At 37.7% G+C, this 60,948-nt stretch overlaps 2 protein-coding genes across 2 annotated transcripts; one reads left to right on the top strand and one right to left on the bottom strand.

Moving 5' to 3' along the window:
- Window positions 1–432: 432 nt before the first annotated feature.
- LOC127239081 (vomeronasal type-2 receptor 116) lies at window positions 433–26,842 on the bottom strand. The gene is made up of 6 exons (XM_051207874.1): window positions 26,631–26,842; window positions 10,786–11,077; window positions 9,243–10,049; window positions 5,520–5,735; window positions 4,466–4,589; window positions 433–1,361 (listed from the first exon to the last, which is right to left on the bottom strand). The coding sequence occupies exons 1-6, from the start codon at window positions 26,840–26,842 to the stop codon at window positions 433–435; spliced, it is 2,580 nt and encodes an 859-aa protein (XP_051063831.1).
- A 26,848-nt stretch (window positions 26,843–53,690) lies between these two features.
- Znf350 (zinc finger protein 350) lies at window positions 53,691–56,425 on the top strand. The gene is made up of 3 exons (XM_051207859.1): window positions 53,691–53,771; window positions 55,507–55,633; window positions 56,257–56,425. The coding sequence occupies exons 1-3, from the start codon at window positions 53,730–53,732 to the stop codon at window positions 56,361–56,363; spliced, it is 276 nt and encodes a 91-aa protein (XP_051063816.1). The 5' UTR covers window positions 53,691–53,729; the 3' UTR covers window positions 56,364–56,425.
- The last annotated feature ends 4,523 nt before the right edge of the window (window positions 56,426–60,948 follow it).

Below are 60,948 nucleotides of genomic sequence, written 5' to 3'. Positions count from 1 at the left end.
TGGCTCTTTTTCAAGGAGAATTTCATACAGTTAGATGAAGAAATAATAGCTCTTAGAACCAAATACATAATATGTAGTGGATATTAGTTTTTGCCATGACCTTTGGACTTTTAGAACAAATACTTGATCTCTTACGAGGAAGGAGAGTGGGTGATTGCTCTCTCTTGAGTGGTGACAACTATTTCAGGCAGTGTGAAACAGGAAGTGATTGGTGGCCAGCTTCCAAAGGACTCCAACTGGATCTATCATATCCTATATTCCTCAAAGAATTTTCCTCCATCACATCTTACTAAATCCTAGATACCCCTTAAGCAGATGCACAGTGATTTCTAATTACAATATAATAATTTTATATTACAAAATGAGCATGCTGTATATTGGACTTAATATTTGGAATTAATATTTAAGAGAAGAAGAAAATGTATTTTTAAACTAGGTTTTGAGAGACTTATTTCTTCTGGGGTGGTTTCTCTCCCTCATATATTGAAGAGAGTTTTTATCTGGTTTTAACAAGATAATGTAGCACTTTGGGGCAAAGATGAAGCCAAGAATTGCTGCACTAGAAGCCAAGATAGAGAAGACTTCCATAGCCACCATGACCTTCCCCTTTGTGCTGTGGTAGACTGGGAGGAATGTGACCCAAACACAGAAGAACACCAGCATGCTGAATGACAAGAATTTTGCTTCATTGAATGTGTCAGGCAGATTTCTGGACAAGAAGGCCATGATGTAACTTCCTAGTGCCAAGGAGCAGAGATATCCCAGAACACAATGGAAAGCAATAGCTGAGCCCTTGTTGCACACAATGATGACATGCCCATATTCAGCATGAGCATCTTGGTCAATGTAGGGTGGGGAGATTCCTAGCCATATGCAACAGAGAATAAGTTGGATGATGGAACAAAAGGGGATGATGAAGTTTGGGGCTCTTGATATTATTAACCACCTCACCACTCTCCCTGGAAATGTGATCCTGAAGGCAATGACCACAGTAATAGCTTTGGCCAAGACAGTGGCAAGAACCACAGTGAATGCACCTCCAAATGTGGTCTGCTGCAGGATACAGGTAACAGTGTTGGGACGGCCAATGAAGAGCAAAGAACAGAGGAAACAGATGGTGAGTGCAATCAGCAAGATGTAACTGAGGGACCGGTTGTTTGCCTTCACAATGGGAGTATCTTTGTGCTTTACAAAGACGCCAAGAACCACAACTGTGAGTGCAGAGAAGCACAGGGCTATACAGGTGAGAATCATCCCTAGGGGGTCTTCATGAGCTAGAAAACTGACAGCTTTCTGGAGACAGTGGTTCTTCCCTCTGTTGGCAAAATGATTTTCTGGACACTTCATACACTGATCCACATCTGGAATGAAAGATGTCAATGTGAGTCTATGATGATTTGATACCTGTTTTAATTATTTTTCCTATTTTCTGCTCATTACCTAAGTAACCTTCCTGTTTTTCTTTGAGACAAAGAAATAAGTACTCTGGTGAATTTTTTAAAAATCATGTTTGGTGGAAAGTATGATTGACCACAGACTGGGAATATCAAAATAAATTTAGGTCTTCAAAAGGCAGGTTTTAAAGTACTCTTTTCTTGAAAATTTGTGAATTTAACATACATGCACATTGAGCTGTATGTGTCATATTTTTATGTCAAAGATTTTACTTTATCTTAGATACTGAACTCCTGAGTCACCACAAGCTTGCACGCAGGTGATATACCTGCCTCCAGGAGGTGCCTCCACCCATGCAATCCAATGGATAGTGTCTCTCCAATAACCACTGATCCACATAACCCCAAACACCCAAAAAGACTCCCCATAATCAGTCATTTCCCATAACCCCAGCAGAGTACATTAGGCATAGGAACAATCCACATTGTTGGAAAAAACAGCAGACTTCACAGACACAAAGCCATATCAGCTGGAAGCAAAGATGAATAAATGTCCATGAAAGTGTATACACAAAAATAAAATTGCAATGTAGCATCAACAGACCTCAATGATCCAATAGCAGCAAAACTGAATTTTCCAACCAATGTGAAACACAATAAAATTCACTTAAAATTTCAACATTAATAATTTAAGGATCTTAAGGAGTAAATGAAAATTTCCTTAAAGATGTTGAGAAAAAGACAAATGAAAATTGGGAGAAATCAATAAATACACTAAATAAAGTATAGAAAGAAAACAAAACACAAATAGCTTAAGTAAATATTTTGATCATTGACAAAAGTTATAGAAACAATAAATAAAGCATAAACTGGGATTGTGGAAATAGAAACACACGATAAACAAATAAGCAAAAAATGTTAAGCGGTAAATGCCTTCTCAGGTCTGCTTTAGCGGCAAAGATCTCCTTTGCAGTAAGGAAGAGGCAAATGTCCCAAAGCTGTGGTGAGTCCACCTGGTTAAACCCTGCCCGTTGGGGAAGGTGGGGGAGGGGGGGAAGGGGGGACGGCTTCTGCCACCTGGGCGAAACCCAGGTAAATCCGCTTCTGACACCAGATAACGCGGTTAAATAAGGATCAGGATAAACAAATAGGCCGAATAGATGTTTATTCAGGGAGAAATAACTTACAACCTAGACAGATGAACACCAGGAAATTCAACCCTACCCTCCGACCTCCTTCCACAGGTAACTCCACCCATGGCTCCACCCCCCAATGGGCGTGGTCAGTGCCACAGAACTATCTCACTGCAAGTACCCGTTGGAAACAGAAGCAAACACCCATAACTAAACACAGCCGAATTAGAATCCAGATGCAGAGAGGGAGGACAAGACCAGGCTGCAGAAATACATAGAGACAGCTGACCAGAACAAGGAGACTGATAGCTGGGAATCCAGCATGGGACTGACTCAGACCCCCTGAACGTGGGTCTCAGCTAGAAGGCATGAGCAGTCTAAGGGACCTCGGGCAGTGGAACCAGGATGTATTTCTGATGCACAAAAGGACTTTGGGGGCACATCCCCCATAGAGAGATACTCCCTTAACCTAGAGACAGGAGAGAAGTCCTAGTCCCTACTTCAAATGACTTGACAGATTTAGATGACCCCTCCTGGAGGGCATCACCCTACATGTGGAGTGGGGATGGATGGGAGGGGAGGGTGGTTGGGGGGCATGAGAGGGTCAGAAAGAGGGAAAGAGGGAGGGAGGGAGAGGTAACTGTGATATGTAAAATAAAAATAAAAAATACATTAATATAAAAAATAAAAATGTTTAAGGTCTGTAAAGGAAAAGGGCCAAGTTATATATAAAGGTAGACCTATTAAAGTTACACCTGACTTCTCAGTAGTGAATATATAAACCAGAAGGACAGACATTTTACAACCACTAATAGACCAGGAAAGCCAGCAAAACTTTCAACAATATATAGAGAAAAGAATGTTCATGACAAATTGTGATTTTAAAAATGCAATCTACAAATCCTGCCCTACAGAATGTACTAGAAGGAAAATTCCAAGCAAAGGAAGTCAGTTACAACCATCATAACACAGGCAACAGATAACCTCCTAGAAGTAAATGCCAAGGACTGGAACACAAAGGGCCACATACTCATCATAAAGTAAATGTTAATACATACAAAAACCTGGAATAACCGACCAACTATTGAAGCAACCACTAGTATCTTATTGCATCACAGTTGGAGTTCAACAACACAAAGTACAGAAAATCTAAAAACTAATGAAATGGAAAAACTCTTAACTGGGCTAAGGAACAAATAAAAGAGAACTTAAAAATAACAAAATTAGAATGTTCCTTTAAGCAATGAAAATGAACCCACCATGAACTTTAGAGACATAATAAAGGCAGTACTCCGAGGAAAGTTTATAACACTAAAAGAATGGAAAAAGAATTTGGAGATAACTCACACAAGTGTCTTAATAGCACACCAGAAATCTGTAAAAAAAATAAGCAAACACACCCAGGAGGAAAGAAACACCCCAAGGAAAGAAAAAACAATCCCCATAAAAAAGCAAAACCAAACAAACAAACACACATAAACAAACAAACAAAAACAACTCAAGGCTGAAATCAATAAAAAACAAAAGAAAACATAAACAATTAAACAAAGTGTTAGTTCTTTAAGTAAATCAACAAGATAGACTAACCCTGCTTCAAACTAATCAAAAGGCAGAAAAACAGAGAATATCCAAGTATTCAAAATGAGAAACAAAAAACAGTTATAACAACAGAATCCAAGGGATAAAGAGAAATATTAGGACAAACTTCAAAAACATGTACTCTACTAAATAGAACAAAACTAATGGAAATGGACAAATTTCTTAATACATACCACATACTAAAAACAAGACAACATGAACAATTTAAAGAGAACTGTAACATGTAAGACAATAGAAAGTCATTAAAAGTTTCCTTGACAAAAACAACACAGAGCAAGATGCTTTCCTCAAAGAATTCTGATATAAATTTAAAGAACGTCTCTGTAAGCCCACATTTACCTGTCTCATTGGAAATCTCATTGTCTGGACAAGAAGTGCAATCATAGCAGCAGACAGCCTTGCCCTCCAGGGCAACTTTCCTGAATCCAGGTCCACATCTCTCATTGCAAACAGAAGGAGGAATCTGGGAAGAACAAAGGACAGGTTTTCAAAGGCTTAAAATTGCATAAGAAACCTGGATATGTAAGATTGTGTATATTGTACAAGTAATTCTTACTATTATTCTTATAAACAAAGAATATGGTTTTAATGGCTAAGTCCATTAAAAAGGCCAATGTGTTTACAGATTGATGAAGAGATTATCACCATTATTATAATTTTAGCAAGTGTTTTCAGAAAATGGATGAATTATGCTAGACACTATGTGGTGGTTTGAATAAAAATCAATGTCCCTCAGTCATGGATATTTAAATGTTTATTTTCCCATTGGTGTCATTAATTGTATTAATGTATTAGATACAGACTTGCTGAAGGAATTAGGCCATTGATGTGCCTTTAAAACATTTATAAATATTCCTTCAATCCCAATTTCCTTTTGCTACTACTTGTGAAGACATTTCCTCTTAGATTGCTACTCCTTGCTCCATGGCTGTGACTTGATATTATGCCTCATTACTACTACACATTCTTCTACCACCTGAACCATAAATGGTAATGAGCTATTTCAAATTATGTTTGGTCATGTTTCATCAAAACTACAAAGTGTAAGTATTACATAGAATGCCAGTCACTGAGCATATGTTTTCAGCAAGACACTGACCATGAGAAGTTTTAGGTATTGAGAATTCCTCCTAACAGATGTCCCAAATTTGTGTTTAGATGACAAGAAGTCATCCATACACAAACATTAACATTCATAATTAAAGTGAAATATTTCCATTCATCAGAATCAAGGAATGAGAAGACAAACTATTAATAGTGGCTTTTTTTTTATTTCCTATAAGTAATTTAATAGTGATAGACCTTGAGTGTGAAAAACAACAGATTACAACAACGAGAAATATATTCTTGGTATCATAGTAAGTTGAAATTATTGAGCTAAAATTCAACACACCTCTGAAAATTTTTCTGGCCATTGTATCATCTGCTCATGTAAAGACAACTGTTGATGTTGGGCAGTATTTGAGGAAAACGTTCCTACTTTCACCTTTAATCCAAGACCCTTGGGAAAATTCCAAAAGTTGAGAATGTCATACTCAGCATCTGATTTCTGTTTCCAATCTAAACTTGTGTTGTCTTCCACAATAATCTTCCTCAGGAAATGGTGAAGCTAAAAAGGGAGGAACTGTGTTAAAGTGCACCCAAGAAGTAGAAAAGAACTTCATCATTGAGTTTTCCTCTTTGGTGTAAATCTCTGATATAAAAAAATAACAGTGTTGTTGATCAATGGTAGCATAAGTGAGTAGAATTCCAGTCTTCCTTTGAATGAGTGGTCACCATCAAGAAAAACTTGGACCAAGCTCAAGAAAGGAATCAGTAGATCCTGAATATGACAAATATCAACTTGAGAATGTAGCCAAACTAATTCATTTTGGAGTAAATTCAGAATTTCAGTGTGTATAATGAGGGAACTGATAACTAAAGGGTGACTAAAACATTCATTTAGAGTTTAATGTAATGTTGTAATGAGCTGTATTATTACTTCTCTTAAGTACTTTCTCCCACAATTACGATTTTGAGAAATATACAAAGTGATTCTGAATTTTTCTTAGGAAAATATGTCCCATGAGACAATTGTGAGATAATTAGTGATTAAAAACTAGATATTGACTGATCAAAATTACTCCTTCCCTCTTGCACCACATTCCTCAGCAAGATTTACACATAGAAGTTGAACTTTGAATTTTTAAAGAAAAAAGAACATAACTGAAAATGGGAATGTTGAACTATGAGTCTTTAAAAGAAGAAATTAAAGGTGATACCAGAAAATGGAAAGATCTCCCATGCTCTTGGATAGGTAGGATCACCGTAGTAAAAATGGTAATCTTACCCAATGCATTCTATTTATTCAATGCTATCCCTATCAAAATACCAGCACAATTCTTTGCAGACCTTCAAAGAACAATACTCAACTATATATGGAAAAACCAAAAACACAGGATGGCCAAAACAACCCTGTACAATAAAGGAACTTCCAGATTCATCACCATCCTGGACTTAGAGCTCTAATATAGAGCTATAGTAATGAAATCAGCTTGATATTGGCAAAAAACAGACAGGCATACCAGTGGAATTGAACTGAAAGCCCTGATATTGATCAACACACCTACATACCTCTGACTTTTTTTTACACAGAAGCTGAAATTATACAATGGAAAAAAACATATTCAACAAATGGTACTATCATAACTGGATGCTGACATGTAGAAGACTGCAGATAGACTATATCTATTGCCATGCACAAAACATGGGTCCAAATGGATCAAAGACTTCAATATAAGTGCAGTCATAATAAACTTCTTACAAAAGAAAATGGGAGATACCCTTGAACTAGTTGGTGTAGGAGACTGCTTCCTGAAAACAAAGGCAGTAGTGATGGGAGATGTCATTTTGTAAATATGTTTCTCTTATTGGTTAATGAATAAAACACTGTTGGCCAATAGGAAAGCAAGATAGGTGGAATTAGGAGACTAGGAGGAAAGAGGAAGGAGTAGGGAGGAGATTCAAAACGGAAGATGTAGAGAGTAGAACGCTGGGCCCTCTCTCTGGTAAGATAAGACCATGTGGAAGTAATTAAATTAATAGAAATAGGTTAATAATTAAAACAGAGCTAGCCGATAAGAAACTAGTAACTGACCAACAGCATTTATATTTAACACAGAGTCTCTGTGTGTTATTTGTGCCTGGTGTGGCAGTGGGACCTTACCAGGCTGGCAGAAAAACCTACTCTTAACACAGTAGTATAGTCATTGAGATCAAGTATCAATAAATGGAACCCCCTGAAACTGAGAAGATTCTGAAAGGCAATGGATACAGTTGAAAAGACAAAACAGCAGCCCACAGAATGGGAAGAGATCTTCACCAACCACACATCTCACAGAGGACTGATTTCCAAAATATTCAAAGAACAGAAGAATCTAGTCACCAAAACACCAAAAAAAAAAAAAAAAAAAAAAAAAATTAAAAAGTGGTATACAGAATTAGAGAATTCTATATAAAGGAACCTAAAAGACACTTACAAAAGTGCTCAACATCCTTATCCATCAAAGAAATCCAACTCAAAACAATTCTGAGATACCATCTTTTTTCCTGTCTGAATGGCTAAAATTAGAAATTCCAATGACAGCTCTTGCTGGAGAGGATGTGGAGAAAGGGGAACACCTTCCTACTGCTGGTGGGAGTGCAAACTTGTGCAGCCATTTTGAATAACAGTATGGCAGTTCCTCAGGAAAATGGGAATCTATCACAGGACCTGGAAATTCCATTTTTATGCATTTCAAAGGATGCACATTCATTCAACAAGGTCATCTGTTCAACTAAGTTCATAGGAGCATTATTTGTAAATGTTAGATCCTGGAAGCAACATAGATGCCCCTAAGTCAAAGAATGGATAAAGAAAGGTGTTACATTTACACAGTGGAGTACTACTCAGTGGGAAAAACAATGAAATCTTAAAATGCAATGGCAAATGGATGGAACTAGAAGAAACCATCCTAAGTGAGGTAACCCAGTCTTTCTGTGTACATGGTATGTACACATTCATATATGGGTTTTAGCATAAAGCAAATGATTACCAACTAATAGATGAAACCTTCAGAGAAGCTAGGATACAAGGAAGACTGTAAGGGAGAAATCCATGTTCCCTTGGAGAAGTGGAAAAGGCATAAGAAGTCGTAAACAAATTGGGAGCTTGGGGAAGGGATGAAGGCTGTAGGAGAAAGAGGAGGAGGACTGATGAGGATGGCGGAGAAGAACCTGAGGGATCAGGAAAATTGAGATGTAAGACGAAGAGAGGAGAGCAATAAAATTAATACAGGGAGCCATTATAGGTTTAAACAGAAATATTGCACTAGGGAAATGTCCAATGATCCACAAGGATGACCCCTACTAAGAATCTAAGTAATAGTGGATAGGCTACCTTAAATACCATTCCCTTAAATGAGACTGATAACTATGTTAAATGCCATACTAGAGTCTTCATCCAGTGGTGGATGGAAGCAAAAGCAGATATCCACTGCTAAGCAGTGAACCCAAATTCTAGAATCCAGTTGCAGAGACAGAGGATTGATCAGAAAAGGGGTAAAGTCCATGTTGGGGAAACCCACAGAAACAGCTGACTCGAGCAGGTGGGAACTCATGAACTCCAGCCAGACAGCTGGGGAATCAGCATAGGTCCAAAACAGATCCCTTTGTAGGTGAGTAACAGTTAGGAGACCTGGGCATTCAATGGACTCTGGGAGCCTATTTCCCATTGGAGTGCAACTATCTCAGACTAAAGAGGAGAGGGCCTAGTCTGTGACCCAAATTATATGACAGATATTGACAATCTCTCATGAAATGCTTCACTCTCCTTGGGTAGTAGATGGTGGTCTGATGGGAATGTCAGTGGGGAGCATGGGAGGATGGGAGTGAGAGGGAACTGGGATTGACAAGTAAAATAAGATTGTTTCTAATTTAAACAAAATAAATTTAAAGAAGTTGATTAATCATTTGATTCATGGAAACTTAGAGACTCTCCTGTGCTTTATAATGAAATTCATAATAGCTAAATCTGTGCCTTAGTGAATCCTCAAATTTTCACATTGCTGGTGTTCCAGTGCAATGGAAGGGACTTTACCTGCCAAGGGAAAAACACCATTGTCATCCCATTTGCATGTGGCTGTAATTGTACTTGTTGAAGACTCATCTCATGAAGACTTTTGGCCACAGCATACACAGCTTTATATATATTGAAGCTCTCTTCATTCATGGCTGTATTAAAAATGTGTCTAGGCAAGAATTCCAAGGAAGCATTGGGTTGGCATATCTCTAAAAGTTGACAATCAAGCTCAGAAAATCGGCACTTAAAGAACAAATGCCACAATTTGGGAAGGTAATTGTCTTCTGGGTATTTATATGGATTAACTCTTCTAATAAAATTGGTGAACTCAATCATTTCTTCATAGTGGTGTTCAAAAATGAAACTCCCATGGAAAGAGTCTAGCATAAAATATTCAGCGTGGTTTGTTGCATCCCATTGAGAATTCATAACCCAGACCTTCTGTGTAAAATACTGTTGCCCTAGATTTCGCATTAATCCTTGAAGAGAATCAGTGTCACCATAAATAATGATTACATTGGCCAGTGATTCTCGTATCTTTTCCAGATTTTTCCAAAATTTATTGGAAAATGAATTCCAGGTGCCTGGGATCATTTCTACAAAAGCCATGCATACTCTACTACTCTGAAACTTTTCTCTTAAATCTGACAGAATATTTGTCCCTCTGTGGTCATCAGGGAGGAGCAGACCAACCCAGGTCCAGTGGAAATGAACCATCAAAGAGACAATGGCATGGGACAGAAATGTGTCTTTGGGAGACATCTGGTACAATGAAGAAAACTGTCCTTGGTTGCTCAATATAGGATCAAAAGGCCCAAAAGTAATCTGAAAAGAACACAGGATAGGAAACAAGGGTATGAACACTGGCATTAAAGATAATCGCAGTAAAAAACAAGTGACATTAGTCAGTTTGAAATTATGTTCACCTTGAATTTAATGACAAATATATCTGACTGAGATTTCCAGTAAATTACTGACACATCTTCCAGATTTAATATCACATCTTGTCTGGTCTATCATATCCTTTTTAAAATTATTTTTTCTTATTTTACATATTGATGCAAGTTCCCTTTCCCTCCCATCCTCTCATGTGCCCTGACTCGCCCACATCCAGTTCCCCACTCTCTGCAAAGGTATTGTGAGGCTTTCCAGTAGGGGGTCATCAAAATCTGTCAAGTCCTTTGGAGTAGGGTTTAGACCCTCCCTCATGCCTCTAGGCTAAGGGAGTATCCCTAGATGGGGAATGTGCTCCCAAAGTCCGTTTGTGCACCAGGAATCCATCTTGGTTCCACTGTGAGGACCCATAGACTTCCCAGGCCTTATAACTGAGACCCATGTTGAGGGGGTCTGGTCAGTCCAATGCTGGTTTTCAGCTATCAGTCTGCAGTGCTATCATATTATTTTTTTATGTTCTAAACCAAATAAATATGGGTTAATCTCCAAGCGTCTGGACAACTGCGCTTTATAGATGTACAAATAAAGTATCTTATTGTTTTCTTTCAAAGACACTTGAAAGTTCCTCTACAGGGATCTAGCTCTCTTATTTCACACTATAACCCACCTGTGGGAATTTGTAGAGTTGCAGGAGTGTCCCTATGTGGGCAGATGTTGTCCATGATGTTCCTGTGAGCACAGCAGCTGCCTTGTTCTCCTTTTTACAGTTGTAATTAGAGAGGGGATTGCTCAGCCCTGTGAGCCAAATAGCAGCATTCATAAGAATTTGAATATCATTGTATGGGACATTATAGAAATCAAACCCCAGAGATATGTTTGGTAGAAGGTATGGATTCTTGTTGATCTCTTCAACAGCAAAGACTAGAGCCAGAAGAAACTGGTAGTTTCTAAAATTATACCTGCATAGATAACATGAAAATACTCAAGACTGCAGAGACTATGGGTATCTACAGATCTCATTCAATATCTTTTCTAGTTCAAATTTTAGTGTTTACTTAAAATCCATAGTTAATCTATATATTCAACTGACTGCAATTCAGAACAGCATATTATCTTGTTAGTGTAAGTTTTTATAAGTGGGTCTCTCAATTTTGAAAGTTCCAAGAGTCATGTCTTTATATATGTTTCTATATTTTATACACTAGCAATTCTCTATAGATATCAACAAAGATACTCACAAACAACAACACCTGCATTGCCTCACTGATATTGGTGAGCAATTGGTGGCCCATTTGCTATGATTAAGTCTATCAATTTCCAAAGAAAATACCCTATTTAATAGGTCCAAAATTAATGGAATACCTCTAGAGATACAGTTTTACTTTGAAAATATTATTTAGTTTGATTTTATAATATTTTGTTACTTGTGTGCATAAATATCTTACTATGTGTGTTTAAGTACAAGAATTTTAAATACTATGTTTGTAAGACAAAGTATAACCTTCAGCAGCAGTCATAGATTTCCAAGTTCTATCAAAAGACTCATTTTAGAGTTCTCACCCCAATAAATACATCCAAGGGTTTCTAGTATATTTTTCCCCATTACAGCACATGATCCCTGAATTACATATACTCTCATATAGTTTCTGAGTGTCTGATCAGGTGGTCTCATTAGTATCTGAAGCCTTTTGCTTTTTACACATCCATTATCTTAATGTCAAAGTTTCCAATTCAGAAAAGATTGTTTTAAGAAACCTAACACACAAGACACAGGCATGGAGAACCTCCATTTTAGTTGGTAGTTATAGGGGTGTTAAAGACACACCATTCCCCCAAAAGAGCCTACCACCACGGCCCTTAGTGACCTTCAGAAAAACAAGGGAATGCCTAGTTGCTAAAGACACTACACCCTTCAGAATGAGGATGTGGATGATCCAATATCTATTTGTCCTGGAACCTCTTCCCAGAGGAGTACCTTTAATAGTTACACAAAGAGCTATGCAAACTTCCTATGTAGAAATGCAAGCAACAGTCTTATCCAATTGTAAGGCAAATAATCCACTAAAAGAGAAACATGACAAGATATTCTGGTAGGTGCATTTACATCATTTATAGCCTTGGAAAACCTATAGTTTACTAATTGTGTTTAAAAGCTCCTAGAGAGGAAGAATTGCAAGCATGGAAAGTTGTATTTTGACAGTTTCCTTTGTCTGGTGAGGCCATAAAGTCAAGAGGAGATCCAATTTCTGCCAATTTACTAAACTAGTATAACCTATAACTGCATTTTAAATACTTAAAATTATATCCACATATGAGTTTTATTATCAACTTGTATCAAAGAAGTAACTTTATGCAGCTACATAGACCATTATATGATGTCACTAATAGATAAAATTTGTGCTTCCTATTAATGCATTTACTATATAACACCTACACCTAAGGCTCAAAGAATATTTTGGAAGAGAAGAAAAATATTAAGAACCAGAGGACCAGGAAATCAGCTGTAATATAATTGGTTTAACACAAAAAAAGAGAACATTAAGTTGGTTGTGGAGTAGGAGGGAGAATTTGGAATAGTTGGGGAATTTTGGAAATTAGAGAGATTGTGATATGTTACATAAAACTCACTAAGAATTACCTAAATATTATTTACAATATTGGAAAAACATTATTATTTTCTTTATGATGGATATATGCACTAAGAAGGAGATTAATTATCCTTATACAACTGTAATAGTTAAGAGATATAAGTGATGCTTGGTATATAGTTGCACAGGAGAGTATTGGCTCTATAGGTGTAACATTAATTTTCTCCTTTGACAGTTTTCAGACCTGATCATGTACAATAAAGTCAGTAGACTGGTAATGGTAGCAGAATTCACAGACACATTAGTAGGAAAGCTTAGAAATCTCAAAATGATTGTATTGTTTTCCAAGTATTTCCAGCATCACATAATTCCCATTACACACCAGTAGAGATATCATTGTTTACTTATTTGATTGCAGTAAATACACAAATTAACAATGAATAATCCAATGTTTTGTTATTCACATCAGATATCAATAGACAAATGTCTGAATTGTTACTGGAGGCAAATGCAGCAATTGGTTGGACACATCTATTCCTATAACTAAGAGTTTGAGAAGAATGATCCCAGAGACCATACCCACTCAGTCTACTCATCACTAGCTGCAAATACCAGCAAGTACTCCCCACAAACTCACAGGTGAATAGACAATTAAAACAGGAATCACATACCAAACACACACTCTGAGAATACAGAGATAAAACAGAAACCAATAAAGAAAATACCAACTTAAATAAGAGAAAAACAGAAATCAGGGCCTGGAAGTATAAACAGCCAAACTCCAGATGCATAGACACCAGGGTAAGAACACAACTGACAATAGTTTCTGCTTAAACCAGAAACAAGTTACCATGCTACAGCAGGCCCTGAACATTCCAGCACAGTCGAAGCACAAGAAAAAAGATCTTAAAACTAATTGTATGAAGATGAGAGTTGTCTTTAAAGAAGAATTCTTTAAATTGCTTTAAAAGTCCAGGCAATGAAACAATTGGAGCAATCCATAAATTCCTTAAAGAAAGCTAAGAAAAACCAGTTGAAGTAAACAAGTAGAATTGTTCAATACCTGAAAAGGGAAATAGAAGCAATGAAGACAACCCACACTGAGGGAAATCTGCCTATGAAAAATTTAAGAATGAAAATAGTAAATACAAAGACAGGCTTCACCAACCAAATAGAAGAGATAAAAGGGAGAAGCTGAGAGAGAGAGAGAAAGAGAGAGAGAGAGAGAGAGAGAGAGAGAGAGAGAGAGAGAGAGAGAGAGAGAAGCTATGGCTTTGAAGATACAATAGAAGAAATGGAAAAATCAGCCTAAAGAAAAGTGTTACATCAAGGTAATCTGGGACACTATAAAAAGACTAAACCTAAGTAATACAAGGATAGGGGAAGAAGAATCCCAGCTGACAGGCAGAGCATATATATTCAACAAAGTCATATAAGGACATTTTTTAACCTAGGAAACAAGAAGAATCCTAAAAAATGTACAATAAGTTTAGAGAACACCAAACAGATGGGATGAGCAAAGAAAGTTCCATTGTGACACAATAAAACAAGAACTATATGGGACAATGAAAGAATATTAGAATTTTCCAGAAAAAAAAGAAGTAAAATATAAAGGGAAACCTTTTAGAATTATAGCTTTTTCACAAACGAGGACTCTCAAAAATTAAAGAATTATGACAGGTGTCTTGCATAATCCAAGAGACTACTGATACCAGATTATTATACCCAGCACAATTTCAGTCATCATACATGGAAATTATTATATGCCATGTAAGTTCAAATTAAATACACACACATATATTTTCATATATAATGATCTCATCATATGGCATGTGCTAGAATGAAACCTGTAATCCAAGGAGGCTTGCAACATCCATTGCTTTCACTACAGTAAATAATAATATCACACTATAAAAATAATTCAGAAAAGAACCCACCACACACACACATACACACACCCACATCCCACCAACATCTCAAACACCACCACCACCAACAACAACATTCTGCTACTGTTGAAACATACCTGAACATCAAAGTCAATATTATTTCAAGGTGAAGGGTCTAAAATAGGTAGAGTGTGGTCATTTTAATATCTATTGAAATATACTTCAAATTAATTTAATCAAAAGAGATGTCAGACACTACACACACATCAAAAGAAAACTGCAAGAATTATTTTCAAGTCTTAGTATCCATAGCCCCAAAACAATATCCTCCACTTTTGTAAAAGAAAAACTACTCCATAGAAATTCACCTATTGACCCTCATACACCCATAATGGGACACTTCAATACCCCAGTATCACTAAACTAAAAGTCATCGAGACATAAACTGAACAGTGAAATGATAGAACAGCAGATGTTAGGAACTGAATGGACCTAACAGATATTTACAGAACATTATATATATAATATATATATATATATATATATATTATATAACCAAGTCCATTTAAATGAAAACAAACATTTATAGACAATATTTGGGAATTTGGGCATCGGTCTTTCCAAACTACTTCCTGCTGGCAAGGGGTGCTGTCATGGGGGATTCTAAGAAGATGCAGAAATCCTGGCTGTAGTCTGCAAGGCTGCTTTGTCCAGCTGTTTTGAATGTAGAATCACCTGGTACTCTGTTTCAGGCGGTCTGGCTTGATCAAACCACATTAGTCTGGAAGGAATCCACAGCTTTTCATTTTCTTTACAGAACATTTTATCCAACCACAAAAGAATGTGGTTTTTTTTCTCAGCGCCTCACAAACTCGCTCTAAAATTGTCCCCATATTCAGACACAAAGCAAGTCTCAATAGATATTAGAAAAGTGAACAACTCAATGAGCCCTATCTAACCATCATGAATTAAAATTGATTAGGTTAAAGCAGTATCCATCCATGGGGAATGTGCCCGCAAAGTCCTTTTGTACACCAGGAATACATCCTGGTTCCACTGTATGAGGTCCCTTAGACTGTTCAGTTCTTCTAGCTGAGACCCATGTTCAGGGGTTCTGAGTCAGTCCCATGCTGGATTCCCAGCTATCAGTCTGGGGGCCCATTAGCTCCTCCTTGTTCAGGTCAGCTGTCTCTATGTGTTTCTGCAACCTGGTCTTGTCCTCCCTCTCTGCATCTGGATTCTAGTTCAGCTCAGCCTTAACCTAGAGGGTTAAGTAGGGAGGGCCTAGTCTCTACTCCAAATGACTTGACAGATTTAGATGATCCCTCCTGGAGGGAATCACCCTACATGTGGAATGGGGGAGGGGATGGGAGGGGAGAGTTATCTGGGTGAAAGTGAGGGTGGGATAGAGGAAAAGTGGGAGGGAGGAAGGGAGGAAGGGAGGGAGGAAGGGAAGGGGAACTGGGATTGATACGTAAAATAAAAATAAAAAAATAAAATTAAAAAAAGAAAACAGAACACTTATTAACTGATGGATACTGAACATTTCTCTAAAGATAAAAAATAGGTTAAGACAGGAAAAAGAAATGAAAGGCTTTCTAAAATTCAATGAAAAGGAGTACAAATTATACACAAAATATGGGACACATTGGAAGATGTAAAAATTGGAATGTACACCCTCATCCTTGGCCCTGCTGGGCCCACTGGTTGAAATGAGCATTGGGCAGTGTGTGGGTCCAACACCTTCTCCATCTTCTTGGAACTTCCTGGGTCAGCTCTGAGCATACTGGACCCATCTTTCCGTGATGGACCACCTTGAGCCTGCACTCACCTAATCTTTGAGCCCCATCACCTGCCTTCTGCCTGAGGTGAGTGTGGAACTAGACCAGGCTGAATCTTCACACATCTTTTCCTGGGAACTCCCTGGGATAGTTCCGCATCTCACTCCCCACTATAACCTTGGCCTGAGGGTTTCAGTCCTGGTACTCCTGACAATACATCACCCAGACCCTGCCTTCCCCTCATACTTGGCCCTCCACTGCTCAAGGTGAATGATTGGTCAGAGAGCAGAGGTCCAACACACCCTCCATCTCCTTGGAACTTCCTGTTTCAGCTCTGCAATACTGAATCTTCCTATCCATGAGGGCCCATCTTGAGCCTGCACTCACCTGATCTTTGGGCCTCATTGACTGTCCTCTGACTGAGTGCTTGAGACCATCCTGAACCTGCCTTCCCCACATCATTGGCCTTGCTGTGGCCTCTGCTTGAGAGACATCCAAGAGAGCTCGGATCATGCAGAATTACAGACATTGAACTCCTGTCCCACCTACACCCATCGGGAGAGCATGGTAGAGAGAGAGAGAAACAGACTACACCTTCATCCACTGGAGGATGCAATGGAAAGATGGCAATACAAGAAAACACCCAACAATAGAAAGACCAGTATGACAACATCAGAATCTAGGGATTGTTACACGCTGTTTTTCCTGCTTGTCTGGTCCCACCTCCTCTCCAGTTCCAAATAATACACAGAGACACTGAATTAGATATAAGGCTGTTGGCCTCTTATTAGCATTTCTTATTGGCTATTTCTATTAAGCCATTTCTATTAATCTAAGTATTTCCACGTATTCTTACCGTACTGGAGAGAGGGGCTGGCATTTTGTTCTCCTCATCGTACATCTTGAATCTTCTTCCTACTACTGCTTCTCTCCTCCTTGTTTCCTAGTCCTACCTATCTTGCTTTCCTATTGTCCAACAGTGCTTTATTCAATAGCTAATAAGAGAAACATATTTACAGAAAGATATATCCCATCATCTCTTCTGTCTAAAATAAAAAGAAGGGTTTTAACTTTAACATAGTAATGTATATAAAACGAAAACAGTTATCAATTAAGAACCATAGTTAACAATGTTCAGTCCATTAACATCTAGCAAGATTTAAAGAAAAATATTCTATCATCTATCCTATCCTTGTGAGTCTAGTCTTTTTTTTTAATTTATTATTTTACATGTCGATCCCAGTTCCCCCTCCCTCCCTCTCTCCCTTCCTCCTTCCCTCTTACCCTCTTTGTCCCCTCGCATGCACCCTGACCACCCTCCCCTTCAATCCCCCTACCCCAATTCCACATGTAGGGCAATGCCATCCAGGTCTAAAGTCTTATATGTAACTTAACTTTAATACTAAGGAAAACTATAACCATAACTATCTGTCTTCAACTCCATCAAAGACCACAGATGGATAATATAAAAACTCTAGAAATGACAGAGACAACTCACTGCTTGATCAGTCACCCACAGTTCTTCTGTAATGTTTCATCTTCATCCTATAGGCCAAAGTGTGTCTGGCAGACTCCTCAGCAAAGCAGGAAACTTTAAACTGTCCATCTGTAATGGTAGTTTGTCAGGCACTTTCTTCTGTGTCCTGTAGACTGTCTGGCAGACACTTCCATGAAGCAGGAACTCTGTAGCAATGTCCATCTTGAATCATCAGTCACCTTTCTGTGGTTCCTGCATGTCCAGTTTATACAGCATAAAGTCAAGCAGTCCAGACAAGAGCAGTATCTTTCCTAAATGGCTAGTCTTGCCATATTGAAAACAAACTCCATAATGCGTTTCTTCAAGGTCCATATATCTTTCTGATGCAATGGTGTTTCCAGGAGCAGTTATGTCTCACCGTTAATAAAAACCCCAAATCATTTTAAATGTCATATTCTGTAACAGGTCTTTGAAAGGTTTGAATAATGCCTATTTATCTCAAATACATCTTGAAAACCTAATTAACTTAACTCTAAGTTTTGACTATCATAGGTAACTATCTATAATCTGTGCTAAATTATACATTACATTTTAAATGAGCTATATAAACACAATACCTATACAAGAGGAGAAATATACATATCACAAAATTGACCTTAAATTTGTATCAATAAATGGAAATCCATTCCAAAACACAGTATTCATATCTATACCATAATCCCCTTTTTATCTTTAAAAAGAAATTGGTTGTGGTCATCAACATTTATAACCAACTCCAATGAAATGAAAACAAACATTTATAAACAATACTTGGGAATTAGGGCATAATTCTTTCCAAACTGCTTCTTACTGGTAAGGGGTGCTATCATGGGGATCCTAAAAAAAAAGCAGAAATTCTGGCTGCAGAGGTCTGCAAGGCTGCCTTGCCCCAGCTGTTTTGAATGTTATATCACCTGGAACACTGCTTCAGGGGGTCTGGCTTGATCAAATCATGTTAGTCTGGAAGGAATCCATAGCTTTTCATTTTCTGTGAAACAAAAATAGAAATCCTTTTCCCCAGTAACCTGTCCTTGGACTTAAACTTTGAAGTCAAAGCATGTTTAAAATATATAAATTTGTTTTAACAGTTGTTGCTATTTACTCAGCAGTCAAACAATTTAAAGACAATAGAATAGCATACAGTATCCAGAATCTTTTTGTGCTTTCCATCTTCACATGACTTTTTATTACTCTCTTTCTTCTACTTCTATTTTTTCACTTTTTGAGAAAGGGTTACTCTATATAACTTGTATCTGTCCTGGAATTAACTGTATACCAGGTTTAGTTTGAAATCACAGAGATCTGCTTGCCTCTGTCTCCCAAGTGCTGGAATTAAAGGCGTGAGCCACCACACTCAGCTACTCTTTCTTATTATTCCTTTTTAAACCATAATATCCTGTTTCATTTTCTCTTTCAAGCCTACGTATATTTTAAAACACAGTGTAAACCTTTAGAAGTTTTTCTTAATCTGAATATGTCTTTAATTTAAATCTTTATCTTTTTATGGCCATGAGTCTTTTATCTGGTAAACAACAACATTGCTAAAATGAAAGCCACAGCTGTATTAGCCTCCACAGTTTATTCAAGATGGTGGCAGGTACTTTTACTGCCAGAACTGAGAGCTGTGTTCACTGCCTTAGTCTACGCTGCCATCCAGCAGTATGTTGCCAGCTTGGAGATGTGATCACTGCCATTGCCAGTTCTCATACACACCATTAAGTTGTTAGCAGAGCTCTTTAAAAGCAGTGTTTTTTTTCCCACTTATGCTGAGTCAGGAAATCTCCCTTAAAGGTGTCACACAAGTCTCTGTCTCTAGCAAAACAGAGACCAACTGAGAAAAATGATGCTATCAAGAAGCCTTGCTTGTACCTGTCCTTTTGTTTCTAAAACCGCTTTGTAAGCTTTTGTCACGTTTTAAGTGAAAGTTTTTAGTAGCCACACTGAAGGCACCATTTTGTTAAGAGTATGTTTTTCCTGCCAGTCTGGTTCCACTGCCTTCCCAGCCCCAAATAAGATACAGAGATACTGTATTAGATATAAAGTTGTTGGCCTGTTATTAGCATTTCTTATTGGCTAGCTTTGTCTTAAATATTAAGCAATTTCTATTAATCTAAGTATTTCCACATGGTCTTATCTTACCGGAGAGAGGGCCTGGAATTCTGCTTTTCCTGTCCTATATCTTGAATCTCCTCCCTACTACTTCCTCTCTCCTCCTTGTCTCCTACTCCCACCTATTTTGCTTTCCTATTGGCCAACAGTGCTTTATTCATTAAACAATAAGAGAAACATATTTATAGAATGACATCCAGTCAAGGGACTCTATACCAACTAGAACTGAACACACTAAAGCAGATGAAGCAGAAGAAGAGAACTACTTAAAAAATAACTTCATAGAAATGATAGAAGCCCTGAAAGATGATATGAGAAAATCCCTAAAAGTAATGGAAGGAAAAACAAACAAAAATTTGGAAGAAGTAGAGGAAAAGACCAAGGCCCCCCCCACAAAATGCAAGAAATGAAGAGATCTCTTAAAGAGACAAAGGGAAGCCAAGAAAAAACAATCAAACAGATGAAGGAAAAAATCCAAACAGTTCAACACCTGAAAACTGAAATAGAGACAATAAAAGAAAAACACAAACTGAGGGAATGCTAGAAATAGAAAAACTGGGTAAATGAACAGTAAGTACAGATGCAAGCATAACCAACAGAATACAAAGGACTGAGGAGAGAATCTCAGGAGCTAAATAAACTTGAAGAAATAGATTCACCCACCAAAGAAAATATTAAATTCAACAAATCTTTAATAGAAAACACCCATGAAAAGTGGGACATTGTTGAAAGACCAAACCCAACAATAATAGGCATAGAAGATGGTGAAGAAGCCCAGCTCTTCATATTCATATTTGTTGAAACATATTCAACAAAAATCATTGAAGAAAAATTTCTCAATCTGATGAATGTACAACAAGCATACAGATCACACACACACACACACACACACACACACACACACACACTCACACACACACACACACACCACAAAAAAAAAACTGGAACAAAAAGAAAAAGTCCCCTCACCACATAATCAAAACACCTAACATACAGAATAAATAAAGAATATTTAGAGCAGTGAAGGAAAAAGGCCAGGTAACATACAAAGACAGAACTATAAAAATTATACCTGACATCACCATGGAAACTCTGAAGGCCAGAAGGTCCTGGACAGATGTTCTACAAATACTAAGAGTCTTTGGATGCCAGCTCAGGCTACTATACCCAGAAAAACTCTCAATCACTATAGATGGAGAAAACAAGTTATTCAATGACAAAGCCAGATTTTCATAATATATATCCATGAATCCAGCCCTACAAAAAGTTCTGGAAGGAAAACTCCAACCCAAGGAAGTTAACTTCACTCACAAAGACAAAGGAAATAGATAATTCCACTTTACCAGAACACAAAAGAAAAAATGGGGCAAATATATTCACAATACCACCACCAACAACAAATCTAAAGCAGACACGAATTAACAATCAGTGGTCCTTACTTTACCTCAATATTAATGGTCTTAACTCGACTGTAAAAAGACACAGGCTAACAGAATGATAGGAAGACAGAATCCATTCTTCTGCTGCATTCAAAAAACAAATCTAAGCTTCAAAAACAGACACTACTTCAGGGTAAAGGGTTTGGAAAAGATCTTCCAATCAAAAGGACCCAAGAAGCAAGCAGATGAAGCTATCCTAATATTTCACAATTTTGACTTCAAACCAAAATCAATCAGAAGATCTGAGGGTCATTTCACATTAATTACAGGAGAAATCAATCAGTACAAAGTCTCAATTCTGAACATCTATGCCCCAAATCTAAAGGCACCCACAGTTGTAAAAAAAAAAAAAAACACTACTAAAACTCAAAGCTCACATAAAACCTCACACACTCATAGTGGGAGAATTCAAAACACCATTCTCACTGCTAGGATGGCACTAGAAGGTATATTCTTTTGTGTTTGAATGGAATGTTCTATAGATGTCTATTAAACCCAGTTGGGACATACCTTCTGTTAGTTCTTTTGTTTCATTGTTAACTTTCAGTCTGATAGTTGTGTCCAGTGGTTAGAGTGGGGTGTTGAATTATCCCACTCTAAGGACCACTGTCTTTGTGAGTGAAGTTAACGTCCTTGGGTTGGAGTTTTCCTTCCAGAACTTTTTGTAGGCTTCATCCCTGGGTTGCAGGAATGGTTCAACATACAAAAGTATATCAATGTGAACTATCATATAAACAAACAGGCAAAGAAAAAGCATATGATCATCTCACTAGATGATGAAAAAGCGTTTGACATAATTCAACACCCTTTCATGACAAAAGTCTTGGAGAGATCAGGGACAACAGGAACATACCTAAACATAACAATAGCAGTGTACAGTAAACCAGCAGCCAAAATCAAAAGATGAGACTGTCCACTCTCTCCATATCTCTTCAATATTGTACTTGAAGTTCTAGCTAGAGCAAAAAGACAACAAAAGGAGATAAAGGGGATACAAATAGGAAGATTTCAGTCTTTCACTATTTGCAGATGATATGATAATTTACCATAAGTGACCCAAACAACTATCAGGGAAATGGGAAATCTTAGATCTGATAAACTCCTTCAGCAATGTGATAGGATTCAAGATTAACTAAAAAAAAAAAAAAAAAAGTAGCCCTACTGTATAGATGATAAAGGGACTGAGAAAGAAATCAGAAAAAAAAAATCACACTTTACAATAGCTACAAAAAAGAACATAAAATATCTTGGGGTAATTTTAACCAAAGAACTAAAAGACCAATATTGCAAGAACTTTGCGTCCTTAAAGAAAGAAATTAAAGGAGATAACCGAAAATGGAAAGATTTCCCATGCTCTTGGATAAGTAGGATAAACAGTAAAAATGGCAATCTTGCCAAAAGCAATCTACAGTTTCAATGCAATCCCAATCAAAATTCCAGTACAATTCTTCACTGACTTTGAAAGGATAATAATCAACTTTATATGGAAAAACAAAAGACCCAGGATAGCCAAAACAACCATGTACAATAAAGAAACTTTAGGAGGCATTGCCATGCCTGACTTTTATCTCTACTATAGAGGTATAATCCTGAAAGTAGCTTGGTATTGGCACAAAAATAGACATATAAACAAATACAATCAGATAGAAACTCCTGATATTAAGCCATACTCCTATGAACACCTCACTTTTGACAAAACAGCCACAATTATACAGTGGAAGGAGGAAAGCATCTTCAACATATGGTGCTGCACAACTGGATGCTGTTATGTAGAAGACCGCAGATAGACCCATGTGTATTGCCATGCACAAAACTTAAGTCTAAATGGATCAAAGACCTGAACATAAATTCAGCCACACCGAACTTCTTAGAAGTGAAAGTGGGAGGTACCCTTGAAGGAATTGGTACAGGAGACCAATTTCTGAACATAACATCAGTATCACAGACACTGAGGTAGACAATTATTAAATGGGACCTCCTGAAACTGACACGCTTCTGTAAGGTAAAGGACACAGTCAAGAAGACCAAATGGACTGAGCAGTCTAAGGGACCTCAGACAGTGGAGCCAGGATGTATCCCTGGTGCACAAAAGGACCTTGCTAACACATCCCCCATGGAGGGATAACTGCCTTAACCTAGAGACAGGAGAGAAGCCCTAGTCCCTACTTCACATGACCTGTCAGATCTAAATGACCCCAACTGGATGGCATTCCCCTACACATGGAATTGGGGTGGGGGATGGGAGGGGAGGGTGTTTAGAGTGCATGTGAGAGGGCAGAGAGGGTAAAAGGGAGGGAAGGATGGAGGGAGAGGGAACTGGGATTGACATGTAAAATAATAAATTAAATAAAAAATGCTATGACCCCAAAATTTAAGTTCAAGGACAAGTTACTGGGGAAAAGGATTTCTATTTTTGTTTCCACAGAAAATGAAAAGCTGTGGATTCTTTCCAGACTAATGTGGTTTGATCAAGCCAGACCACCTGAAATAGAGTACCATGTGATCCTACATTCAAAACAGCTGGACAAAGCAGCCTTACAGACTACAGCCAGGATTTCTGCTGCATTTTAGAATCCCCCATGACAGTGCCCCTTACCAGCAGGAAGTAGTTTGGAAAGAACGATGCCCAAATTCCCAAATATTGTCTATAAATGTTTGTTTTCATTTAAATGGACTTGGTTATATAAAATAAATAAATAAAAAAATTGTCAGAAACTGGAAGCAACCAGATGTCCCTCAACCAAAGTATGGAGGAAATATTGTGTTACAGATTGAGGGAGAAGGAACTGGGATCAATATGTAAAACAAGAAAGAATAATAATAAAAAGGGAAAAATATGGTACACTTACACAATAAACTGCTACTCAAGTGTTCAAAAACAACATCATGAATATTGAAGGCAAATGTATGGAATTAGAAACAAATCATGTTGAATGAGGTAGCCCAGACTCAGAAATACAAATATGATATGTATTCACCATATTTGTTATTAGTTGTTGAATGAATAATAATCAAGCTAGAATTCATAGACTAAGAGGGGTTAGGTAAACAGAAGGTTTCTAGGGTAGGAATACATGCATATGCATCTCCATGGACAGGGGAAATAGAATGGATTATTAGAACTTATTTGGGGCATGTGGGTATAGGAGCAGGAAGATTCAGGTGGCAGTAAAGGGATGGAGAGTAAGTGCAGGGAGAGACATTTGGGGAGAATTGTTAGAAGCCTACTACTGTGGAAACTTTCTGGAATAGTGAGAAGGACCCTAGTGAGGATCTCTAGTAACAAATGATATGGAGTAAGACCAGGCCATCTTCTGTAGCCAGGCAAAGCTTCCAGAGGTAGGTCAGTATGTTTGTGGTAGAATTGTTGGCCCAACTGATCTGCTTGTGATTCCCAAACAACCCAGGGTGATGCTAGGAGAGAGGATCACTCTCCAAAATCAAACATCAGGGCAACAGCCACAAGGTTTACTAAATATAAAGCAGTCAAGATGTTGCCTCCATGGAGCTTTAACCTCTATGTTATAATCTCTTTGGTGAGGGAAAATCCTTCATATTCTACGTAAACATAAACACCAACCAGCCCCAAAATCTTTGATCTATAATCTGTTCTGAGTGCAAGTTATGTTGGGAAATGGTGAGCAGAACATGCACATCTTGTGGGAGGTATCAACCAATGACTGGTATAACTTGAGGTCCTTTCTACAAGAGGAAGCTTATTACCAATATCTCTGAATGGCCAGAAACAATGGGTAGTACTGAGCCTAGGATCGAGCCCAACAGGACTGGAAAAAAAATCACTGAAATGATTTTGCTCTATTTGCTTTACTCATAGATCAGTTCATTGTGCAATTGTCAACAGTAAGGCTAACTGGAGGCAGATGGAAGTTCCACATCAAAAACTTATGTGAGGACGCTGATTTGGAGGTCTGTATCAAATCCCTCTTCTCAGAGCTCAGCGAAACACATTGAGAAAGAGGCAGAAATCTTAGTAGAGGCAGATAGCATGGGGGAAACCAAGGTAATATGGACCGCTGTATCAATATGAGTAGTGCTCATATTGGGGCATAGGTTCTAAAGCTGAAATCAAGGGACCTTCATGGATTGCCACCAGGTCCTCAGAGTATATGTTATAGCTGTCAGTTTTGTATTTATCTGGGATGCTTAACCATCAGAGAAGTTATGTCACTGACTCTTTTCCCTGCTCTCAGCAAACTTTTATTCTTATAGGGTTTCCTGTTCCAGTCTTAATATGAGATCTTTATTTCTTGTCTTTGTGTGTGTGTGTGTGTGTGTGTGTGTGTGTGTTTTGGTCATGTTTGGATGTTGTCTCTTAGACGCCTGCTCCTTTCTGAAGGGAAATTAAGGTGGAGTGAATTGGAGAAAGGGGATGTAGGGGGAAGTAGTTGATAGGAAATATTTTGTAGGAGATTCTCATCATAACTTTTTATAATAATAATAGTATCCTCCATCTCACATATTGTTTAATATTGTTTCTGACATAAGACACAGCCCTATGTGACCACCATCCCAGTCAATGTTTCATATGAACAATTAAATGAGAATTTGAAAAAAAATAGAAATTCATGATCAAATAGGTAAATGGTAAACATGTGTGATAGGAAATAATTAGAAGGCAAAGGATATAATATGACACTCCAACACAGGCAGAGTCATTTGAAAGTAAAGTAGTATGCCCAAATTCTAAATCTGATATCTCTGATCCAGAATCAATGGTATCTATACAGGCAGGTCTTTACACTCTAGCATCATATCATGCACTCAGAATATATAGCTTTCAGTGGTATCAACCTTTCTCACAGGAGCACAGCTGCTCTTGTAGAATGCCCTTAAATACTAGGTCAAACTTGGAAAAAAACAATCCTTACTGAGGATGATATAACATAGAAAACTTGCAATACCTTTTGGCAGTAAATACATAGCAAATTCAACTCACAATATTACAAACATCAAGTTTGAAAACAAACAAAACCAATATAATTTTTCTCACAACCTCTTCTTGTGTTATGAACAAAAATGATGTGAACAGGAACTTGCAATAAAATAGATTGGTAAATATAAGACAGGTTGTCATGATGAAAAATACAGGGAAAATAGAAGTTTGAATCCATACATCACCATGTAATAGGAAATATGAATTCAACAGAATACATGGATAATGATACTTACTGCATGAGGAAGTCTTTCAAATAGTGTGGCAGATATGCATGTGAAAATTTCATGCCTGTGTAGTATATATGAAGAGGGAAAAATACACCAATCACCACATCGCCTTCTTGGTGAAAGTCTTCCTTGATTTTATAGTAGCACTCATCAGTGCTATAGGCAACCACAAGATTGGGTATCAGGAGAAACCCATTGAAAAAGATCCACAAGAACATTCTATTAACAAATGTGATTTCAAGCTGTAAATATGCTAGATGCAGACACTAAGGTGTCCAAGAGACATAAAAACAACTTATGTTTGTGGACATATGTATTTTTACAATTGTTCATGAGTGAGATTGTCACACTAATCAATATAAGCTCTTTCTGATATCCCCTTCCCTGATGCTACTGAGAATTCTAGAATCCTTTCTTCTTCCCTCAGGCTATGCATCTGAGGTCCTGTATTCAGGTGAAAAACAAGCTAGAAAATGTGTTTGTGGATCATATTTTCCAGCCGCAGGCAGCATGGCTTCAGAACTAAGGGATAAACACGCGTTAGAGTGATTTTGTCACAGTATGAAGAATACACTTTTCATATGTAAACATCTGAGGTTGAGGTAAACATGTTACATCAGAGGTTGCTGTGCTGGAGAAAATAGGGAGTAAAGAGAGATGCCCAAAACAGGCCCAAAATTAAGGAATCCATCATGCTTTGTAAAAGCCAAAGTTAACCAGCTGAAGTAGTCTTTATATAAGGATTCTAGGAGTCTAAGGATTTCATTTTACACTATGTCTACATCTACACATGAATGTTATGTGTACACACAATTCAATTTTTAATATCCAGGGACACCATGATTTTAAAGGAGACAATGGGCAAGAGCTCAGTGATGAATAACTTTTGAGATAACTTGGACACAATTATGAAGCAAGAATCATACACATTGATATAAACTTTATCCTATTTTAAAAATTTCATATATTTCTTTTCCCATGAGAAAGGAAAGGCCCTTCAGGCAAAAGTGGGCAAAATATATAACCGTATTGCTGTTCAAAACCAAAGACAACAATTGGGAGTCTTCCTTGCCCATTTTTTTAAAGACTCTCAGAATTTCCTTTTATGATATGTCTCTGTTAGCAGTATGATGTTAATACTGGAAATCCAGTTATTTCTCAATTTGTAAAATCTATGGTTCTCTTGATTCTTCTGTTCCAAATGAACCATTTATTTTCAGTGCAACAATCATGTTCCCTGTTTACATTCTGAACACTGAACTTATATATTACTACAGCCCCTTTTCACCCTTGTAATTCTATAAATCAAGCACATTTTCTCATTATCCATTCTGGCAACTAGAGTACTAGGTTCATCTACAGTTTATTCCATCTTTGTACAAATGGATGTTTGAGAAGTCCATGTCTTTTCTCCATCAAAGATAATGGCTGAAAAACATCTTAATGCATCCTTTTACCCAAATACTGAATGAAACACTCATGAGTAGGGCTTTATTTCTTAGTCCACAAAAGTTTAGAGCTATGGACTGTGCACTATGCTATAGCAGGGATGGATATTCAATCCAATAAATAACCTCCCCTATATATTTAAATAACTTCATCTCTCATTATGATTTTGGCAAAACTAATAACATCCTGCATTCCTCTGCTTCAAATGTATTATGACTGTTTGAACCATCTACCATTTTATTGGTCACCAAATTCCTGCTACTAATTCCCTATTTCCTGAACAAATGTTACTTATCCAGCTCTTGTTCAACATAATTATCCCACAGTAAGAAGCTTCATTTTCCCTCATCTTAAAAAAAAATCACAGGGAGCTTCTCCTGTTATTTTGCAGTTTGCTAGTTCATTCAGAACACCACAAGAAGTAGTGCCTTGCCACACTGATGCTCTGAAATACTATCTGCTTTTAGTATCAGTAACTTAAATTTTACAGTGTAGGATAACCTACCATGCCATGTACATATCATTTTAATCCTTTGTAATGCGACCAATATATTAAGAAAATGATGGGTAGTTCACCAGAATTAAAGACATATGCTGCTGGGGATGGGCTAACATTTTACACACATTTGTATTAAAAGAAATAAAAGGAAACAAAGAAACATATTTCTTAATGAGTTGCTCATGTTTTCACAAACTTTTGATAAATTGTCAAAAATGTGTAATAATAAACTTAGAGTACTGAACCACTTCACCATTTTAATGGAATACAAATACATTTGTGTGTAAGTTAGTGCAAAATCAGGTGGGCTCCAAAAAATAACTCATGTGATATGTTTAATCACATGTTAAAAATATATTGCATGTAATCAATTCTACTTTGGCTGTGTAAATTCTTGATCATTTGGCTTCATTTTAAACAAATTCCAAATATGTCTGTGAACTGACAGAGCTTGTAAAGCATCATACACTGAATCAGGACAAAGTTATCTTCCCACAAAACTACACTGAATTTGAAAACCTGACTTTATAACATGATTTATTCACATATAATCTCACAGATCCTGAGACAGCGAGCACAGAACCTGCATAGAGTCTACAACAATCATGTCCTAAAACTGAAAAAGAAGTCGACACATACTCTCATCTCTAACCCAGAAGCTATCTAATGGATAACCACTTGCAATTGAGAATTCAGTTTTCTCCAAGAGAGTCTCACTGGGGAAAATATATTGCTAATGGTGACTTGCATATCCAGGAGTAGATGGCCAAAATAAAAAGAACTGAATAGCATCTTCAGTGGATCCTTGTTTCACATGTTGCGTCAGCACTTTTCATAATTTTTTTATTAATTTATGTGTTTATTTCATCTTTCCAATTATTTACAATGCCTTTGTGTCTCTATAAGGAATATGATTTTAGTGTGTCTTTTGGATTCTTGATTGTGCAATTATGTAGGACTGTGTTTCATGTATATTTTCTTGGGCTATTTCATTCTGTTTGCTTGTTTTGTCCAATTCTGAGATGCTAGTTATTATTTTCTCCTTTATTCCATATTAAATTTCTTTTTTATATCTAAGAAGCACATTTTCTTCACAAAGGTAGACAGGAAGGTATATTCATAGGTGGGAAGCATTTGGGAAGGAGCGGAAAGCAGTAGCAGGAGGGAAAACAGTAATGAGTTCGTATTACGTCAGAAAACTTTACAACAAAAAAGAAAACTAACTAAAAATCCGATCTTCTTTAGTGTAAACACAAAAATCAAGTGAAAGATGACAAATTAGTGTAATGTCTTAATGAATTCAGAAATACATTGATATATGGCCCAATTTTTTCATATTGACAGTTGAATATGAAATAATAAAGCTAAAAATCTATATGTATGTTTCTGAATTTTTATCAAAATTGATTAGGCTATCTGCACAAAGTTAAGAACTTCTTTGGAAAGCAGACATGGAGGAAAGAATAAGTTCAAAATGAAACATTAGCAGGTGTAGTGTTATATGTCTTCAATCCTAAAATAATCCATGCAAAATAAAAAATTAATATAAATACCTTCAAGAGAAAAATAGTATAATACTTGGAAGGAAAGATTAAATTTAGGGTCCTGGTGATAGAAACACTGAGGGAGAAAACTTGCATAGCACCATGACCTTTGCTTGGTGCTTTATTAGACAAGGAGGAAGGTGACCCAGTTACAGAAGACTACCTGCATGCTAAATGAGAGAAATTTGGCTTCATTGGATGTATCAGGAAGATTCCTGGAGAGGAAGACCATGGTGTAGCTCAAAATGCCAAGAAAGAAACAGCAATAGTCCAGGATGCAGTGGGAAAAAACCATCCTTATTTCACATAATGAGGATGTGCATACATAAGTATTTTTGTCAATGAAGGCAGGAGAGATTCCAAAACAGAATATTGGTGTACATATGTTTCTCTTATTGGTAACGAATACAGAACTGCTGGCAAATACAAAGGCAAGATAGGCAGACAAGGAGGATTCTGGGAGTAGTAGAGGAGATTCAAGATCAAGGGACTTGAGCGAAGGGGTCTGGACCTTCTGGTAAGATAAGATCATGTGAAAACACTTAGTGTAATAGAAATGGGTTAATATTTGAGACAGAGCTGACCAATAAGAAGTGCTAGTGACATACCAACAGCTTTATATCTAATACAGTGTCTCTGTGTGTTATTTTAGGCTAACGTGGCTCTGGGACCAGGTTGACAGGAAAACTCTGCCCATAACAAAATGTCAATTGCAAAGTGGGTCTAAGAACTTCCACTTAAAATTTAGCAAAAACTTAAGAAAGTGTTTTAAAAACAAAGTAACAGAGACAAACAAGTCTTTTGGTTGTAGCCGTTTTCTCAGTTGGGATCTGTTTTGCTAGAGACAAGCAGAGATTTGCCCAGCTCCTTTAAGGGAGATTTAAGAACACCTGGTACTCTGTTTCAGGTGGTCTGGCTTGATCAAACCACATTAGTGTGGAAGGAATCCATATCTTTTCATTTTCTGTGGAAACAAAAATAGACCCTACATTCAAAACAGTTGGACAAAGCAGCCTGACAGACTACAGCCAGGATTTCTGAATCTTCTTCGAATCCCCCATGACAACGCTCCTTACCAGCAGGAAGTAGTTTGGAAAGAACGATGCCCAAATTCCCAAATATTGTCTATAAATGTTTGTTTTCATTTAAATGGACTTGGTTATATAAAATAAAAAAAAATAAAAAAATAATAAAAAAGGGAGATTTAAGAGGCAAAAATAAATAAATAATAGCAACAACAATACAAATAAACAAAAAAACAGCAAGGCAATTTAAAAGACCCTAAGAACTGAACGGTATGTATGAGAGCTGACACTGGCAGTGACCACATCTCCAACCCAGCAGCATGATGTTTGATGCCAGTATAGCCCAACATGGTAAGCACAGCTCTCAGTGCTAGTGGCAAATATACCCCCACCATTTTGGAAGAATAGTGGCTAAAACAGCTGTGGCTTTCATTTTAGCAATGCTCTTTAGCAGACAAAAGATTTGTGGCCAGAAAAAGATAAGATTTACAGTAAAGACAGATTAAGATAAAGAAAATCCTTCAAAGGTTTACCATGTGTTTAAAACATATGTAGGCTTGGATGAGAAAAATCAGGATAAAGTGGTTTTTAAAAAAAATAAGGTAGCTGAGTATGATGGCAGAAGCCTTTAATTCCAGCACTCAGGAGGCAGAAGCAAGCAAATCTCTGTGATTTCTAAGTGAACCTGGTATAAATCGTGTATTCCAGGGCACCCAAAATTACACAGAGAAACCCTGTCTCAATAAATGCAAAAACAGAAGTAAAAGAAATACAGTAATAAAAGAAAGCGGCTTCTCGGGAAAATGGAAATCAGTTTACCACAGGACCCAGCAATCCCCCTCTTAGGCATATACCCAAATGATCCACATCCATGCAACAAAGCCATATGCTCACCTATGTTCATAGCAGCATTATTTGTAATAGCAAGAACCTGGAAACAACCTAGATGCCCCTCAATTGAAGAATAGATAAAGAAAATGTGGCACATCTACACAATGGAATACTACTCAGCAGGAAAAAAAATGGAATCTTGAAATTCACAGGCAAGTGGATGGAACTTGAAGAAACGATCCTGAATGAGGTAACATAGTCACAAAAAGAGGTACATGGTATGTACTCGCTCATATATGGATTTTAGACCTAGAACAAAGGATCCCCAGCCTATAATTCACACCACCAGAGGAACTAGGATACATGGTGGATTCTAAGATATTCATATAAGGTCCCTCACAGAAGGGGGAAGGGACAACATCTCCAGAGCACATGGGGAGTGGGGGGTGGGCAGTGAGTGGAGATGAAACTACGGCAAAGAAAAGGGGAGGAGAAGAAAGCACATGAGAGTAGGGAGATTGAGTCAGGGGAGGAACAGACAAGAGAAAAGAGAGAGAGAGAGAGGGAGGGAGAGAGAGCATAAAAGAGGGAACCATTATAGGTTTGAAGAGAATACTGAACCTAGAGAAATGTACCTTGTATACCAAGGTAATTATAGCCTCATAAAAAGAATTTGGTAATGAACCTTCTGCTTCTGTTGTGTGGAACAATTTGAGAAGTATCTGTATTAGCTCTTCTATGAATTTCTGGTAGAATTGTACACTGAAGACATTTGGTCCTAGGCTCTTTTGGTTGGGAGATATTGATAACTGCTTCTATATCATTAGGGGTTATAGGTATATTCAAGTTGCTTATATGTTTTTGATTTAATATTGGTGATAGCTATCCAGAAATTTGTTCATATCCTTTGTATTTTTAAATTTTGTGGAGTATAAGTTTTCAAAGTATGATGTGAAAATTCTCTGGATTTTCTCAGTGTCTGTTGTTATGTCCACATTTTCAGTTCTGATATTTTTGATTTGCATGTTCTCACTCTGCTTTTTTGGTTAGCATATATAAAGTTTTGCCTATCTTCTTGATTTTTCAAAAAAAAAAATAAAAAAGAAAGAAAAGAAAAAAGAAAGACAAAAAAGAAAAAGAAAAGAAACTGATAAGCACCTCCAGCAAACTAGTATGATACAAGATAAACTCAAAAAAATCAGTAGCCCTACTTTATTCAGATGACAATGGAGCTGAGAAAGAAGTCAGAAAAACATCACACTTTACAATAGCCACAAATAACATAAACTATCCAGGGGTAATGCTTACCAAACAAACGAAGGGCCTATATAATAAGAACTTTTTGTCTTTAAAGAAAAAAAATAAAGAAGATACCAGAAAATGGAAAGATCTCCCATGCTCTTTGATAGGTTGGGATAAAAACATAGTAAAAATGGCAATCTTGCCAAAAGCAATGTACAGATTCAATGCAATCCCCATTAAAATCACAGCACAATTTTTCACTGACCTTGAAAGGATAAGAAACAACTTTATATGGAAAAACAAAAGACCCAGGATAGCCAAAACAACCCTGTCCCACAAAAGAACATCAGGAGGCATCACCATCCCTGACTTTAAGCTCTACTACAAAGCTATAGTCATGAAAACAGCCTGGTATTGGCACAAAAACAGACACATAGACCAATGGAATCGAATAAAAAAATCCTGATATTAACCCACACACCCATGAACACCTGATTTTTTGATAAAACAGCTAAAAGTATACAATGAGAGGTGGAAAGCATCTTCAAGTAATGGTGCTGGCACAATTGGATGAAGGTGTGTAGAAGACTGCAGATAGACCCATGTCTACCGCCATGCACAAAACTCAAGTCCAAATGGATCAAAGACCTCAACATAAACCCAGCCACACTGAACCTCTTAGAATAGAAAATGGGAGGTACCCTTGAACAAATTGGTATAGGAGACAGCTTCCTGAACATAACTCCAGTAGCACAGACACTGAGATCGACAATTAATAAATGGGACCTCCTAAAACTTAGAAGCTTCTGTAAGGCAAAGGACACAGTTGACAAAACCAAACAGCAGCCCACAGATTGGGAAAAGATTTTCACCAATCCTACATCTGACAAAGGGCTAATCTCCAAAATATACAAAGAAATCTAGAAACTAGTCAACAAAATACCAAATAACCTTATTAAAAATGGGGTACAGAACTGAAGAGAGAATTCTCAATAGAGGAAATCAAAAAGGCTGAAAGACAATTAAGAAAGTGCTCAACATCTTTAGCTATCAGGGAAATGCAAATCAAAACAACTTTGAGATACCATCTTACCCCTCCTGCTAGAATGGATAAAATTAGAAATACCAATGACAGCTTATGTTGGAGAGGATGTGGAGAAAGGGGAACACTCCTCCACTGCTGTACAGCCACATGGTCTTATCTTACTGGATAGAGGGTCTGGACCTCTTTTCTTTCAAGTCCCTACATCTTGACTTTACTACATCTCCCAGAATCATTCTTGTCTCCTAGTCCTGCTTATCTTGCCTTCCTATGGCAATGAGTCTAAAGTCCTATATGCAACTTATCTTTAATCCTAAGAAAACCTATAACCATAACTATCTGTCTTCAACTCCATTGAAGACCACAGAAGGATAATATATAAACTTTGCAAATGACAGAGACATCTTGCTACCTGGTCAATCATCCGAAGTTGTTCTGTAATGTTTTATCTTCAGCCCATAGCCCATATTGTGTCTGGCAGACTCCTCAACAAAGCAGGAAACTAAACTGTCCACTTGTATTGGAAGTTTGTCAGTCATTGTCATTTTTCCCTGTCCTGCAGAATGTCTGGCAGACTCTTCCATGAAGAAGGAACCCTGAAGCAATGTCCATGTTGTATCAGCAGTCACTTTCCTGTGGGTCGTGCATGTCCAGTTTATACAGAATAAAGTCAAACAGTCCAGACAAGAGCAATATCTTGTGCAAATGGCTAGTCTTGAGAGCAAACTCCATAACTCATTTCTTTGATGTCCATATTCTTTTTCTGATGCAGGTGGTGTTGCCAGGAACAGTTGTGACTCACTGTCAAGAAAAACCCTAAATCATTTTAAATGCCATATTTTGTAGGTCTTTGAAAGGTTTGAAGAATGCCTATCCATTTGAAATATAACTCTATATGTAGAAAAAAGCAATGTAAAAAATGGTATATACAGAGACTGGATACTGTATGCTATTGTGTTGTCTGTGAATTGCTCAATTGCTAAGGGGGGAATAACTGCTAAAACACACTTGATTATCAGTGCTGCTGAATTAATCCAATTAATATATTTTAAAAATGCATTGACTTCAAAATTTAAGTTTAAGGACAGGTTACTGGAAAAAAAGTGTTTCTAGTTTTGTTTCCACAGAAAATGAAAAACTATGGATTCCTTCCAGGCTAATATGGTTTGGTTTAGCAAGACCCCCTGAAGCAGTGTCCCAGGGGATCCAACATTCAAAATAGCTGTGACAAGGCAGCCTTGCAAACCACTACAGCCAGGATTTCTGCATCCTAGGACTTCCAAGACAACACTTCCTACCAGCAGGGAGCAGTTTGGAAAGAACGATGACCACATTCCCAAAACTGTCTATAAATGTTTGTTTTCATTTAAATGGGTTTGGTTATACATGGTTAGTGATTATAACCAATCTCTTTTTAAATGTAAAAGGGGATCATAGTATAGAAATAAATACTTTGTCGGGTAGTGGATTTTCAGTTATTGACAACAAATTTAAGATCAATTTTGTGATATTTATGTTTCTTCTCTTGTTTGGGTATTATTTTTATATAGCTCATTTAAAATGTAATGTATAATTAAGTACAGATTGTAGACAGTTACCTGTGGTAGTCAAAACATGTAGTTAAGCTACTTTGGTTTTCAACATATTGCATGCAATTATGAGAGTTAATAAAATAGTATTTTAATGATTTTGAGAAAGCATATATATAGATTCAACTTTAGAAATATGTAAAAATACTGACATTTTAATTTCTTCTTTCAAAATGGAAGTTTCTGGGATATATTACCTACTTCTCTAAATGGAGAGTCTGCCAGTCATTGTAGCCTTCACTCTGAAAATTTCTATATGCAAGACAATTCTTTTTTTTTCCATGCTTTGTGTCTGTTTTTATTGTAACAGAAAATACACCACAGGCTAAAGTGTTTTACAAGGGTAAGTACAAAAGTATATATATCTCATGCTTACTTTGATACTGAAGTCACAGGCCAGATCCAGCATCAGTAGAGAAAAGTGTACTTCATACAAGTGGAAAATTAAATGGGAAGTCGATGCAAGACAATTCTTAGTTTGTCTCTTTTACACTTGTGAAGTAAAGCAATATAATAGGAAAGAAATCCTACTCTTTTGGAAAATTTGAAATCTAATTAAGCTAGAAAGCAACACAAATACATAAAAACAGACACACAAATACACACACACACACACACACACACACACACACACACACACCACCACCAACAACAACAACAAAAACTACTGGAGTTATCACCATTCCTGATTTCAATTTTCACTACAGATGTAGAGTAATAAAAAAAACAAAAACAAACAACAACAACAACAAAACAACTGTATGATATTGGCCTAAACACACATGGCAATCAATTGAAATGTACTGAACACAGAGAAATAGACCCAAACCTATGTTCTTCTGATTTTGATAAGGAAAGAAATATTCAGTAGAGTAAAGAAAGTATCTTCAACAAAAGGTGCAGGTCACACAGAATGTCTGAATGTAGAAGAGCCATATTTATTACCTAAACAAAACTGAACTCCAAGTGGATAAAAGCCTGCAACATTAAACCAAACACAATTTACCTAACATAAGAGGAAGTGGGGAATGACCTTGAATGCACTGACTCAGAAGACAGCTTTCCAAAAAAGAACATCAATAGCAAAGTCATTATGACCAATAGTTATAAAAAGGGGACCTGAAGAATCTTACAAACTTCTGTAAGACAAAGAACAAAATCAGTAGTGCAAAACAGCAGGATACAGAATGTTTTACCAGTTCCACATTTCATAGAGGTGTTCTATCCACAATATATAAAGAACTCAAGAAACTAGGCATCAAAAAATAAAAACTTAATGATCAAATAAAAGGATGGACTACAGATATAAAGAGAGAATTCTCAGCAGAAGAATTTCAAAGGGCCAAGAAACACTTAAAAAATGTTCACCCTTTTCCATCAGGTAATTTTAAATCAAAACAACTCTGAGATTCCATCTTACATCTATCAGATTCCATCTTACATCTGTCAGAAAGGTTATGATCAAAAATAGAAGTGGCAGCTCTTGATGGAGAGGAAATTGAGCAAGTGGAAAACTCCTTCATTGCCTGTGGGAGTGCAAACTTGTACAACCACTTTGAATTGAATATGGCAATTCCTTAGAAAATTGGGAATTGTCTATTTCAGGACCTAGATATAGCTTTCTTGGGCATATACCCAATGGAATCCCAATCCTACCCCAAGGACACTTTTTCAGCTTGATAATATTCCTCTAGCCATATTAGTCAGTACCTGGAAAGAACTAGATGTCCCTCAACCACAGTATGGGTGAAGAAAATGTGGTACATTTAGACATTGAACTATAACATTATGAAATTTGCAGACAGATGTATGGAACTAGAAAAAAAGTCATGTTGAGTGAGGTAGTGCGGTCCCAGAAAGAAAAATATGGTATGTATCCAAGTAAAAATGGTTATTAGTTATTGAGTAAATTATAATCAAGTTATAATATATAGACCCAGATCAGTTAGGTAAAGAGGTTTCTAGAGAAGGAATACATGGATCCCCATGGAAAGGGGAAATAAAATAGATTTTGAGAGTGGATTAGTGGTCTATGGACATAGGAGCAGGAATGATCAGGTGGGGTAAAGGGATGATGAGAGTAAGTGCAGGGAGAAATAGCTAGAATCAGGGGTCATTTGGGGGAATCTTTGGAAACCTAGTGCTTTGGCAACTTGGTGGAATCTGTGAGGAGAATTTTAGTGCAAAGTAAGCAGTATGAACTGGCTATCTTCTCTAGCCAGGTAAAGCTTCCAGTGTTGGGTCATTTTTCAGTTGGTCATGTTTTAGCCCAAGTGATCCTGTGGTGATTCCCAGACCCAAGGGTGATGCTGGGAGAAAGTGTCACTCTCCAGAAGCTGACATTTGGTCTTAATGCCTAGGACAATATCCACAGAGTTCACATAACATAAAGCAGTCAAGCTGTTGCATGAATGGAGTTTTTACCTCTATAGTCTAATCTTTTTCGTGAGGGAAGATACTCTTCAGTATAGTTGAGAGAAACGTAAACGTGAACCCAGCCACAAAATCTTATTACAATCTTGGACAGTAGTGGAGCAGAACTCACATAGCTTGTGTATGTGTGTGGGAGGAACAACCTATATCTGGTAGACTATATTGCCCTTTCTTCAAGAAGAAGCTCATTATCAGTACTTCCTGGATGGCCAGAAACTGAGATCAGGTAGTTCAGAACCTAGGATGAAATCCAATAGGACCAGAAAAATCAATGAGATGATTCTGTTCTACTCATAGATCATTTCCTTGTCCAGTTGTCAACAGTGAGTCTGCCTCTGCAAGCAGATGGCTGTGGGTTTACTGTTCCCCAGAAAGACATTATGTGAAAAGGTTAAATTGAAAATCTCCATGAAATCTCTCCTCTCAGAACTCAGAAAATGCCATTGAGAAGGAGGCAGTAAGCTTGGTAGAGGCAGAGAGCATGGGATCACCAGGGTAATATGGGCCACTCTATGAAACAGTGCTCATATGGGGTAATGGAGACTAAAGATGAAAGTAAGGTACCTGCATGGGTTGGTGCCAGGTCCTCAGCCTATGTGTTACAGCTGTTAGCTCAGTATTTTTCTAGGACTCATAACAATGGGAGAAGATGTGTCTCTGACTCTTTCCCCTGCTTTCAGGATGCTTTGTCATGTTTGGTTTTCTTTTGAAGGCCTGCTCCTTTCTGAAGATAAATAAAGGAAGTGTCGATTGGGGAGAGGAGGGTATGGGGGGAGTAACTAATAGTGAATGGAGGGAGGACAAATTGTGGTTGTGATGTATTATCTGTGAGAAGAATTTATTTTCAATTTTAGTCCTGGGTAAAAGAAATTGTATTCATCTGACCACTTTAACAAATTCTAATTCTCCACCATGCCTCAGACTTCTGAGTAATGTGGTTGTTCACTGAAGGTTGGAAGCGGTTACATCACCTTGTAGTTTGGAGCTCTTGAGCTCCTGAGCTCTTAGTCACATCTTAGAAAGGTATGTTTATTAAGACAATGGGTAAGTTCAGGAGAGGGATTATTAGATGTACCAAGAGCAATAGTAGGTTGCAGAGGCCATAATGCAGAACCAAGAATGGGATAACAGCTTAAGACCCAGTATCCTAGCAGATTAAACAAAAAGGAATTCCTAGGCTCTGCTCCATATGATATGAGAGAATTTGAAGATATACCATGAAAGGCCTTACTCTCCCTTTGGAGCAGAAAGGGGATGGGATAGGGGCAAGGAAGGAAGGGAAGAAGAAGGAACTGAGTTGTAAAAAAAAAAAAAAAAAGGAAGCTTGTTTCTAATTTAAATAAAAATAATAATTACAAATATAATAAAGAAAAATAAAAATACACACCCAACTTTTAAATCTGCTATCTGGAATCAGTGGCATCTAACACAGGCAGTTGTTGATACTCTAGCATCATATCAGACACTCAAGAAACACAGATTTCAGTGCTATCAACTTTTCCCACAGGAGCACATCTAGCCTTCTAAAATGCCCTAAAATACTAGGTCAACCTTTGAGAAAACAATCCTTCTTATGAAGACATACATGCATAACTTGAAAAACTTGTGGTAGTAAATGCATGGCAAAGTCAGATCACATGATTAAAATAATCACATATGGAAACAAAAAAAATCAATAAAACTTTTTTTCTGGCATCCCTTTTATCTTATGAAAAAGGAGAGGTGAACAAGTAATTGCTTCAAAAAAGATTTGAGAATAAAAGACAGGTCATATTAATGAAAAATAGAAAAAGTTGGAAATTTGAATCCATACATCACTAGTATCATAAGAAATATGAATGCAAAAGAGAGTACATGACTAATGGCACTTACTGCAGTTGGAAGTCTTTGAAATAGTATGGCAGATATTCATGTGGAACTTTGTTGCCTGTGTAGACAATATGAATAGGGAAAAATACACCAATCACCACATCTCCTTCATGGTGAAAATCTTCTTTGATTTTAAAATAGCAATCAGAGCTGGTATAGGCACCCACAAGATTGGGAATCTGAAGTCCAATGATAAAAATCCAGGAGGACATTGTATTAACAAATGTTCCTTTTTAGCTGTAAGTACACTAGATGCAGACACCCAGATTTTCACTAGGTATAAAAACCTTGTGCGTGAGCGAACATAAGTATTTTTACAATTGTTGATGAATGAGGCTGTCACACTAATCAATAAAAACACTTTCTGGTCCCTCTTTCACAATGCCACTGAGAATTCTGGAATCATTTCCTTTTCCCTCAGGCTCTGCATCTGAGGCTCTGTATTCAGGTGAAACCCAAGCTGAAAAATATGTTTGTGGGTCATCTTCTCCAGCCACAGGCTCATGGCTTCAGCCAAGTTGATGGATGAGAACTCAGGGATAAACACCTCCTGGAGCGATTTTGTCACAAGTATGAAGCAAGAAACTTTTCTAATGCAAACATCTGAGGCTGAAGTGAACATGTTACATCAGTGGTTACTGTGCTGGAGAAAAAAGGGAGAAGAGAGAGATGATTGAAAAACACCCGTGCCAGCTTATAGAAAAAAATATGGAGTCTATCATGCTTTGTAAAAGCCAAAGTTAACCAGTTGAAGTATTCTTTCAATAAGGAGTCTAGAAGTCTCAGAGTTTCATTTTACACTATGTCTACACACACAATTAAATTTTTCTATATCCAGAGACAATATGATTTTAAAGGAGACAATAGAGAAGAACAGAAGGATGAATAATTCTTGACCTAATTTGGACACAAATATGAAGCAAGAAACTTTTCATACAAAAAGTTACACAGGTATAAACATGTTATATGGAAGAATACAGGATGAAGGAAAAGTCACAGCAGGCAAAAGTGGGCAATAACCATCATGATGTCCCAAACCAAAGTCAACGAGTGGGAAAATTCCTTGCCCATTTTTATTAAACGTCTCAGAATTTCCTTCTATGACATCTCTTTGTTAGCAGACCAGTAAGATCCACACAGGAAAACCAGTTTTTTTCTCAATTTGGGAACCCCCTGGCTCTCTTGCAGTGTTCTGTTCCAAATGAGCCATTTGCTTTAAGTGCAGAAATCATGTTTCCTATTTACATTCTGAGCTTTGAGTTTCTGTATTACTACAGCCCCTTTCCAACTTGGTAATTCTATTAATCAAGGACATTTTCTCATTATCCTTTCTGGCATCTTGAGTACCAGATTCACTATTCCTTCCCTGGTACAAACTGATGTTTGAGAAGTATCTTTTATCCATAGATAATGGCTGAAAAACATCTTAATGTATCCTTTTACCCCATATACTGAATGAAGCTCTTGGAAGTAGGGTTCTAGTTCTTAGTCCAGAAAAGAAGGTTAGAGTTATGAAAGAATTGTGTTCTATGCTATAGCTATGTATGTATGTATGTTAATTCCAACAAATAACCTCTTTTACATAAATAAGGAAAAGTGGAGTGCTGCCTACTCTAGCAAACAATAAGAAATTTAAGTCTGCCAAATTTTAACTTCTTGTGTTTTTTGTTTGTTTCTGATAAACAACATGTAATGTGTGTTTATAACAGACAGAACCTCAATAATACCATGGTCAATGAAAAGATACAAAGAATTATGCTGTTCAGTAAATCACAATGCAGGGTCATCCTGAGTAATAGAAGTCTCTGTGTCAATCAGTTCAAAGCACCTTCTCCCACAGACATGGTGCTGAGTCTGCAGACTGAGAATTTCTTGAACAAAATTTGAAATAAGATAATTAAATGCAGGATGGCCATGAGACTTAAACACCTTTATATTTGGGGAATTTTCTAGTGAAGTGCAAGAACATATGTTTAAAATTTTTAGTGCTTTCCTAACACATATTTATGAATGTGTGAAAGGAGTGGTTATGAAAATATAGTACAGGAGGAAAATTAGACACAGCAAACTGTTATTTACAGTATTTTAGTATAAATTTGGAGGAAACTAATTCATTGAGAAACAGATGAACTTAACTGTTGTGGATGGTATGTAGTCTTGACTATTGTGGTTCATTATTGAAATCCCTTTCCCCCTCTCTTCAGCAATGGAGAAGATCCGTTTATCACTAAACTTATAGTCCTAGATTATAATTCATATACTTGGATGTAAGCGATTGTATCTGATTGCATATATATTTTTGACAGCTCACCTATGAAATGTGGAAGGGATCATTGTGGACAAATTCTTTTCTTGCACATTTATCTGATTCTTGGGTTCAAATACATCCCACCAGATTTGCACAGGAAATCCCTTGATTGGTTATACATCTCTGATTAATATTTTATTATTGCATTTTCATGTCCTGAGAAATTAAGGATTAATTCAAAACCACTAGACTAATTTGAACTATGAAGAAAACTACAAAATAGGATTACACTTAGGCAAGTGATGTCTTGTGCTCACTATTCTTCAGCTCAAGTGTTTGTAGAACAAAACGTGAAATACACACTCTCAAAAACTTATGAGGAAAAAATTATAAGAAATTTTTAAGTGGATAAAGTTTACATCAATTTGCTTATAACATTAAGAAAATTATTATGCTTAAGGAGATATATCACATTCAGCACTGGTATAATAAAAAAAAGGACTTTTATTGGATGAACTCCCTTCATACCATGCCCAAGAATGTGACAATTGACGCTTTCCCCTGCTGGCCCTCCTGCTTGGGGTGAACATTGGGCCAGAGTGTAGGTGTAACAACTTCTCCACCTCCTTGGATCTTCCTGGGTCTGCCCCGAGATTACTGGACCTGTCTACCCAGGCAAGACCACCTTGAGGCTGCACTCACCTGATCTTTGGGCCCCATGCCTGCCCTTTGCAGGAAGAGAGACCTCACAGAAAGCTCAGATCATCTAGAGTTACAGACATGGAACACCTGACCAACCTACACCCACCCGGAGAGCAGGATAGAGAGAGAGAGACTCCACCTGCACCCACTGGAAAAAGTGATGGGAAGATGGCAATACAAGAAAACACTCAACAATAGAAAGACCAGTATGACACCACCAGAATCTAGGGACTCTACACCAACTAGACCTGAACACACCAAAGCTAAACACTGAGCCAAACTCTTGCAATCCATTTGTGTAAAGAGAAGAGTGATAAGCAAAGGTGTCGAGACCAGGCTACAGAGACCCACAACTACAGCTGACCTGAACAAGGGGGAGCTCTTGGACCCCCAGACTGATAGCTGGGAAACCAGCATTGCACCGATACAGAGCCCCTGGATGTGGGTTTCAGAAGGCCTGGGCAATCTGACAGAGGAACCAGTATGTATCTCTGGTGCACTAAAGGACTTTGGGAATACATTTCCCATGGAAGGATAATCCCTTAGGCAGAAGGTAGGGCCTAGACCCTACTCCAAATGACTTGACAAATTTTGATGATACCTCCTGGAAGGCATCAACCTCCCTGCATAGTTGGGGGGGGTTGAATGGGATGGGAGGTTTGGGGGGTGTAGGAGGGTAGGAGGGAGGGAGGGAGGGAGAGGGAACTGGGATTGATATGTAAAATAAGAAATATTATATATTTAAAATTGCTAAAGTGCAGTGAGTGTGAACTGAGATTGTTGAATCATATGTGTAATAATATGTGATATTTGCCATAGGCTCCTACATTTTAAAACTCCCTCAAGTTGCTGTTAGTCATTGTAATTGCTGAGAGAAAGTGAAAAGATACTTACATAGATTTATTCTAAAGAATAGCTTGTGATTCAGAACAATATGAAAATATTTTTGGTGGAAACATGGAAGAGATTTGGAATTTGGACTAAAAAGCTCTATTCTGTTAGTAGAGTTTTTAATCATTCCAATGAGAACTGGAAAGCCTGCAATGGTGAGAGCAAGGTGACCGAAGAGAATTTGCTGAAGATGTTTCAAAGTGGAACTGTATTAGAAAAGGGGACAGAAGACAGTCTATTTGCTATTGTAGCAAAGGCTCTGAGAGATTTTTATGCATTTGTATCATCTCCTCTTTTCTGTCTAAATATAAAGAAATGTTTTAACTTTAACACACATTATATATGACAAAACATTTATCAAGCAAGAACTATTGTTAACAATATTTAGTTCAGTAACATATATCATAAAAAATTCACTTCATCCAAATTCTGAAGTACTCGTTGCCTCTCTGAAATCTTCCTTCCTACCATCCTTTATTCCTTTCTTTCTCATCCTTCATTCCATCCTTCCTTCTTTCTTCATTACTTTTCTTTGTTTTCAAATTTTTTTATTATTACTTTTCTTATTTTACCCATCAATTCCAGTTCCCTCTCCCTCCCTCTCATGCTCCAATCCCTATTCCCATCCCGTTTCTCACCTATTCCACAGGGAGGGTGAGGCCTTCCAGAAGGGATCATTAAATTCTGTCTCTCCTGCCTCTAGGCTAAAAGAGTATCCCTCCATGGGGAATGTGCTCTCAAAGTTCTTTCGTGCACAAGCTGTACATCCTGGTTCCATTGTCAGAGGTCCCATATACTGTGTATGCCTTCTAACTGCGACCCATGTTCACAGGGTCTGAGTCAGTCCAAATCTGGTTTCCCAGCTATCAGTCTTGGGGGCCATGAGCTTCTCCTTGTTCAGGTCATCTGTCTCTGCAGGTCTCTGTAGCCTGGTCTTGTCCCTTTGCTCATCACTCCTCCCTGTCTGCAACTGGATTCCAGGAGTTTGGGTCAGTGTTTAAGTGTGGGTTTCCTGCTTCTGCTTCCATCAGCTACTAGATGAAGGTTCTAGGATGGCCATATAAGTTAGTTATCAATCTCATTATCAGGGAAGGGCATTTAAGGTAGCCCCTCCACTGTTGCTCAGATTGTTAGTTGTAGGTCTCTGGACATTTCTCTAGAGTCAGTTTTCTCTTCAAACATATAGTGTCTCCCTCTATTATGGTATCTCATTTTTTGTTCTTGTCTATTTGTACCTCGACTCAATCTTCCTGGTACCACATGTTCGCCTCTCCTCCACTTCTCTTTCCCCTAACTCCCTCTCCACTCAATGTGGAGCAGGTGGAGCACTCCCCCACCTGCTCCCAATATGCTGAGGAGATCTTGTATGAATCTCTTAGATTCCTCCTTGTATCCCAGTTTCTCTAGCGGTGTGAATTGTTGGCTAGTGATCCTTTGCTTTACGTATAAAATCCATATATGAGTGAGTACATACCATATTTCTCTTTTTTTGTGACTAGGTTACCTCACTCAGGATGGTTTCATCAAGTTCTATTCATTTGCCTGCCAATTTCAACATTCCATTGTTTTTTTTTTTTGTTTGTTTTGTTTTCTGCTGAGTAGTATTCCGTTGTGTAAATGTACCACATCTTCTTTATCCATTGTTCAGTTGAAGGGCATCTATGTTGCTTCCAGGTTCTTGCTATTACAAATAATGCTGCTAAAAACATAGTTGAACAGATGTCTTTGTTGCATGGATGTGGATCATTTGGGTATATGCTTGAGTGGGATTGACCACCATATTGATCTCCAAAATGGCTGTATAAGTTTGCACTCCCACCAGCAGTGGAGGAGCGTTCCCCTTTCTCCATATCCTCTCCAGCATAAGTTGTCATTGGTGTTTCTAATTTTAGCCATTCTGGCAGGAGTAAGATGGTATCTCAAAGTTGTTTTGATTTGCATTTCCCTGATAGCTAAGGATGTTGAACACTTTCTTAAGTGTCTTTCAGCCTTTTTGATTTCCTCTACTGAGAATTTTCTCTTCAGTTCTGTAGCCCATTTTGTAATAGGATTATTTGTTGTTTTGGTAACTAGTTTTTCAGAGACCTACAAGACTGACCCCAACTAACAATTTGAGCAACAGTGGAAAGGCTACCTTAAATGCCCTTCCCTGATAATAAGATTGATAACTAACTTATATGCCATCCTAGAACCTTCATCTAGTAGCTGACGGAAACAGAAACAGACACCCACAGCTAAACACTGAGCCAAACTGGAATCCAGATGCAAAGGAGGAGGACAAGACCAGGCTACAGAGACAGCCAACCTGAACAAGGAGGAGATAATGGGCCCCAGAATGATAGCTGGAAACCAGCATTGGACCGACTCAGAGCTCCTGAACATTGGTCTCAGTTAGAAGGCCTAGGCAGCTTAAGGAACTTCTGACAGTGGAACCAGGATGTATCCCTGGTGCATGAAAGGACTTTGGGGGCACATTCCCCATGGAGGGATACTCCCTTAACCTAGAGGCAGGAGGGAGGGCCTCGTCCCTACTCCAAATAACTTGACAGATTTTGTTGATCCCTCCTGGAAAGCACTACTCTCCTTGTGGAGTGGGGGGGGGGATGGGATGGGAGGGTGGTTGGGGGGCATGGGAGGGAGGGAGAGAGGGAGGAAGAGAGGCAGGAAGAGGGAACTGAGATCAATATGTAAAATAAGAAAAAATTAAAATAAAATGTAAAAAAAGACACATAACTTTCTTTTTTAAAATAAATTCTTATTTAAATTAAAAACTATTATTTTACATACCAATCCAAGTTCCTTCTCCCATCTGTCCTCCCATACAACCCCCATCCCACCCCCATTCACTCCCCAGGGAGGGTGAGCCCTCACCTGGGGTATCATTAAACTCTGTCAAATCATTTGTGACAGGGCCTAGCTCCCCCCAACTCATGTATCTAGGCTGAGGGAGTATCCCTCCACAGGGAATGGGTCCCCATAGTCCATTCATGCACTAGGGATAAATACTGGTTTCACAGCCATAGACAACATAGACTGCCAAGGCCTCCCAGAGACATATAATTTTCAATTTGACTATCAAAATGTTAAAATATGGACCCCAGAATAATGTAGTTTCCCGAGGAATCCCATGAGGCACTTGCCTTTCTGAAAGAAATCTCACACAGTCCATGTTATGTGATGTGAGAGACTAAAACCCAGATAATGATGAGTTAATGGTGACCTTGACCAGGAAAAATGTGCATAACCTTGACCCTCTATTTAAATTTTTATCTTGTGTCAGGACTCTAAAGATGAACTTGAGGGGTTTGCTGGACTTCATTGTCTATTCTTCTCAATGTGACACATTAGATACATCTTTTTTTGCTTTCCACTTGAAATTCACCTTTTTAAATTGGTTTGTTGTGGAGGGATGGCCTGACCTGATTTGGAAGAAGTTGTGATTTCAATGTAACATGCTAGAAATCAGACAAGACACAATTTAAAAGAAAACACAAAACAAACAAAGCAAAACATAAACTTACCCCTCAGCTACTGTGAAACACAGAAAGAGAGAAGCTTAAGTCTATATGACAAAATTCACCTTTTGATCTTTTTATGTTACTAACCCTTTCACACATCCTGAAGAAGTGGAAAATCTTTTTTTCTAAACTGGGTACTACTCATTTAGTATAATTGTGTCATATCTATGGTAACTGTTTTTGTATACTTTTGCTTGTTCTCATATGTTGCTTGTGTCAAAGACTTTAATCCATTATGGCCACTTCAGTTGTCTTTCTAAACTCATTTTTGACATGTGCTAAAATTACTTTTTTGTCATACCCAATTAAAATAAACATGCATATTCAAGTTTAAATATATTGATTATATGGTAAAGTCATATAAACATACACACACACACACACACACACATATATATATGTATATGTTATCTTTTGAATTGGAGTACTCTACTTTTAAATACCTTAAAATGTCATAGGGAACATTAAGTATTTCATAACCTGTATATCTAACACTTCATAAACCATTATTTCATAAATTTTGATTAGTACTTTCTTACATAAAAGATTATATATACATATATATATATATATATATGTATATATAATGTGTGTGTGTATGTATGTGTACAGCTCTACACTCAAGAGAAAAGAAAATGTATATGCAAGGGTTTGTCTGCAACATTATTTCATAGTTGTGAGGATAGAAACAAATATCCATCAATGACAGATGGGTCAACATAACATAACATAACATAATCAAGGATTATTACATGAAAAATAATTAAAAAATAAATGAATAACATACTTATAATCATAAATGAACCTTAAATATGATACACTAAATGAAAGTCACCAAAGAATGTGTTTTGGTTTTTATTAATATAAAATGTCTAGAATCATAAAGCATATGGAGGAAGATCAATGGTTGCTTAGAGCCTGGGAAGAAAGATACAATGGAGGAAATAGGAGTACAGTAATAATAGACATACGGTTTCTTTCTGTGGTAATGAGAATGTTCTAAAATTGACTATAATAAAGGTTCTGCAACCCCATCTTCAAAGAACCAGAGTCTTGTGCACTGTACATGAATGCATCTATTTTAGATGAGTGTTTCCATGAATATCAGCTTTTTCTTTACTGCAACAGAAACAATTTGGAGAAGAAAAGAAATTATGTTGGCTCATTGTTTTATATGGTGAAGTTATACAAACACACTGATGCAGACTTTCATACAGCAAGCGATTCTTCCAAGACCCCAGAGTAGGAAGAGACTACATCTGTTTTTACAAAGAGATCCTTTATTAAACCTGGAGAAAAGTTAAAGTGGCTGCTTTCTGGTTCTGGCAGAAAGACAGCAACAAATGACCTTGCAGCTATAAATTTTAAAAAGAGAAAAAGGATGGAGGGGTCTCAGATGTGGCTGATAAGCAAATGATGCTTGGCAAGGGTAAAGGTAGAAACCTTGTGTTAGGATAAAGTGTTCAATTTTAACTGGCCATGTTAATTAGTTGAACAAAAGGGGGCTTTTGATTGCTTGTCTTCAATACTTCCATAGCTGACACTTGGTAATCAGTCTCAGGAAGAGGAAGTTGCCAAATAAGGGAATAGACCTTGGTAGCTAGATTTAGAAACACACACACACACACACACACACACACACACACACACACACACACACACACACACGGCATATGGAATTAGGGAGAAGGGCAAAGCCTGTCAAAGCCACATGTTCAAGTAGGCCATTGTCCCTTCACGTGTGGTTTACTTTTCCACATGATTGGGCCTAATACTATGGTGGTAGGTCATCAAGGTCTGGAAACAAAATGGGAGAGATAGACAGTATAAACTCCCAGGGTATGCCTTCAGTGATTTAATTCTTTTTGACAGAGGCTACAGCCCAGTCTTTCCACAACTTCCATAACACCACCAAGTACAAAACAAGCATTCAATATGTGAGCTAGTGGGGGCATGTCTATTTTCAACTTGTTGCCTATCTACAATTATGGTTATGGTTTTATGTGTTGGACTTTGACATGTGGATGGGGGAGCAGAATTCAGTCCTCAACAATAAAGTAGCTGTTATAATTTGAGTCTGAACTGTCCTGTGTAGGGCCATGTGTTGATTGCTTCATCCACACCTGGTAATGCTATTTTAGGAAGCTGGAATTTGGAGGACATGTACTTAATTCAGTGTGAGCCTTTGAAGGTTGACAGGGGTGGACTTGTGATGGTCAATTTTGAGTTAAAAAAGTTAGATGGGTCTGAGATCAATTAACAGACAACATTCTGGGTAAACCCATAAGGGACTTTATTGATCTGGTTATTTGGAGTGCAAGACCCAGCCTAAATGTAGATGGTACCTTCCAGTGGCAGCCCTAAGAAAGGGATAGCTTTTCCTAGAATGATGGGTTCTGATTTTGGCCAACTTGCCTTTGCTTTTGCCGGCAAGATTGTCTATTCCATGGTTGCTGCATTCAGTGACTTTGTAACCTATTTTCTCCTGGTTTTAAACAGACTGGAGACCAGGAGATTTCCAGAAATTCTGTTTCTCAAATGCCATAGTGAGACAACCAGCCTCAAAAACTGGGCAGCTTCCAAAGTCTCATCTCCTTCCAAGTGAAAATAGACATTTCTAGACTACTTAACCCAAAGCATGCAAAACGATGTTACAACATGTCCTTCTAATATATACCCATCATGTCTTTATGTTCCTCTAGAGAACCCTAACACAGTCTCTGAGAAATCGAGTAAAATGATGGGTGAAGTACATATTCTGAAACACAAAGTTCAGCAGGTTGTTAGGTCTCCTCACTGATTGGTGAAGTAAAAGCCAAGTTATATGAGATTAGTAATCGCTGAAAAATGAGTCATTAGGTATGTGCTCAAATGTAGTAAAGAAATTTTCTAGGGTCCTCTGACTTCCACTGCTGTCTGAATATCCCTGATAATGGAAGCCATATAGTGCTTTAGACATGAATAGACACATAGGAACTCACATGGGGCCAAAGATGTCCAGAAACAATGGCTCTTTCTTTAAAGTTTGCCATCACATTAAATTTTCTTCGTGTGTATTGAATATAGTATACGAAGTGTAAAAATTGTAAATTATATATGTATACACACACAACACACACATATAAGGTGTATGTGTATACTTGAATGCATGAATTTGCACCATATTGGTGTAGGAACCTGAAATGATCAGAAGAGGGCATCAGATATCATTGAGCTGTGAGAACCACCTAGGTTCCAAGTCCTAGTGGGTCCTCTGGACCCTCAGAGCATCTGCAAGACGCGTCCTGCTCTGTTTTCACTAATTGTTTCAAGCTATTCGCCACACAGTGTCCTTTATTTGCAGGGGGAACTTTCTCCGGAATCACATCCCGTTGGTTTCATGTACTTCAACTTCTTCTAATAAGGTGCCTCTGTGTACTCAGTGTATTTCCAATTTCGTTTTCTCAAAGGAGTTTATCGTAAATTGTTTGTGTTTGGTGATGCCCGAACTGACACTTTCACATTTTTATCAAACATGGGCATGGGTCATTTTCCTAGTCATCCTGAAACACTAACTCACTAAGACTTCTTTCTTTCCGTACCCCTGGAGCACAAAAGAGGGCAGGGTGCTGCCATCCATCCCCTTCCCCGACACCGGAACCTCTGAGGCCTTCTTCGGCCACCGTATCACACAGGGGCGGGTGTTCATTGGCGGGAGTGGGTGGTTCTGCAAGGATTGATGTATTCTGTAAATCCGGTCTGTGAGCCCTCCAGCTTTTCAAATACCTGGGAGTGGCGGAGCTTGCAGGAGTGGCAGAGCGCGCCAGAGCTCTTTTGTTAGGCGAGTGCAGTTCCCTGCGAGCATAGTTGAGGTGCTGTTCTTTTGTTGGGAGCTCTGAGGAATCCGTAATGAGGTACCCTTGACCCCAGTCCTTGTGCAGAATGGGACTGTAGTTGAAGGTGTCTGAAGACCAAGCACTGACTGCTGAGCTCAATTTTGGAATCTGGGCTTTTTCCTACGTAGGAGCCGGTGGGTGTCAGCTAAGGCGATACAAGGATAGAACTTTATCTTCCGTTTAAGCTTTGAGGGTTGTAAAGGCACGTCTGGTGTGGAGCTGGGGCCTGGTGCTGGAGTGTGTGTGTGTGTGTGTGTGTGTGTGTGTGTGTGTGTGTGTGTGTGTGTGTGTGTGTGTGTTTTGGGGGAGGGGGCAACTGTGGAGTACCTGTAAACCAAATTGGCATAGAGCTCACCAAACCTATGGGTGCTGGAATTAAAGGTTTACTCCACCAAATAACAAAGGAAGTTTGCAAGCATCCATGTGCGGGTTCATTGTGTTGCCTAAGTAACTTTTGCCTTCTTTTAGAATACTTCAATTAAACTTGTGTTACTAGGAGTCATAATTTAGATGGAGTAGGAGTAGTGTAAAAACAATTTCCTTTCCTATTTATTTCGTGAAACCAGTGTAAAATTATATAATGTTTGAGCTGGTGACATGAGTGTTTTTATTTGTATTGCCATACATTTGGATAGAACTAGAATGAGTAAACATGTAGAGATCATGTTTATAAACATTTTATTATGTACTCATGCAACTCATCAATAGGTTTGTTTTTGAGCTTCAGCCTAAAACATGTTCGTTTATCCTGATGGATTATTTTCCAATCCCAGAAGATAGCACACTTTTGCCAATATTTCACTTTGAGAAATTCTTAGAAAAGCACTTTTGAATTATTAGGGATACCAGTTTCTTAAAATAGCATCCTTTATTTTTGAAAAGTTTGTTACTTTTGTACACTAGATACTGACCATCCACTGCTAATTCTCTTCAGATGCCCTTCTTGTTCCCTATCTCATCTTCCTCTACTGCTGGGCACCTATAGTGACTGTTTTCAATGGAATATTAATTAGTTACCAAATGTTCTGTTCTTTTATAAAATTAAAGAATATTTCTTTAAAATATGTATACCTGCCCTCGGCAGGATGACTTGTGAAGGTCAGAGGGCATCTTGTGTGATTAGTTCTCTGCTTCTAATACGTGGGTCCTGGGGATTGAATTTATGTCACCAAGCTTGGTGGCAAGTGAGTTTACCCTGAAAAACTTTGTCCTTTAACTGACTTTACCTGTATGTGACCTGTATGTTCTTTACAGTGTTTAGTTAGGTTCGCAACTTTCTCTTTCTGATCTTCTAATTATATCTCAGTTCTCTATCTTTCTCACTGCCTTCCTTCTCTCCCATGTTCCACTACTGTAAGGATTCAGGCAATATACTGGCCTGCCCCTGTCACCTGGCAGAATGCACTCAGGCAGTACTCTGTCCAGCTCAGGGCAGGTGTAAAGGACCTCTTTAAAAGACAGACTCCCACGCACTTAAGCTTTTTTTTTTTTTTTTTTTCTCTCTCTCTTCTGTTCCTGGAGTCTCTACATCTCTTTTCTTTTTTTCTCCCCCCTCACTCCCTTTTTAAATAAACTTCTCACTCAAGCTCTGTCTGCCTGGCGTGTTATTCCCTCTGTCTCACTCACCCTCGCCTGCTATGGAACCTGCTATGCTCTCCCACATGGTCCTTTACTTTGGGACCTCAATACAGGACACCCATCTCTTCTCCAGCTTTTTCTTATAACAGTAACAAAAGAACAATTACTAAATCTATATATCTTTATGTCTGTCTGTCTATCTATCTATCATCTATCTCTCAATGTATTCCAAACTCTACTCAAAAGCATGATCTTCCTGCCTTTTAGCCTTCTGCTGCTTAGGTTATGGATGTGTACTACATTAGGGATACACACACACACACACACACGTTTATTGACCAATGTATGAAATTCTCAAAAATGGTCATGTTATTGCTCATGCCAGAGATTAGAAATAATAAATTTGTCCTTGTTATGATAATTAGTAGTTTTATATGCTTCTGTCACTATGTAGATAACAACATATATTTTTATGTGTATGGGTGTTTTGCTTGCATGTATGTTTGTGTACCACAGTGCTTGATGCTTATGCAGGCCAGAAGAGGATATCAGATGCCCTGTAACTAGATTTGCAGAGAAATGTACAGCAACATGATATCATTAGCATATAATGACAATGCTCTACTTGTAGTAATATATTCTGTATATATTACTGTATACATAACCAGGAAAAAGAGAGATCAGGTGACACAAGGAATAGGAGATCGTGGGGATACTCTCAGCTAGATTGGAGCTGATCCGGGTGTGACTAAGGCAGAACACTCCAATCAATGGCCATCTTCTCAAGTCAGAAGAAAATGATGCAGGCCCAGGTAACTTGTGACTTTTCTTTATTCTCCAAAAAATTTGCAGAAGCATATGAAAATCATAAAAACACAAATTGTAAATGGTTATCTGGAGAAATCTGAGCAGGGATATAATATTCATAGGATTCCAGACTATTGGTTCATGTTGGATGTGATATGGTTTGCATTACTTTTCCTGGAGAATGTAAACAATCATCAGTTCATCCAAGATAGGCACCAGTCACAAACCAAAGATAACATTCTGTCCATTTCTATGTGGTGAACCAGAGACCTTGTCAGACTTACGTATGGGAACATGTATAAGGTGTTACTTATGAGTATTGTGGGCCACAAAGAGCCCCACTTGCAAGCTACACATGTAGACACCCCTTGCATTCTGCTAACCATTCACTCTCTTGTGAGGATCTCCCACATATAAATAGTCCTACTTTTATTTCGTAATATTAACAGTCACAGGAAAAGCTCAGAGGAGAGCATTCCACAGCAATATCTAACTCCACAGGTCTCCAGGTTCTGCTAGTTGTCATTTTAAATCTGATGTCTGTGGCAGCCATGAAAAAATATTGTGAATAGATACATGACCTGATGGAGAGCAGCCACCTCCTCAAAGACTGTTAGTATTTCATGGCACCTTGGTTTGAGGCTCACATAGGTCTTTCATGGTTCTTTGGTTATGAGCTTTGGGTGTTTATGAGGTCAGGCTTCTCATGGTGGCAAAGCCAGTTTTCCTACCATTGTTTCTTTATTATAACTTGGGTAATTATGCACACGTGCAATATATTTTTGATCATATACACATCATGAACCTTTTAGAATAAGTTTTGCTCTATCTTATAGTGCTGTTTGCTTTATGCCTCAGTTTTTTGTTTGAATATGTTATTGATGTTATATACACTGTTCTTTGTTGCTACTATCTGTGCTGTCTTCATTAGTTACTTGAATATTGGTACAGAGGATCATGGTATACTTAAAAACTCTGTACTATTCAGGAGTTAAATTATGGTATATACCTATATTCCCAACACTCTGGGATTGGGACTTTAAAGCCATCCTTAGTTACATGATGAGATTACTGAACAAAACCAATCAATCAACAACAACAGAAAGTGTCCAACAAAAATAAAACAAAACAGTATCTGAGTTGTTTGGGATTCACCAAACAAAAAGTAAACACACTGACAAATCTTTATTATTTATATAGTTAGAAGCACACCATACACTTTAATATTGGCAAACACATGTTCATTTGTGGACATATACACACACAGAGCAGATATTCCTACATTGTAAGAGACATCATGTTAACTATTACATAAACCACTTTGAAGGTTCCACTTTGTTGAATAAGTATTTATATGAGTTGAGAATACTTTATGAAAATTCTCCTTTATTGCGGTTTAATAAGGATCAGGATAAACAGATAGGCCAAATAGATGTTTATTCAGGGAGAAATAACTTACAACATAGACAAAGGACTACCAGCAGGTTCAACCAGATGCTCTCCTCTCCCTGCCCAGGCAGCAAGAGAGCTTTCCTCCTGCTCCTCCTCAGACCTAGTTCCACAGGTCCCTTCCGCCCCTGGCTCCACCCCAATGGGCGTGGTCAGTGCCACAGAAGAAGACAAAGTGAATATCCTACTACACTCCTTCTCTACTAACAAAACAACCACCATATCTTCCTTTAAATTATTCCCACATCACCAAAGGAATATCCCTTGGTTAATAGGATGGTGTTGTTACAGGAATCCCTGACCTTGAGTGATGTGGCTGTGGTATTCTCCTGGGAGGAGTGGCAGCTTCTGAACCATGCTCAGAAGGACCTGTACTGGGATGTCATGCTGGAGGTCTGCAGGAGTCTGGCATCAATGGGTAAGGGTGACTGTCTTGAGGTATTTGGAGGATACCCATCCAATAGCTTTTTCTGTTTCTCGGCTTCTAAACTCTTAACTTGTAGATTTTTCAGACCCCTTTATACCCATGGAAGAGGAAAGTCTCTACTCTTCTGCAAGAGAAGTCTGAAGTTACAGATGGGAATCCTGTTTAGTCTCTGAAACAGAACATTATGGTTTTTTTTTTTTTTTTTTTTTGGACATATTCTTGCTGTGATTCAAGACAACATTAAGGAGAAAGGGTTCATTTTGGCTTTCAATTCCAGAATGTTGCAGTCCATTTTAGTGTGGAAGGCATGGCCGCAGTCAGTGAAGGGGTTGGGTTGGAGTCAGAGCATTCCTGGTCACCTTATAATCCACACTCAGGATACAGAGGCCTCACAGGAAGTGGTAACAGATTATGAAGCTTCATTGTCAACCTCTGGTGATCTACTTTCTCTACTGAAGCTTTGCCTGCTAAAAGTTATTCCTGCCTTTCCCAAATATTATCGTCAGCTGGGATCCAGTATTCAAATCATGAGACAATGGGTTGCATTTCAGATTCAAACCGCAGTACCAATCCACTTTGATTTATCTAAGTCTTCTGTCATTTTCCATGAGCAGGATATCCATCCAGAAAATCAGATGTATGTTCCAAATTGGACCCAGGAGAACCATGGACAATAGCAGATGAAGATGAAATCCACAATCTAATCTGTCCAGGTGAGTGAGGGCCAGCAGAATCTTGTTCTGAATACACTGTGGGCATTAAAGCTACAGGTGGTCTGAAGACACAAAAGTAACCTCTCTGCTGGTTTGAGGATATAGAGTGTACATTTCCATGTCTCTCCTTGACCATGTCAGAGCTCTTTTTCTAGTTGGAATGTGAAGGATACATATCCGTGTTTTCTCTTAGATCTCATTTGTACTCTATACACATCATAGTTTTGTTTTGTTATTTATATTCTTCCTAAGAATTGCAATTCATGTTTATCTACTTCACTGTGTCTCTGTCCATGTTCTCTTCCCCCTTGCTGTGAAATTCTTTTTTTTCCTGGGCCCTGGGAAAAAGTACAGACACCACTGTGGTTCCATCACCTTCTTCTTGATGTCAACAGCTGTCTGTTGTACTAGGGAATAATGATCAGTATTTAGACAGGTGTATGTTGTGTCCCTTGTAATTTCTTGGTCGTTTGCTGAGCATTTATGTCTCTTTAGCGTTATGTATTTTAGTCAAAGTTTATTTTTATGATCACAGCACAACTTTATAAAGTTAGTTTTCTCTTTCCACCTTTACATCAGTTCTGATGATTGTCCAGACACACTGTTGGGTTTCAGTTACTTTTACCCACTATCTTGTTTTGAATAAGGATGTCCCCTATAGGCTCAGATAGTCAGTTGGTGTCACTGTTTGGTAAATTTAGAAGGTGCTGCTATATTGAAGGAACTATGTCATTGGGGGTTTCACCCAGTAATTATCTGAATGAGATGTTTATTGACTACCATGCTGATTAAGACAGTTAACTGTTTTAAATCATTTCCATGGATGACCAGACCAAAAGCTGACTTGAGTCTCTAAAAAGTCTCTTAGTGCCCAAATACATGGATACCGATGTTTTAAAGGCAAACAATGATACATCAAAGTTTGATGAGTTTCATAGTAATCTTGAAATGTTCATTCCTAGCAGAGCATAGTAGTTGTTTTAGACATAACTAAGGTCAAAGCAATGCAAATTTCAAATGTGTTGCAAAGGTAAGTGTCTGTTTCTGCGAGGGTCTAAAAGGCTGAGAACTATCTAAGAAAACACAAAAGGGAGTCAGAACAGAGTAGCATTACCTTAGTCAATTCAAAACCTTGGTTTGACTGTTTAACTCATCTGTTCTGAAATTACCTTGAATATACCTTTATGCTTAGCTCTCTTCTTTTTTGTTTTTGTTTTTTATGTTTGTTCGGCAAAGTCCCTGTATAGCTCAGTCTTGCCTCAAACTTAGTTTTATTAAGTCAGCCCCCTCAGTGCAGGAATTAGAAGGATGCATCATCATAATTTGTCTTGATCTCACTTTTTAAAGTTTTCTACATTTTTCTTTTAATTAGAGAAGATTAATAATTCCTTACATTACTAGTCCAAAGCAGGTAAGAACATATACTTCTGGGAAAATTTACTTTCTTCATAGTTTTGCAAACTGTCAAGATTTTTTTATGGTTCATCTTAAGTGTTGCTACTCTCTTCATGTCCATAAATGTATTTTTATTTCCTTTTTGCATATTGATTTTCTTTTCACTACATTGTTTAGCTATAGTTCATATGACATGAGTCACTCCTTTAAAACGAACAGTTCATTTGGCTTTTTTTAGTATGATCACTTACTTATATAATTATCATCTAATTATATGTTTAATTCTAAAAGATTTTCAATACACAAATACATATTTTGAAAGATGTTATTTTTAAATTTTGGGGTTTTTTTTGTATGATTATTTTGCCTGCATGTATGTGTGTATGTGCACCATGTAATTATCCGCCGCCCATAAGACATAGAAGAAGATATTAGATACCTTAGAATTGTATTTACAGATGGTGCTTAGCTGTCATGTGGGAGCTGAGACCTGATTCCAGGTCCTCTGCAAATGGAACACATTCTTAACCATGGAAGAACTTTCCAGCACACTCCCCCCTCCCATTTTTTTTCCCTTTAGATTTTATGACTAATGTACTTTCAGGTGATTCGGTGGTAGAATATGGAAGCACACTGTTGTACAATTGTATTCTGGTGATACCTTTTCCCAGGTAATTATATTCCCTGTCAGGAGATTGATGGGTTTTTATCTTTGATATCTGTAGGGTGGCATCTTTTTCATGAAAGTCTTTGGCTTTTTTTCCTCACAGAAACAGGTTAATGTGTTCCACAAGTATCGTTGACTCAATACACTGCCTTAAAACTTATATTTTAATGATATATTTAAACAACACAATGCAAAAAAGAAAATAAAATAACACTTATGGGTTCTCTTTACATTGCCTACAAAAATAAATGTATAAATAATGTCTCATGCTAAAATGTACTAGGAAATTAAAGCATCAGAAACAATAGGTTTGAGATTTGTTGGGGTATCTTAAAGGTGGGAATGAAACCATGATAAAGTGCCTTTCCACAATGGAAAATTGAAATAGGTAGCTCCACTCTGTGACACAAAGGCATGTCTGGCTGGAATATAGTAAACAAAATAAAAGTGATTACTCATATGGGTAGTATGAGGTAGTAGCCAAAAAGCATGGTTCATGGGTTGCATATTTAAGGCCTGATTTGGAAAGAGATGAGGAGTTTACACTAGAGGAATGGCATATCACTACTTTTAAAATGATTTTTTTTTCCTGTTTCTTTAGCCTCATGTTTTTAATTAAAATTTATTATGGTATGTGTGCATTTGTGACTGCATAGGCACATGTGGAAGTTCGAAAACAATTTTCTTGTATTGGGGGGAGGAAACACTTATTCATGGCTACAATTTATAGCAGTAAAATGGTACAAATTAAAATCATTATGAATAAAACCAAGGTCTACTCATTCTTTCCTGGCAGTCACAGAGCACTTGCTTATGGGTTTACTGTAAGGAATAGTCACAACAACGGCGAAAATCAAATTGAAATGACCTCAGTATGGGAAGGTACATAGTAAATATGTAAGAGATCTTTGGTAACAGCTCCCAGTTATGTTATTAATGGGGTTGTACAAATAATTCACAATTTTGCCATTAGTAGCCTTTCCATTTGTTTTGAGACAAGGCCTTACTGAATAGATGGCCCGCATTGGCTTTGAACTCATTAGGTAGTTCAGAATGGCTCCAAACTCACAGGAATGAACATGCTTCTGCCTCCTAGGTGCTGGGGTATACTACACTGTGCCCTTCAACCTGAAATAATTTTTGACAGCATGTATAAAGTGTTGCCAGCATGGGAACTTCTCTACAACAAGGTGTCTCTAATCCTTCTGGGGTACTTTGAAGGAGATTTGTCACCATAGGCTCATGAATTCTGTGACAATGTTTAGGAAGGTTATGGAAACTTCAGGTGGTCAAACCTTACTGGAAAATCTGTCACTGCACTGAGTGCAGGACTTGGAGGTTTATAGCCATGCTCTACTTACACTATGCTCTGTCTGCTCTGGTCTGACATTGAGTTGTGATTTCTTAGCTTCCCAGTCCTGCAAAACCTCTCTGCTGTGATGGCATTTTGGAACTGTAGGGAAAATTAAAAATTCTTGAGTTGATTTTGGTAATGGTATTTTATTACAGCAATAGAAAAATAACTAAAACACTTCTCACTGTAAAAAATGACACATTGCTGAATAAAGCCATTGACATACACAAACACAGCTCTTCTATAAAGAAACAACTTGTATGCCCAAAGGTCTTTGGCATACAAAGACATAACAAGCAAATACTGTAGAGAATACTGAGTGTTTATTTGGAATGTGTAGGCATGAAATAGCCATAATGAATCAAAAGTGAGTCAGGACTTTACTGTGTACCTTGGACCTTCCCTATTTCTTAAATAATATAAGAGAGATTGGCCCAGGTTGGCTATTAGTTTTAAATTTGATTATAGAATCTTCCATCTCAATTTGAGACTGAGGGTTCTTGTGTGGTCAATGGTGAAAGCATGTTTAAGGCCCTGGGAACCATCATTACCACTTTATATAAGTCCAGCTAACAGAAATGCACACACATTCTCTCTCTCTCTCTCTCTCTCTCTCTCTCTCTCTCTCTCTCTCACACACACACACACACACACACACACACACACGTTTTTACTTGTCATCATAAGTTGTTCCATGTGCCTGGGTCTCTAGGTACATACCTGATCATGGTAGCACTTGGTTCATTTCAATTGCAATAACACATTATCCCAGTGCATTATGTTGGAATGACACAGGTCTTGTGCCTGTGCCATTCCCTTTCCCCTTTTTCTATTTGTTTCTGAATGTTACCTCATGTAGTTCTTTGTTTTCTTTTATTTTTTGCTTCTTCCTCCTCCTCCTCTTCTTCATCTGCTCCTCCTCCTTTTTTTTCTGTGCAGAGACTAGAATCTGGGACCATTCACTTAGTGGCAGGTATCTCACCATGGAGCCATATCTCTAGCCCCTGAGTTTTTACTTATTCATTTATTTATGTGTTTGATACAGGACTTTGCTGTGTAACCTTGCCTTGCCTTTGCTGAAGTCCTTTCTGCTTCTAAGTTCTGGAAGCACATGTCACCATACCTGGTTAATTTAGTTAGTATCTTTTTTAAAAAAATCATTTTTATGTGTTAATTA

This window comes from Phodopus roborovskii, unplaced genomic scaffold, assembly GCF_943737965.1.
Source record: "Phodopus roborovskii unplaced genomic scaffold, PHOROB, whole genome shotgun sequence".
Classification (NCBI taxonomy): Eukaryota; Metazoa; Chordata; class Mammalia; order Rodentia; family Cricetidae; genus Phodopus; species Phodopus roborovskii.
This window is presented reverse-complemented; position numbering and strand designations above follow the sequence as displayed.

Excerpts from the sequence above, each read along its gene's own strand:
- LOC127239081 (XM_051207874.1), bottom strand. The coding sequence starts at position 26,842 with ATGTTCTTGTGGATCTTTTTCAATGGGTTTCTCCTGATACCCAATCTT. Across the intron at positions 10,050-10,785 it reads AACTCTACAAATTCCCACAG|ATTACTTTTGGGCCTTTTGA; the intron begins GTGGGTTATAGT and ends TGTTCTTTTCAG. Across the intron at positions 4,590-5,519 it reads GGCCAGAAAAATTTTCAGAG|ATTCCTCCTTCTGTTTGCAA; the intron begins GTGTGTTGAATT and ends TGTTCTTCCCAG.
- Znf350 (XM_051207859.1), top strand. The coding sequence starts at position 53,730 with ATGGCCATCTTCTCAAGTCAGAAGAAAATGATGCAGGCCCAG. Across the intron at positions 53,772-55,506 it reads AGAAAATGATGCAGGCCCAG|GAATCCCTGACCTTGAGTGA; the intron begins GTAACTTGTGAC and ends GTGTTGTTACAG. Across the intron at positions 55,634-56,256 it reads CAGGAGTCTGGCATCAATGG|GATATCCATCCAGAAAATCA; the intron begins GTAAGGGTGACT and ends TTCCATGAGCAG.